The sequence below is a fragment of the Choristoneura fumiferana genome, chromosome 19, assembly GCF_025370935.1.
Source record: "Choristoneura fumiferana chromosome 19, NRCan_CFum_1, whole genome shotgun sequence".
In the NCBI taxonomy this organism is placed as follows: domain Eukaryota; kingdom Metazoa; phylum Arthropoda; class Insecta; order Lepidoptera; family Tortricidae; genus Choristoneura; species Choristoneura fumiferana.
The window spans coordinates 1,272,222-1,344,310 of NC_133490.1; the positions used below are offsets into that span (position 1 = coordinate 1,272,222).

General features: G+C 36.5%; 3 protein-coding genes, 1 long non-coding RNA gene and 1 other non-coding gene across 15 annotated transcripts in view; 2 read left to right on the forward strand and 3 right to left on the reverse strand.

Annotated features, from left to right (window-relative positions):
• The window catches only part of LOC141438788 (uncharacterized), a 146,109-nt gene extending 135,640 nt beyond the window's left edge, over positions 1-10,469 (reverse strand). The window contains exon 1 of the long non-coding RNA XR_012452510.1: positions 10,244-10,469. This is a non-coding gene — a long non-coding RNA (uncharacterized lncRNA). The remainder of the gene's footprint in view (positions 1-10,243) is intronic.
• Positions 1-14,360, forward strand: part of ClC-a (chloride channel protein 2) — a 77,147-nt gene extending 62,787 nt beyond the window's left edge. For all 4 annotated transcript variants that reach the window (XM_074102752.1, XM_074102751.1, XM_074102754.1 and 1 more), the window contains exons 14-23: positions 231-369; positions 2,161-2,264; positions 3,002-3,202; positions 3,640-3,733; positions 4,152-4,296; positions 5,863-5,989; positions 7,380-7,496; positions 8,547-8,642; positions 11,076-11,162; positions 11,424-14,360. In XM_074102752.1, coding sequence (XP_073958853.1) covers positions 231-369; positions 2,161-2,264; positions 3,002-3,202; positions 3,640-3,733; positions 4,152-4,296; positions 5,863-5,989; positions 7,380-7,496; positions 8,547-8,642; positions 11,076-11,162; positions 11,424-11,588 — 1,275 coding nt within the window. In that variant the 3' untranslated portion in view covers positions 11,589-14,360. The remainder of the gene's footprint in view (positions 1-230; positions 370-2,160; positions 2,265-3,001; positions 3,203-3,639; positions 3,734-4,151; positions 4,297-5,862; positions 5,990-7,379; positions 7,497-8,546; positions 8,643-11,075; positions 11,163-11,423) is intronic.
• TRNAS-GCU (transfer RNA serine (anticodon GCU)) lies at positions 1,961-2,042 on the forward strand. Its single transcript has one exon. It is a non-coding gene; the product is annotated as a tRNA-Ser (tRNA).
• Positions 14,361-19,052: 4,692 nt separating the features above from the next.
• Positions 19,053-39,954, reverse strand: daw (activin beta chain dawdle). The gene is made up of 5 exons (XM_074102756.1): positions 39,617-39,954; positions 24,200-24,306; positions 23,699-23,917; positions 22,630-22,905; positions 19,053-22,002 (listed from the first exon to the last, which is right to left on the reverse strand). Exons 1-5 carry the CDS (start codon positions 39,915-39,917, stop codon positions 21,841-21,843), a joined length of 1,065 nt encoding a protein of 354 aa, XP_073958857.1. The 5' UTR covers positions 39,918-39,954; the 3' UTR covers positions 19,053-21,840.
• Positions 39,955-68,124: 28,170 nt separating this feature from the next.
• Abcd1 (ATP binding cassette subfamily D) overlaps positions 68,125-72,089 on the reverse strand; it is an 87,387-nt gene continuing 83,422 nt past the window's right edge. For 7 of the 8 annotated variants that reach the window (XM_074102591.1, XM_074102586.1, XM_074102588.1 and 4 more), the window contains 2 exons: positions 71,602-71,727; positions 68,125-70,638 (listed from right to left, as the gene is read on the reverse strand). In XM_074102591.1, coding sequence (XP_073958692.1) covers positions 70,494-70,638; positions 71,602-71,727 — 271 coding nt within the window. In that variant the 3' untranslated portion in view covers positions 68,125-70,493. Of the gene's footprint in view, positions 70,639-71,597; positions 71,728-72,089 lie in introns of those variants that run through there. The other variant, XM_074102593.1, reaches the window with a different exon arrangement.

Below are 72,089 nucleotides of genomic sequence, written 5' to 3' on the forward strand. Positions count from 1 at the left end.
TGTTTCACCACTCGTCGACTAACTTTACGTGACGGATATCAGTGATGCCGTCTCTGTTTGTTTTGTCCGAATAAACAAAGACGGCATTACTTTTATCTGACACTTAAAATTAGTCGACAAGTGGTGAAACAGGCCCTAAAGTCAAAGTCAATGGGCTATGGGGGGAACCGATGTCCAACAGTAGACGTCCTATGGCTGGTATGAAGATTATATATGATTAATGTCGGCAGGTGACCCACATCCTGCCGATAATGGCGGCGGTGTTGGCAGCGAACGCGGTGGCCGCGCTGCTCCAGCCGTCCTGCTTCGACAGCATCATACTGATCAAGAAGCTGCCCTATCTGCCCGACCTGCTGTCCTCTGCTAGCCGTGAGTATATCCCGCCTTATCGCAGAAATATTAGTCCTCTCATTCTGAGAAGAGGACTGAGCCCAGCAGTGGGTACATAGGCTGGGATGATATTTATTGCCAAATGTGTCATTTGCCAAACTGCTGTATTTCCCAAGTCTCAATTATCTCCGAAAGCATTTTTTTCTCAGTGTATTTTCTTTTTTTTTTATAGAACACGTAGGTTGTGTTAGGTTTGTTTTAGGGAAATTCCGAAAAAATATGGTTTCAGAGACAATCGTGAGTTGGAAATTAAACATTTGAAAGAATGAAAGATTTATTTGGTTGCATCAGTACCACCACGTTACAGTAATAAGACTAAAACGCTAAGGGGCTGTTTCACCATTCATTAATTAGCGTTAACCGACGGTTAAATGTGATGCCGTCTCCGTCACTCGAACAAAACAGAGACGGCATCACACCTAACCGCCAGTTAACACTAATCAATGGATGATGAAACAGCCCCTAAAACTAACAAACAACAACAATAAACACACACAAAAAACACAACAAAAGCACAACAACAATAAAAACAACAATAGGGATGAGTGGCGAAAGAAAGAGGAGGCCTTTGCCCAGCAGTGGGACATATTACAGGCTACATAAAAAAAAAACGCCGAAAAGATAGAGAACACACAATTCTCCCGCATAACCATACATAACTTTCACGTACTCTGTCCTAGTGTCCCGATAGTAAATAATTATTGATAGCCAAGTGGTCACAGAACCTGACTTTGACGCTTGTGGTCTCCGGTTCGATCCCCGGTTGGGGCTGATAATTGTCTCTAGTTTTTAATGTTTAATGTGCATTTAAGTATATACCCTTAATAAGATAGAGGCGATTTAGCGACCACATGCATTGATTTGGAAATTCAACCTTATTGTTTTAGTAATAAGTTACAATATTCATTGTTATTATTGGAAATACTACTAGCTTAAAAAATATCCTTTGCCAAGTATGTATTCGTTAACTGCTTTTGATTCTGTGGTAGTATGCTCATAAATGGGGCCTTATTAAAGGTTATTCTACCCCTTCACTGGTTGATTTTCGAAAAAACAATAAACGACACATTCAGAACTTAATATTTGACATGTGTAGTTTGTGAACAATACAAGCCCCGTTACAAGCAAAGTCTAAATAATATATAAAGTTTAGAAAGCATACAAGCTGCTTATTTCACAAAGGTAGTAATTAATTGTAGATTAATAAATGTGTATAGGAAATAAAATAAATAAAAAGCACTGTTATGTTTTACTATATGTATTAGAAACACAACACACGACAATGTGTGTCTATAAACAGGTAGACGGATAATAATATCTACATACTAAACGCATTTAATGAAAAAATTACTTACGTTAATTTGTTCATAATTATAATAAAAACAATGTAGTACATTTTTGCTATGTAATCATAACAATTTTAAGTTCGATAAAATATTGACTTTATGTAGTTTCAAACCTTCATTGACGCAACTGAACACTGCTCAAGCAATCATAATCAAAACGCCATGTTTGGCTCAATAAAAAAATCAATAGAATCTAATGCGTTTTTTCGCACGTCAGTACATGTGACGAGGTGGCCGAGAGGTTAAGGCGTTGGACTGCTAATCCAATGTGCTCTGCACGCGTGGGTTCGAATCCCATCCTCGTCGGGTGTTGTATTTTTTATTTTTGTTTTTATATTATGTTGTTATTTTTTCTTTGTTGCTTGGGGTACGAGTATTATTTTATTTTTGTTTCTTTTTATTTAAAAATATTTTTTTTTCTTAGGTATGTATGACATATGTGTGGAAGACTTTATGGTACGAGACGTGAAGTACATTTGGAACCGAATGACTTTCCAACAACTCAAAGACTTGCTTAAGGAAAATAAGGTAAATTAACCAAAAATAATATTTGTTAATGAGAATGTGGGCGTGGGCCCTAAAAAGTTTTCGCATATAAATATTTTAAATTTAGCGACTTATTCTAGTTTTTAAACATTCTTAATCGCTTTTTTTTATTATACTGACATTAATTATTATATTATTTCTTCTTGTTTTGATTTTAGTTTCACATTGTAACTTTTTGAAAATGTAAAAAATGTTCTAATTAACAATTTACTCTATTTTTTTTAATAATTCATCGACGATTCATTTACGAATTGCTTGTAATTTTTAACATGTCAAATATAACCAATTGTTTTTTAGGAAATAAATAAATCTATCCATCTAAAGTATCTTTGTTAATTCGTCCTAGCCAGCCATATCAGTGCCCACAATAGACGTCGTCAGTAGCTTTTTAGGGTTGCTAACATTTAAATCGATGAGGAAGACTAGGAGTACATAAAGATATTTAAAAAAATATATTTTTAACAAGCGCTTCTTCCTGATTATACATTAAGGGTCTCCCAACATCTATCGACGCAAAAGGCAAAAGCCGATAGAAAAAAAGCTTTATGTCTACGCAATAAGAGTGAAAAAGACGTCGACACGTCGGCAGGCGTCGCCGGTGCCGATCCGAGCCGAACCATCCCTTTTTAGCTCTTATTGCGTAGACGCAAAGCTTTTTTCTATCGGCTTTTGCCGATTCCGCTTTAATGGGAGACCCTAACTTAACCTATCACCGGCAGGCAATAAAAAGCTTCCCACTAGTGGACAGCCCGGCGTCCATGGTGCTGCTGGGGTCCATCCACCGCTGGGAGCTGGTGAAAGTGATCGAGCAACAGGTGGGCCGCGAGCGGAGGTTACACGTGGCCGCGCTCTGGCATCGCGAGGCGGAGCAGCGCCGCCGGGAAACGGAGCGGAGGGCGCGGAGACCCTCCAGGTTTGAGGTCAGTAATATATTTATTTATTTATTTACTAGTGTTCACCGGCTTCGACGTCATGGCTGTCATAGCAAAGAAAAAGTGGAAATGGGCAGGACACATTGCGAGAATGGGCGAGAGTCGCTGGACAAGACGAGTTCTTGAATGGAGACCCAGAGCGGATACTCGGGGGCGCGGCAGGCCACCGCAGCGCTGGATGGACGACATTCGAGACTGGATGAGACGGGCACGAGATCGCCAAGAGTGGAAGAAGAGGGAAGAGGCCTACATCCAAGATTGGATAACCAAAAGGCCGCCATGATGATGATGATGATGACAGGCTTCGCATTCCTCGCAACATATCCTCGCGCATCTCTGATGGAAAGGCTGCTTTACGCTACTCTTGAACACTGAAAGTGGCCCGTAGCCGTACTCCACTTTTCTAAGTATTTTTTTTGTCCCAGGTAACGCCGGCGCCTGACATGCTGGGCTTGCAGCCCCCGAGCATGACCAGGGGCACTTCACTTACCACCAAGGACCAGGGCGGACTCATACCCGGTGAGTAAACTGACGTTTTAGAGCCTAGACTACCTGACGCGGTTTGCATTTGCACCTCGCATATTGAAAAATAACATTCTTTTGATAAAACAAAAAATTATCTCGATCTAATAATTTGTAACTTCGAATTTAAACTTAACATAGAGCAGGGGTGGCCAACCGGTCGATCGCTACTTTTAGTCCAGTCGATCGTGACTAGGCAACAAATGTAAATACTGAACTAGGTATGCTGTTTCATTTAAGATTTCAAGAAGTATGTAATTGGTAGATCGCACAGGGTTTCGTCAGTAAACAGTAGGTCTTGGATCTAATCAAGCTGGCCCCCCTGACATAGAGTGTTCTTTTTTCAATGGTTAATTATTTTGACTTATCGGTTTTGACCACACAACCCTAGTTAGTAAACAAGTTGATATTCCAGCGCCAGGCCAGCTGTTCCGCCCGAAGTCGATCCTGAAGAAGACGAACTCGTTCACGCTGACGCGCGGCCTGGCCTCCCCGCAGAGCCTCACCCCGCACACCCCGCAGCCCTCCGTCTACACGACCGTCACTGGCGCCGAGACGAGGTAACTACAAATGTGGTACAGTCGATTGCGAAAATATGTACCACAGACTCTTACTCCGACGTAAGATATAAATATAATATTATGCCAATAATCTATTGGCACTAGATACATATTTTTGCATATGTCATTTTTTTTTTATTTAGCCTGGAATAGTGTCCCACTGCTGGGCAATGGCATCTCCTGATCTCCACACCTCGCGGTCTAGCGCAGTGTCAGTCCAATCCCTTGCATACGAGTCCAAATGGTCCCGCCATCTCCTTCTCGGTCACAATGTAAAAAAACTGGCCAAAATCATTTTGCGAAAGAAAAAATAATTACTCCTTTGCGGCGGTATGGCACCGTCAGTATGGCATGGTGTATTTCGTGAATGGCTACTCGACGATGATTAGCTGTGCAAAAATTAGCCTGGAACAAATGGTTTAATTGTTTTTTTTTTATTAATGTATTTGCGTCGGTATGGCGGGCTGTGAGCTACACCAGAGAAGTATGGCATTACGCTACCGCCTACATCTTTTTTTATCGACTAAGTATCGGAAAATACAATCTTTTTCGTGGAACAATTCGTTGTACACTAGTTTATCCGACACGTTAGATTAACGCCCACGCGATTGGGCCGCCGGTAGCAGCGCTATGACCATCATTTTCTTTTTTGTCATTCCGTAATTAGACCCCTGAAAAACCGCCGTACTGGTACAAATCATCTAATATTTTGTGTCACCATGTCCCGGTCTAAAACAGATCACTGAATCGAAAAATCGTCTTAGCAACCCCGAAATGGTTTTAAAAGACCTATCCAATGATATCCCACACTATAGGGTTAGTCGAGAAAAAAAATAACCCACTCCACGTCTATGGAAGGTACCCTAAAAATTTTTTTTCGTTTTTATTATTCTACCACTTTGTCGGCGTGACTGATATGTACATTCATGCCAAATTATAGCTTTCTAGCAGTAACGGTCTCTGAGCTTAGCCGCGGACAGACAGACATACGGACAGACATGGCGATACTATAAGGGTTCCTAGTTGACTACGGAACCCTAAAAATGATTCACACATATCATCAATATCAGACATGCAAAATATAAAAATGTACCTACACGAATAGTGACAGTGGACGTCCGACGGTTAATATGATAATGATAATACTTATGTTGCTGTTTGCTAATAAAGTAGGTAATCTCAGTGAGCAGCAGACTTTTCTTACAGTCTAGGTCAAAAATTTGAACATTTACTACGCCTACTTACGCGTACTTACCACAGACTCTTCTTGCACTTGTCACCACAAACCGTGTCATCAGCCATAACGAGATTTCCGATGATAACTAACCCTCATCAGCCAAATAAGTGGTATATCAATTTTTAAACAAGCTCCTATCAAATGGATATGTCGCTAAAGTCGAACTTTCAAGGTGACAGAGACGTCTATTGGCATTATTGTTTTATGACAAGCAAACGATTATCAACTTTAGGCTGGTAGACCACATATTTGGCTGATGGTACAACGTCCAGCGAGTTGTCTACAGTCCAAACTCTAGAACGTGATAGTAACCCAGGTTCTGTCGGCAGGATCCGCGCGGCGTTTGAGGCGATCTTCAAGCGGTCCACGCTGCTGCAAGACGTGGAGGGGGGGCTGCCCGACCAGCTCGGGCCCGGCCTGCCACGCAGCCCCTCCATCAACAAGAAAGTCCAACTCGTAAGCATCATAACATGCCGCGTTTATTGTACAAACTCAAAAAGTAACCATACAGTTGTTTTAGCTGTGTGAACTAATTTAAGTTTAGCATAAGGCGTCTCTGGCCATGGGGTTTTAAATCCAAGGTTCGATTTTACTGCATAACTGAGCTACTTTTGTTCTGTATGTTTTAAAAATACCTCCACTGTATTTTTTTTTCATCACACTTGCTCGTAAACAGTGTCATAACATGCAGGCTAACTTGGTTGCAACCCCCCAAATAAAACCCTCGACCTTAATGTGCTTGTCATGAAACCCGTGGTCGGTAAATGAGCCATTGCGCGTACATATTGTCTTGTCATGAAGCCCAAGGACGGTCAATGAGTCAGTGCCCGTACTGATGGTGCTGCTGCAGGACTACATGGACCACCACATGCACACGCACGTTGCGGCGCATGCCGAGGGAGGGGGAGGTAGAGGGCGACGCTGCCAAGAGCACAGCCTAAGGTATCGCCAATATTTGGAACAATTATATTTTTTATTTTACAAATATAAAATTTTACTCGCAAATGTGATGAGAAACATTGTATGTCGCACGGGCGGCACTAGAATTACGAACATCGACTCATTAAAGCCCTCAGTCTTCGACTTCGGGCTTCTAACAGACTCTCGTTCGTAATTCCTTATTTACCGCCCTTAAGACACAATGTACTATTTCATACGGAATAAATAGAATTGTAAGTTATTTGAAAATGTTACAAAACAAAAGTAACTAAGCTATTATTTATGCGAGTATAATCAAACCTTCAATTTAAAACCCCTTTTTCAGAGACACCCTGTAATATTACGTCACACGTTTTTTAATCGGGTGGTTTGTGTCAAGAACAAAATTATTAAAATTTTGTGACTGTCTAAAAATGGTTTAAATTTGTGTGACGTACTTTATGGATGGCCTTAAGATCGTAATTAATTGTAGATTTTTTCCGAGCAGCAATGTACCTATTGCGTACAATAATTTGACACGTAAATTTGAGGCCTCCCTCATGCACCCGCTCGTCGGTCGTTTGCAGCGACAAATCTGGTCGCGTGACATATAGCGACACGATGAAGCTGAAAATGTTGAGGTTTATCGCTGGAAAAGAACAAAATAAATCTCGTCAATTTCCGAAGAAAAAAACACTAGTTTTTTTCACTCACTCTGATTTCTTTAATTTGTATCACTGCCTCGACTTCCAAGCCAAGGTCATTCCTGCAAGCTGCCACCTTGACGCTGCTGTTCAACGCGGCGTTTTGACGCTAGTTTTTTTGAGTCGCGGTTAACTCAAAATACGCTTAAATAACTCTCGCAATTCTCAGATGCCAAAAATCTCGTGTGATATAGGTCGTTGAACAATCTACTATTTTTCCGCAGCCACGCGAGCGCGTGTGTGACATGTCCCCCGAAGACCAGAAGGCGTGGGAGCAGCTCGAGATGGGGAAAGAGATAGACTTCGACCGCATGCTTCAGATCGCGCGCAAGCGGGACATGGTAATATACACTTCTCATCTTATAAGAATAATGCGTACTAAAGAGTACGAAATAAAGAAAAAAAATTAAGAGTCTCGGATTCTTGAACTCTGTTAATATTTCTGTCCGTCTGTCTGTTCACATATACACTTCTTCATATTCTTTATTCTTCTTCATATACACTTCTCATCTTATAATGCGTACTAAAGAGTACGAAATAAAGAAAAAAAATTAAGAGTCTCGGATTCTTGAACTCTGTTAAATAACACACATTAACACACATAGTTTTACACAATTAAAATGTATTGTATTGTATTGTAAAACTCTTTATTGTACATAAAAGCACATGAAGATAACATACCACAGTATAATAAGTTGAACAAAGGCGAACTTATCCCTTAAAGGGATGTCTTCCAGTTAACCTTTAAACGATTGACAGGATATCAGACACAAGAGTAGACACTACAAGTACAATGAAAAGGTTAAAGAACCGAAATTTAAATTAACTCGAACAAAAAAAAACATTTCAAATACACGTACATATATAGGTACACAAACTAATACATAATAATGAAGTTAATAAACTAATACATATCAAGACAAATAAACTACATGCAAAATACATATATGCTATACAAAATGTATAGGTATAATGAAATTTTAATTATGTACTAATAATTATTAATAAATCCTATTTGGTGCACAGAAAGTTGAGGAAAGGACCTAACCATCAAAAAGGTGGAAAACCCCGACTTGGTCGCTTCAAATTTCATTACCTCAAAAACGGCTGAACTGATTTTGATGAAAACCTGCTTTCAAATAGAAAACCGCATTCAAATCGGTCCACCCGCTTAAGAGCTACGGTGCTACAGACAGACAGACAGATATAGCGGTCAAACTTATATATAATACCGCTCTTTTTGCGTCGGGGGTTAAAAAATCGTGACCGACTCAAAAAAGTCCCACTAATCCCGAAAATTATGAAATTGTCTGATTTTCAGGATTTCGTAGTGCACTACTAGAGCTAGCTAAGTGTATTGAATATCATCATAATATTGTCAATTCCCACAGCATCTGGACGATACAGATTACGAAGACGAGAGCCTGTACATCTGTCACATAGACCCCGCGCCGTTCCAGCTGGTCGAGAGAACGTCTCTTCTCAAGGTAACTTGCACCAACACACAATTACTCCTATACGCCGTGTTTGCCTTGATTTCCGTTAACTTTGGTAGACGGCTCAGTTGATTGGTAGAAACACGGTAGAAACTACCTGGTTGACTTTATGGCCAAATAATATTTTTTTTTTTCATGCATATATATTTGTACAGACATTGCTACAGGTCAAATTATAAAATTTACAAACTTGACATTTGTTATTTCAGATCTCGTGCTATCTACATACCAAATTTCATCCAAATCCGTCCAGCCGTTAGCGTGCAGGAGTAACAAACACACACACTCACAAACTTTCGCATTTATAACATTAGTAGGATTATATTATAAGTACGTAAAACGAGGCTACTTTGCCCCTCACTGGGTAACTGTGCTCCAGTTCTGTATTTTGTTTAAATGTCTTGCAGGTCAAAGTCCCGGTACCCCATACACTTCCCAATAAAGTGACAACACTGAACTTCAATTTTTGCTTCGATATTTTCTTTTATTTTCCTGTCAGACGCAGTACAGTGATAAGACAGCGTGCAATGATAATGATGGGGTAAAAATACACCAAACGCCTCCTGGTATGAATTATGAATGAAATTAAATTCAGTAGCATAGTTACCCAAACGCCGGTTAACATTGCTCCTAAATTAAAGTTTTAATATATATATTAAAACAACATTATGACGTAGTTTAAGCTAGTCAGCATGATAGTAGGGGTGATCTACTTTACATAAATACATATATGAACATACCACAGCATAATAATTTTTAAGATAAAACAAAGATTTCGAAATTTGGAGCAAAATTCGGTGCAAAGTAGCCTCGTTTAACCGGTATAAATATTGTTATATGATACTTTTGAATTGTATTCTAATCTAGGTTGGAATAGCACTTGTATTCAAGGTCCGACCGAGACTGCTTTTTTAATCTCGGCCGAGACCGAGACCGAGAAAAAAATATATTCTCGGCCGAGACCGAGACACAAAAAATAAGTGCTTTTTACTATATTATCATTTTATTATCTAAAAAAAAACCGGCCAAGAGCGTGTTGGACACGCCCAAGATAAGGTTCCGCAGCCATTACGAAAAAATCAAGTAATATTTTTCTAAGAATTTCGTATTGTGTACGGAATCTTCCAAGTTTAGGTATATTTTATACCTTAGGCTCGAATTTTCAAGTTGAATATTTCGCAAAAAGATCACTGAATCGAAAAATCGTCCTGGCGACCCCCTTAATGGCTTTAAAAGATCTATCTAACGATACCCCACACTAGGGTTAGTCAAGAAAAAAAAAACACCCCCCACTTTACGTCTATGGTCTATGGGATGGGGTACCCTTAAAAATATTTTTTTATTTAACCACTGTCAGCGTGACTGATATGTATATTCATGCCAAATTACAGCTTTCTAGTAACTAACGGTCTCTGAGCTTAGCCGCGAACAGACAGACGGACAGACATGGCTAAACTATAAGGATTCCTAGTTGACTACGGAACCCTAAAAATACACGTTATGAATGAAAAAAAAATATGTTTTATTTTGGTTTAATTAAACGTTCCACCGGGTCCTACAAACAAACTTAATTATCACGTAAATCAAACTACAGTATTAACAAAATCAATCGTTATCGAAAAGAAATGAACGAGGTGTCACTTGTTACTCTTGTTAGCGGGTGTCAGTAAGCAAGTAGGTACCATACGCGCGAACCTGGGCGGGGCGACCAATCAAAATCCCAAAGAAAGCTCGTGCCACCGCGGACACCGCGGTAAACCGCGCGCCAATATTTAAATTCAGTGCCGCCGCGGAGTCTCGGTCGCGGCCAAGAATCTCGGCCCGATTTTTGGCCGAGATTTGTCGAAACCGAGACCGAGACCGAGATCTCGGTCGGACCTTACTTGTATTGTTTTTTTTTTGACGCAAAGGGCTGATCTGCAAATTACTACATAAGAACCTTTCTCAATATTATGATTGGTTTTTTGGAGTCTTTTTGTATTTTTTATTTCAACTCCAAATTTGTTACTTAAATTAAAAAAAAAAAAAAAAAAAAAAAAATTTGGAGTTGAAATAAAAAATACAAAAAGACTCCAAAAAACCAATCATAATTTGATTGCTTAGTAGCGACATCTCTTGTCTGGGTGAGCGGTTGGTTCCGAAAGAGTGTGACGTCTGTCGACGCCACATAGATGTCGCTAGTGCTGCTGCTTAAGTAGCAAAGTAGAAATAAGCAACCTGAGATATGTATGCAGAGGAAAAATTCGTGTCTAGATTCCTGTCCAGCAGTGGTGTAGGGGTTATAGCACGCAGCACGGATTGCTGAGGACCTGGGTTCGATTCCCAGTGCTGGTCTCTTTTTCTGGTTTTTCTGTGCATCCATGTCTCAGTTTGTATTTTCGATAACCTTTCTCAAGTTTTTTACGTATGATTTATGTTTTTCAGGTGCATTCTCTGTTCTCCACGCTTGGTGTGAGCAGAGCGTACGTCACGGCCATCGGGCGGCTCATAGGAGTGGTCTCATTGAAAGAGGTAAGTTTGTTTAACCGACTTTACAAAATGGAGGGTAGCCCATGTATTTTTTTGTTACGTGTTTTCGTCGCAAATGTATTGATTTCTATGTTTTTTTATTCAATGACCTATGTCTCTAAGGCCCCGTATGTTTTATCAAAATCATAACAGCAAATAGTGTAATATTTTATACCCAGCACTATCTCAGCAATATATACCCGCGGAGGACCGTTAGTATTTTGCTGATTGCCAGCTGTTGCTTAAAACCATTAAATCCGTCAGCTCCGCAAAGCCATCGAGGACGTGAACTCCGGCGTGCTTACGCTGGCGACGCGCCCGTCGCCGCCCTCGTCGCCGCCGCCCGCCCTCATCCGCGTGCCGCCCACCCAGCCCGCGCCGCCCAGCGACAGCGAGACCGCCAAACTCACTACCACCGACGACAAGTGAGCGCTGACCGCATCTTCTGTACCATGTAGTTAGGGCTGCCATCCGTCCGGGTTTCCCCGGATTTGTCCTAGTTTAGAGGGCGTCCGGGGAGCGTCCGGGTGGGATTTCATTTGTAGTCCGGGTTTAAAAATATTTTGAATTTTTAGACCAATGTAATTAGAATTTTTCGTAGAATTAATTTCCAGCAAGCTCTAAATCGTTTTTAAGGATTTTATTTGATTGGCCTATATTTTATTATACCTACTGACCAAGTTTAATAAAAACCTAAACCTGTTGACATGTCCGGGTTTTGGGCTCCAAAATCCGGGGTTTTCACGCGTCTTGTCCTGGTAGCCGAATTTTAGAGATGGCAGCCCTACATGTAGTGATCTCACTAACTAAATTACTAATGAGATTACTATACTCTGTTCGCCCGACAGTTGATAAAATCAATTCAATTCAACTTAACCTCCTATCGCCCAGCTTCCTTTATATGGGACTTATTATAATTTGACATTGACTCGTATCAGAGTGACATAAAATTTGACTTCGGCCACAGGAGACCATAGCATAATGGTAGCTAGCTGTTCGCCTGCAGTTGATAACTGTAATGGATTTTCATAAAATTGCGCTGAGCGGCCGGGAAGTGTTTTTTTTTTATTTGTGGCCGTCTATAAGGAAGAACTTCGCGGACTGTGTTTGCGACAGATAGGCGGACATTTCCGAGCATATTGGAGAAAAGGCAAATCACTTGTTTTTTCTTTGGTCGCACTCGAGGCGCATACCAGAACGGAATGGCACTATGTTCGCCACGTACAGTCAAGTGCAAAGATGTGATTGGTTTTTTGGAGTATTTTTGTTTTTTTTTATTTCAACTTCAAATTTGTTACTTTTACGGTTATCCCGTGAAACCATATCGAAAATACAAACTGAGACATGGATGCACAGAAAAACCAGAAAGAGAGACCAGCACTGGGAATCGAACCCAGGTCCTCAGCATTCCGTGCTGCGTGATATAGCAAAAAAAAATTCGTGTCTAGATTCCTCTCCAGCAGTGGCGTAGGGGTTATAGCACGCAGCACGGAATGGTTTGATTCCCAGTGCTGGTCTCTTTTTCTGCTTTTTCTGTGCATCCATGTCTTAGTTTGTATTTTCGATATGCAAAAATATGGACACGGCCGAAGTAACAAAATATGTATACACGACTTTAATGCTAAGTGCATAAAGTCGTGTTTACATATTTTTGTAACTGGTCGTATCGATATCTTTGTACTTGACTGTACGCTCGCCCGCCCGGCTCTGTCTTTGGTAAAAAATGCGTGCTTTGTACCACGATGCCCAGTGTGCGGTGATAAACGACCCTGTCATACGGTTTGCAATAATTAAGCGATAGTTGCTTAACGATAACGTCTCCGAATAATCCAGAAAGTTGTAATATTTATCAACTCTCGACGAGCAAACTTTAGGTAGCGAATAAGGTCGATACATAATACAAATCGGCCATTTTTATAGCCAACGACAAGTTCACAATGAAGGTTTTCCAACAGGTGGGATATCGTTAGATGGCTTTAGTATTGTGCGTTTCTTTTGACATTTTGTGTCACTTTTGACATGTATGACTGTTATATCTAACGGACCTTTCGTCTGTGGCGCCATCTAGCAATATTTTGCTTGTCAGAAAACCTACGTTTGCCTTTACTTCGAAAAAAACTAGTATCAATTACTGTAAATTTTTGTGTTGTGTATTACGATACGATCTACATTGAAATGAGGCTTCGTCTAGAATAAGACCTTTAGAATTAAATAAATGACACTAATTTCATGTGAAACTAGCTTCAGAACATTAGTGTCTAAAAATAGTCAAATTGTATTCTAATTAAGCTGGAATGGTAATAGCAATTTTAAATGTATTAGTCCTTACACTCACGCCACATGAGAGGGTAAGCAAATTAAAGTAACTAATATATATCGCTGTGCCTGAAAGGCCCGTGAAACCTGGTTTCGCCTCCATGTGGTTTTCACACTATGTGGTTTGACACCATATGATTTTGACATCATTTGGTTTTGACTCTATGTGGTTTCACTTTATGATTTTGACATCATTTGGTTTTGACACTATGTGGTCTGACATATGATTTTGACATCATTTGGTTTTGACACTATCTTCTTCTTCTCTTTTAAAATATGGCATTTCTAATAGGACAATATCGCCAGTGTCCTAGTAAATTCTCTTTGAGAGGGACGTTTTACGGTGATTGTAGTTTTTGCAACTTGATAGTAAAAATCCAGAAACCACGTGGAGACAACTTGCGCATTAAAAAATGTCAGACACGAGAGCAATATAGAATTTTGTGATCACTGTTCACTGTTAAGGTTAACACTATCAAAATTATACTTCAACTAGCCAAAGAAACAGAAATAGCAAAATTAGATATTGTCTACATCCGCCATGTTCGAATGCTACAAATCGAATCCTTTTGACACTTTGTGGTTTGACACCATATGATTTTGACATCATGTGGTTTTGTAAATAGCTTGTAGTATTTATTTTTATTTTGTACGGTTCAGTATTAATGAATTAGAGCATAATTTATAGCTTTACGGCGACGGGCATCTAACCAGTACTGATAAATAATCAATCTGCATCATTTTTCATCTCAATTGCTCGTAAACAGTGTCGTAACATGCAGGCTACCTTGGTTGCAAACCCCCAAATAAAACCCTCGGCCTTAATGTGCTAGTCATGAAACCCGTGGTCGGTATATGAGTCATTGCCCGTACTAATTTTCTTGTCATGAAACCGTGGTCGGTAAATGATCATTGCCCGTACTAATTTTCTTGTCATGAAGCCCAAGGTCGGTAAATGAGTGTGATACTGCATGGCCTGCAGGAGCGCGGCGCGCGCACGTCGGGCCGGGCAGATGCGGGGGGGGGGGGGCGCGGAGGATGGCGCTGCCAAGATCGTAGTCAGCGGTATCGGCAATTTTTGAAAAAATATTAGTTTTTCTTTTACAAATATACAATTTTACTCGCAAATGTGATGAAAAACATTGTATGTCGCACGGGCGGTACTAGAGTTACGAACATCGACTCATTAAAGCCCACAGTCTTCGACTTCAGGCTTCTAATAGACGCTCGTTCGTAATTCTTTTTTACCGCCCTTAAGACACAATGTACTATTCTTGTTCACCAAACGTTTCGTCCTTTTTTTATCCGGACAGCTGAGCAGTCATACTTCCAATCTGCGTCAGTTCTTCCTAATCGCTATAACTTGGCCGTATTTAAAACTATCTAAGCGACGAGAGTGATCTATATAAGACCACATCTTAGATACCGAATAATATAATACCGATAGACTTGGTTTTATTCAAACGCAGCCCTATATTATTCAGAAGTATGGTGTAATCGAACCTTAATGTAATGTGAAAATTTAAATGAGCTAATAATATTTCAATCTTACTATACGTGATTCGTTAGTAAATAAAATATAGGTTTATGTTACTTGATAATATAGATAGGCCAATGTTATTTTAGTCATTTAAATTAAAACAAAATAAGGCCAATTTATTCTTTAATTAGATTTTACTTTAGAATTTTTATTCACTAAGGGACCAATTGTACATTAAGTAATATGTAAATTGATGTTTATTTACTGTCATATATTTATCAATACTTGTAAGATGCCCGGAAGCTATTTTAGATATTTATAAACAATTATTATAATTATGTTTTGACGTATTAGTTGTATCGATGGTGCTTCCTTTAAAAAAGTATAGAAGTATGTAGTTTACTTTTTTTTATTCTGTTAAACGGGGACTCGAAAGCATTGACTGTGTCGAACTGCGTGGCTTATTTTATACATGCATGTGTATTTTAGGATAATTTAAATAAAGTATTTAAAAGTTATTCATACAAAAACTAGCAGCTGTAGTAAAAATGTGCCTTACTTTTGATGTATTTTTCTGTACAGGGTGTTGCAATACCACAACTTTTCCCCTATGGTGAAAGTCAGTCGGTAAAAGTAGTAATTTGCTGGATATCCAACAGAAAAAAAACAACTATTAGTCCAAGGTCATTAGTTCTGGCACCAAGTCAGAAAGATGTGATCCGTATCCGTTGATCGACATACGAATACGCCGTGTTTGAGAGTTTTTAATCAAAAGTGTACCTTTTCTTTCAAAATATATTTAATTATTTTATAAAAAAATTATGACTTAGTTTTGTGACGCCCATAATATACTATCAGAATCGATTGTGCTCTTGGTTCTAGGTAGGAAAAACCATATTTATCCAAAATTGAACAAAAAGAAACAGTACACTTCTGTGACAATGCCTATTCATATCCAGCATATCACTAATAGAACAACCTGTACAGTCGCCAAATTCTGTAAAGGCTGTGTGATCCAAAAGTCATTCCAAAAATGGTGTCGTAGCATTTATATTTGTTTTTGTAAGTTATACTAAGGTCACAAGTGGAGTTATTCGTAAAATATTTGTATAGTGCCATTTTTATTAAATTTTAACGTGAGCTCTAATTTTGAAAATTAAATCTGAATTTAAAGCGTTAGAATTTTAGTTTTGTAAGTGTTATTTTAAGACAATTATCACAGCTCACCATCTGATACGGACACTGTCGTATTATTTAATGAATCACAAATAAACCGACGTACAACTGAATTACTGACCAACTTACTTACTTACAGCCTTATTCATAAAAAGTTAGAGCCTCCTTGAAGGCTCCTTGAAGGCCCGATGCTAAAAAACATGATTCATAAACGTCTGTTAGCGCTAATCAGTCGATCAAGGCTCTGCTAAAGTTAGAGGACCGTAGACCCTCCTTTATCTCCCTGCTAAGTCACAAAATGGCCGCCGCAAGTTTGAACAGCTGACTTTGACAAGAGCAAAAAACCATACCGAAGATAATTTATTGAATCAGGCGTTACTTTGCGGAGGTCCATATCAATGAACTAAAATAATTTCCTTGCTCACCCGCGACCTTACGATAGCTAAGCTTATGCAAAATATGCGTGTTCATGCGTTCCTCCACCTCCACACTGTAAGAACACACACAATCACACAAACCCATCTATCACCACCACCACACTACACTCACATACACATATACGTGTGCATGAACACGCATATTTTGGCATAAGCTTAGCTATCGTAAGGTCGCGGGTGAGCAAGGAAATTATTTTAGTTCATTCATACCGAAGATATTTTTTAGTGAAGGGAGGGTTACGCAAAGATTTAAAAAATCCAGAAAAAAATATTTTCAGGTATTTGTATTTAAAAATCCTCTAAATTAGGTATTTATTACTACTACTTTACTAACAATAAATATGAAAAAAATAAAATTATGATGATTAACATAATTACGGCTTTTTGCACTTAGGTACAACATAAACATGCGGGGTGACACTCTTTCCCGGCCCGGATAATACCGGGATGGAAATACCGACCCTGTTTTTCGTGTACGCGCCCATTGAAGCTCCTGTCAGTTTCTATGGGCGTGTACACAAAAAACAGGGCCGGTATTTCCATGTCGGTATTATCCGGGCCGGGAAAGTGTCACCCAACATGCGGATCGGAAATGGCGGGAAAACAAACATCTCGCTTTTTTTTCCTGCTAATTTGCTGTCACTGCTGTCCATTTTTTTTTAAATTATCGATGAGGCCATTTTTTGTCTTTGATTTGTCAAGATCGCCAACATAACGCGTCTAATCCGTCTATCAGCAGCTCAACAACTAGCAGACTGCTAGCAAGCGTTTATGAATCATACTTCTTGACAACCGTCTAACAAGCTTAATCAGTCTGCTAAGTAACAGACTGATCAAACCTCAATTAGGGGCTGTTCCACCATCCATTGATTTGTGTTAACTGGCGGTTAGGTGTGATGCCGTCTCTATTTGTTTTGTTTGAATAGATGGAGACGGCATCACTTTTAACCGTCAGTTAACACTAATCACTGGATGGTTGAACAGCCCCTTAAGGTTTTTTTATGAATAAGGCTGTTAGTGTTTTAAGGAATAAAGTAGTTGACAACAAATTAATGGTCATACTTTTTGTGTATTGGCAAAACGTGATTCTCCCATTTTTTATGCCAATTGTCAGCTATGACGTTACTTATTTGTCAACTCAGTTGACCAAGTATTCATTTTTTTTTCAAAGCAACTTAAGTTCTAATTTTACAATTAATTCAAAATGAATTTGGTTTTCATGTGGTTTTCAGTGATAACATTGTTCTTTATTACAGCTGTGTCTGAATTATTTTGATTTGTTTGATTTAAAAAGTGTGAATATTTTGTGCCTCTATGTAGATGTGGTGCTAAATTTTTTTTAAAGAAAATGTCAAAATTTACTTAAAACACGTATACTAATATCTAACGCTTATTTGTATTATTTTCTTAGTATTATAAAATTGTATACGTACAATATATATAGAGCTTGTCGTCAAAGAATACTAACATTTAAAATTGGCATTAAAATGGTTGTGATAAATACATTTTATCCGTCCGCCAAAAGACGACCTCCACGCTTAGTAAATAAATATTTGGACTTTTCCTGAGAATAAACCTGTGATGTATTTATTGTAGAGAGAGACAGAATGTTCTGGTCAGCCTTCTTTCCGTTTGGGATTAGCGCGTACACTTTTTTTTTATCTGACTAGTTATTTTAACGGTTTTTTAAAATTTTATAAAAACTTTGAGAAGAGTAAAGTTGCTTAAAGTATCGTTTCCTAAAAACAGATGAAACTTGGAGATTAAAAGAAAAATAGATGTTATTAAAGACTCACTTTACTGTTTGCATTCATTTTGTTGTAAATACTTTGAACTTTAAAAGTATTTTGTACAAAAAAGGAAATCTGTTACTACCTACTGTACAAAAAAGGAAGGAAAATTATTTGACTATGAATTTAGCAGTTAGTGTAATTACAGTTGACATAATATTTATTTTTATTGACTTTACTCTTTGCCATTCTATATGTTAATATTGTGTTGATTGTATGTGCGATTATTTAGTCGCTAGTGTACGCGCGGCCTGTCGTAAGGAACGCTACCTTGCGTTAGATTTAAGACATAGTATTTGCCCGCGGGCCCGTTCGTAATGTGATCTGTTGCTTTTTGAATAGACAATGTTTTGCCGTTATGTTTGTAGTTTTATTTATAGTGTACACCCTTTTTGTATGAAATTCCTTATTTAAAATTCTATCTCGCAAAGAAACTTTGAGCATAGCTATACGTCTCAGTCAAGGACCAAGTCTCAGAGCCATAGACAACACGCTCTGGTTAGATATGTCTGGTTGTATTTAGATTAGACTAGATTAAATTAATCAATGAAATTAATTAATTTAATCTCGATTTAATTTATAGTTAATTTGTAGAAAAAAAACACATTTCTGAAATTCAATAATATTTGAGATCTTCTAATTATTACCGGTATATTGTAAAACTGTGCGGGGTTAAATCATATTAAAACAACGCTTTCGAAATATATCCTTTTAATCTAATTTGGAATTTAACTTATTTCTATAATACTTAAGACACCGTATCAATTGATTCAATGAAATTCAGATCTACTTAAGTACATATGAGAACTTGAACAGTGTCCTTGTTCTAACTAAATAAATATTCTCAAAATAAGTCAAGCATTTACGAATAAATATTTAGTAGAATTTAGCAATTTAAGGCAGATTTCTTAGATAAGGGACAAGAATAAACTTTTTTTGGAAATTTTTACTTTCATCCAAAAGAAATTGAAACATTTGATTTTTGAATTTGTGTTTCATAATAAAATTAACTTCCTGCTTTAAGCACAACAAATTACAAAAATAAAGAAACAGGTTTTAGATATAATTTGAAGAAGTCTTTCCCTGACTCGCTATATTTAAAGACGATGAGTGAATAATTTATCGCTATAGGAACATTAAATGTAATTTTATTCTAGACGCTAAAGTAACAGTAATTGATAATTTATCATACTAACAGTTACGTTATAACTTTTACATTTTAGTCACGCCATTTTAACATGCCTTTCTTGGAAAGATAAAATATAGACTAAACAAAAGGTTACCCAAAAAAGTACCCCGAGGTAACCTAACTGAAAACTGCATACAGAGTATTTTTTCCACGTAATTTGTAAATGTAGTTGAATTCCATTTACAGAATTTAAACTAACCTTGTGTTTATTTAATAATAATTAAATCATGTTCTCGATCCAAGTTAAACAAATACACTAACTAAACTTATGAAACTCGTAGCTCAAGTCTAAATTATATCTTTCCTCAAGCAGCATATTAAAATTTTACAAAACGAACATACCATTCATATCAAACATTTAATCAATTATGCAGTACCAAGCATAAATTAAATATAAATGCACTGTACATAAAACTAATAGCTATAAATTAGCTAAATCACAAAACAATATAATGTCATTCTGTAGATAATATTATCGGTGTTCCCTTCTTTCACAGACAGAAATTTCACAGAATTTCGTTTTGCAGAAAATGTTTATAACATTTTGTCCTTAATTAATTTATTCAAAATAGACTTTTATATTTTACAATTATGTTTGTCCTTGTATTTTTACATCGAATATTTATCGTTTCAATTAGTATTTACTTGAATGAAACATAGAAAAATAATTCAATTAATTTTATAATGAAATTGTTTTATTTAACAATTATGTCAAACCATAGATTTATTTTTCATGATATTTTTTTCAACGAAAATGTAAAAATAGACGTTATGTTGTCCATAATTTAATAAAAATTAACACATTTTAATATATTTTATGAGAGCTGTGACCCCACCAGAAAGCGAATCGCTACCAGAAAAGTAGGTTAGGTTAGGTTAGAACTGTGGCCTCACGATAAAGCGAACCGCTACCAGAAAAGTAGGTTAGGTTAAAACTTTGACCTGCTACCAGAAATGAAGGTTAGGTAAGAACTGTAACCACGCCAGAAAGTGAATCGCTACCGTTATAGGAAGGTATGCAATTTGTCGCAGGTATGAATTGAAACGTTTAGAAACTACCACCACATGAAATGTTTTTCTTTGTAATAAGTTTTATATCAACTAAATAATACAAGAATAAAGAATATTTGATTTGTTATTCTATGAAATGAATACCTAAATAATGAATTTTATTTGTAACAAAAATCAATAATACAGATTTCTTCAAAGTAAGTGATCCATGTATTGATTATTCTATGAAACAATAACATGAGAAAAAAAATCTGTTAAACGAAATTCTATTAAAATGTTGTCTGCGAAACAAAGTAGAACCAATATTATCATCAGGCGTAATAATATCGATACAAGTGACCTGGAGTATGGAGGGGGTCTCTGTCACTAGTACCTTTAAGAGAGTTATACTAACTACTTACCACCCACTTACTTAGTTACTTGCCACCCAAAAGTTGAAAACTATTTCAAGAAAGAGGTAGACAATTTCTTTCGCACTATAAGGATATTTAGACAATTAGATATTGCTCACTATATCATCATAAGATGACTCAATATTTTCACAAGTTCTCAGGGTTACAAATGTATGATTTACTAAAACTTTTTCGAAACAATTGCGATTTGTAATCTTATTATGTGTACAATGTGTTATTTTTGATTTCCGTTAACTTTAAGGGACCATTCATTCAACAAGTGAAATGACGTTAAATTATTTCTCAAAGATAGGTACTAGTAGCCTAACTCTTACTCTTTAGAAATTAATGAAGAACTAAGGTAATTAATTATGCGCACTAAAAGAGGTTCTTAAGTTGTGACTTTTTTCAGCAAAAGAAGGTAAAAAAAAAACTTTTTTTTTTCGATTTTCCAAAAAGCGAATTGTCAGATAATTTCTATCAATGGACTGAACAGCCTGTTGAAGTTAACGGAAATCAAGAAAAACACGGTGAATATTTTTTATTCCTTATTGTTAAATACGAGGTAAGAATTCGACAATGTTCGATCATAAATATCATAAACATATGTTAAGTCAACTCTACATATCACATTACGCTTAAGTAGATTATATATAACGTCATTCAGAACATCACTCTCGCAAATATCCACTAACTCGCTCACATATCGACCTAAAACTTCGACACTCATATTGTCATTAATAACTTTAAAATTTACTTTAGGTGTATACCTAATTATCTTACTTCTATCTTCCCTTCCCTTTTGTCACAATTCATCAAAATCTTTATTAATTTGATCTAAAATGGAACCGAAATACATTGTTACTACGTAAAATATACTACACTTTACATCACATGCACCCACAAGACTCTACCACCATGTTCGGAAGTGTCTTTTGTGTCACTGTGTTATTGGAGTCCATGTACAGCAGTTGTAAGGAACTGAACGTCGTCGGCGCACAGCACGGTTTAAACTCGATGTTATTTGCATTTGATACTGAGTAGAAGTATTTCTGTAACAAAAAACAATTAGTTAGGACAGAGTCCTCCATAGAGGTAAATATGCTAACAAAGATTTAAGTTGATATAAATTTAGTTAAATTTAGAGTACGTTTAAGTACAAGATTCGAGAGCAATTCGTATTCTTCATACCAACAGACCGGGTTATCGAACCCAAGACCTCAAGCTTCGTCAAGTTCGAAAATACAAACTGAGACATGGATGCACAGAAAAACCAGAAAAAGAGACCAGCACTGGGAATCGAACCCAGGTCCTCAGCATTCCATGCTGCGTGCTTTAACCCCTACACCACTGCTGGACAGGAATCTAGACACGAATTTTTCCTATGCATACATATCTCAGGTTGCTTATTTCTACTTTGCTACTTAAGCAGCAGCACTAGCGACATCTATGTGGCGTCGACAGATGTCACACTCTTTCGGAACCAACCGCTCACCCAGACAAGAGATGTCGCTACTAAGCAATCAAATTATGATTGGTTTTTTGGAGTCTTTTTGTATTTTTTATTTCAACTCCAAATTTGTTACTTTTACGGGTATCCCGTGAAACCATATCGAAAATACAAGTTCAAGTTCTCTAACCACTACGCTACCCATCGCCATCGCCAAAATAACACTTACCCTTATAATATTATGATGATAGCTATCTGTCTGTGTGACGGCAGAGATAGGCGCGCAGCTTCCTTTGCAGAAGTACGCGTGGTATCCAGCGGGCTTGATGATCCAGTCGTCCCAGCCCAATGCCTTGAAGTCGACGTAGAGAGGTTCGCGGCAGCATTCGCTAGTGCTGGAGCCACATTCCAGGGCTCGGCCTCTTCGGCGCTTTCCTGCGTACTTCGTGTAAAGGACGAGGAAGGGCCGATGCTTCTCGTGGAAGGAGAGAGGAGAGCGGCGAAGCTGTAAGTAAGAATTTAGGTTAGAGCTGTGTAGCTGATAGTGTGGTAGGTGGATGGTAGAACGAGTTTGCTTCGAGGTTTCTCTATGGAGCGAAAAAGATTCTAAGCAGCTTCATACTCGAAGTAGGTACATAAAAACTTTAACGACCTCTTTTGTACTAGAGTTTTAACTATCGGATATTGTGATAGATATAAATAGCTACAACTTGGTCACCTCTTAGCCTGTAGGTTATCAGAACTAACTACGTATTTTACAAACTTGCAGGTTATGAGCCAGAATCAGTAAAGAATTCAAGTACCTACTCGTTACTGCTGATTACGTGAAGTCAAGGGGATCTCCTAATCAAAACCCTCCAGTAATGCTTCATCGTTCTCTTCGCTGACTCTACCTACTTATTTTGGGCTTGTTAGAATGGTCTTAGAGTGTATTTTGTCCAAAGGTAGTTTCCATGGTCTGATGATGAAGCAGCCAGGCCATATTAAGTTATTAACCAACCATTAAACCATTTTAACGTGTGTTTTAGTTTTTAAACCATAACTATTAGGTTGTAAGTTCCCAATCCGCACTGGGCCTGCGTGGGAACTACGGTTCAAATCATTCCATTCTGATCGGCAGGCCTGTACCCACCTGTATATAGGCTGGGATAATGATTATTAGGTTGGGATCAAAACTATCGGTGGTCATGGTATGATTTAGCTCTGATTTTGTCTGTAACCCACTGTCTTTTTTAAGCATTATTGGCCGAACTATTATTTCTAGCTAGAGCCTAATCCAGATCCATGATGCAACTAACCTGGCATGTCCTGCAAGCTACGTGAAGCGTGTGCAACCGCTCTCTCTCTTCCAGCCACACCCGAACCGCCCAGGCTAGCTCCACCCGCACCCAACCCTCGCCCGTATCAGTCTCCTTGATGGCGATAGGCCTGGTCTTCTTGAACTGCTGCTGGCTGTCCCAATGTGCTGCTTCTGATATGACGAAGGTTTGGTTGTATTCGTCCAGTGGGTCGGGCTCCTGGGGAAACACACGGATGTTAGGTTTTTGATGTTTAAAATTAAGTGCTTAAGGATGATCGCTGGATTTTGGAGTAGAGGTCTTTCTTTTAAATTTAATTTTTACCTTTTACGTATTTCTTAATTTACTTTGTCATGCTTGTCTAAATAGGAAAGTGAATTATAAAATGTTTCTGTTTTAAAAAAAAATACTTTCTGCTAAGTTTCTTGCGGACCATTCGTCTTGGCAATGACGGAAAGATTTCTCCTTTAATTGAAGTCAGCTACAAACAAAGGTACCAACCTTAAAGAACCAGAGCTCGACGACTGTCACCTCTTCAGGCTCCACATCAGGCGGCAACTCAAACTGCAGGCACGTGAACGGATACCGACCGGATGTAAGGCACTCTCCTGGAAAACAAGGGAAATACTTCTATAAATTTAAAGTTTTTACAAGAGTCTTAATTGTACAGTTGAAGTCGATGATACATATTTTTGCAGTTTACTATACCTCATAGCTGTCACTTCGTGTTTGAACTGTGTCTAAAATTGACAGAAAGCAATACAGTGATAAAGTAATAGTATTTTATGAGGATAAATTGAACGTAAATGAAAGCAAAAAGGAAAAGGCATGCTTGTTTAAAATTATTGGGATAATAGATGATGGGACACCTAATAATTGGCAGAATTATTTTTTTTCATTATTCTACCCACAAACGTGTTCTTTAATGTTGCTGATAACTATAATAACTAATAGTTCCATATAACAGGTATCAGTTACAGGATAGGTATTATGACGACCGGATGGCTAAGTGGTTAGAGAACCTGACTATGAAGCTTGAGGTCCTGGGTTCGAATCCCGGAGATATTTGTGTGAATAAACGAATGTTTGTTCTCGGGTCTTGGATGTTAATATGTATTTAAGTATGTATTTATCTATATAAGTATGTTTATCCGTTGCTAGTATCCATAGTACAAGCTTTGCTTAGTTTGGGACTAGGTTAATTGTGTCAAGTGTCCCATGATATTTATTTATTTATTTATTTATTTATTTATGTGTAAAATAATTTAGTTCGATAGTGATAAAAATCATCATTTATGATTTTGTAGCTGTTACGTTTGTTTCTGTTTGTATATAACGATCGCCATGATAACTTAATTTAACCCTCTTATTGGAGCTAAAGTTCAAGTTAAAACATACCTATTTATAAAAATAATCTTTTTCTTACCATGTCAATAACACAAAAAATGTACATAATATTTACATTTGATAACTATGCGGATATTGGATCGATGGATCGACTCCTTTTGTTAGAACTAGTGGTAAGTAGTGGTTTATATAATGATTTATATGGTTATTTGACCCGGTGTTAATTAGACCAAGGAATCACCCCAGAGGCCGGTCGTAGATAACAGATGTACGTTGTAATATATGTAGCATTTGTAACTTGAACAATGACTCTCACCAGCTAACTGCCGTGTGCAACCCGTGAGATCTAGCCCTATGTTGACTTCATAAATAAAATAGTGAACTGCATAAGACTGGTTTAATTACTCGATTTACAAATAATGGTGAAAAAATAGAGAGCGTCTTTACCTGAATTGAGAGAGCGTCAAGAGTTGTAGTGTACATTACAAGTAACTTAAAAATATCTAAGTTACACCTAAGTCTTTTGAAGAGGTGTAATTTTTTGACAATCTTCGTCTTAAACATCTACAAACTACAGCTCTTCTATTTTTTTAATGATTGTAATGACGTTGTTAAATTAAATGGCAGACAAATTATGTCGCTTTATGTTTTTGAAATAATCATGTATGTTAGGAAGAACATATGTGATTTTCCCACTAACGTCGATAAGCCAAAGGCTACTAGAAACACAGGGAAGCTTAAAGTTCCATCTTACAGACTGGCTAAAACCAAAAAGTCTTTTCTGGGAAATTTCATACGTTTTTATAATAAAATTCCAAAAAATATTATAAATGTAACGGATACAAAATTCAGATCTATTGTCAAGAAGACATTAATATCAAAGGCGTATTATAAAGTTAATGATTATATCATGGACAGGGATATTTGGAAATAATTCCGATCTGCATTAGCGATCCCTTCAAATAGCGAACCTACTGTGTTAAAAATAAAGTTGTGTTAAATACTTGTGATGTATACATATATTATCATTTAATAATATTGTAAATCTGTTTTAAAAAAATATATATACCTCGTTGAGTTTCTTGCCGGATTCTTCTCAGCAGAGGTTTTTCCGAACCGGTGGTAGATTCTTTTTTTGACATTCATAAGTGCTTGTTATAGCCTAAATTGAATAAAGATGTTTTGACTTTGACTTTGACTTTTTGAATGCCTTCATACTTAATAAATAAATAAATATCACGGGACAATTCACACCAATTGACCTAGTCCCAAAGTAAGCTTAGCAAAGCTTGTGTTATGGGTATATATAATTATATAGATAGATAGATACTTAAATACATATTAAACACCCAAGACATACAAATATCTGCCCCGACACGGGAATCGAACCGGGGACCTCAAGCTTCGTAGTCAGGTTCTCTAATCACTAGGCCATCTGGTCGTCTAAACTCGTCTATACTTAAAAAAAAACAATCATATGACGACGCAGTGTAATTGCCGCTTAATTATTCGCGCCATTTGCAATTTACGACCTGTAGGGTTATTTACTACTTATCTATCTAAAGACCAAAGTCTAATATAAACATTTACTTGTTAAAATATAAGTTTATTTAGCAATTGCCACACTTCTAATTAGTAATTTTCAATGGTTTGTCAGTTACGATACTGTATCTTTGACATTTCGCGATAGTACATGAGAAAAACGCCACCATTTTTTACACTACTCTTGGGCAGATAATTGGCGGAAATAATTATTTGTATGTTTTTTGTGGAGACTATATTATTAAAATGACGTTTCTCTCAAGTTAATGGTTACTGATGGTGTGACACACCTTACTTTAATTAGTGCAGTGACTAAATAATATGCGCATCTTTAATTGTTTGTATTTTTAGATCTCAAGCATGATATTTACTACATATTAATACTTATAAGCCGATAAGATTCGTACTGAATTATGTAGGTAAAAGCTTGGTTCGTCTGGTACACCTTTTTTTTTAAATTAAACGAATGCAACAGATGTGCAAGTTAATTTCAAGAACACAAAAATTCAAAATTTAGTATAATTACAGCGACATCTTGTTAGCAGCTCATAGTGTGTTTAGTTTGCGAGTTATTTTGGCGCTTGCCAACAAATAATTCGTAAATTATTGGTATAAAAATAGTAAAATTTTCGACTAGACATGGGATTTAGCGGTAAAATGAAGGTTAGGTGTTGTAGGAGTACTACAGCACGCGTATCGTATTAGCGACGACCCAGGCTCTATACCAGCATTTCTAATTTAGGTGTTAATGTCTTCTAGCTACATATATATTTAAGTAAAATAATTCTCTTTACTGAACGCTAAATAGGTAATAAAATATACAAAGTTTCTAAGCAACGGCCGACGTTATAGATACAAGACAGTGTCTTCCAAACAGGCAGGTTTTCCCTACATCTAAATGGAATTTTAACTGTACCATTTTTAAGTCGAATATTGTATTTATTTGTTCACAAAGTTCGCGACCCCGCATTCTATAGCAGCTTATCGCGACACTGGCAGAAGACGTGGCCGTAAGATTCATACCTATTTACAGAAGAACTGGTCATTAAAAATTAATTGTTTGATAAGTTAGCAGCCGTGTAAATAATACGTAGTTACACCCACAATACATATGTTTATAGTGGAGCGAGAGAAGTCACGTAAAATTTATCGCCGAGCGATACCAGCTCAATACACTCCTTTTTGCAGCTTTTGTGATATTGAGTCATGTTATAGTAAATATTAATACCCATTATGACTTACAGTAGGACATATTAACCTCCATAGATAGTTGATATCATAAACAAGATATCTGGGGATTGAGAATTCGGCACTAAAGTTAAAATCTGAATTTTAGATTAGACTTTTCTACGAGATTTAAGTTGACCACGATTATCCTAGTTGCTACGGAGATTTTGACGTCTATTTACAATGAATCCGTTTAAAGTATTCTTTTGTTTTGATTAGCACCTTTTATTGTTGACTACATTTTTTGTTGATTAAACTGTTAAACGACCACGAAAGTTCGTTTCGCATTTTATATTATATTAGTATCTGGTTAGATACAAGAAATGTATGAAATGATTATTAAGTAAGGAAGAAGAAAGATAGCAAGGAGAGTGTTAATACAACTCGTACGCCGTGTTTAGGGCGAAAAATGTACACTAATGACTCTACCGCTACGAGGCGTAGACCCGCCGTAGCAAACATCGCTACTGTACTCTTTTATTATTTCCTTAAATCGTAAAAACAAACATTAATAAATGCTGCTGGTTTTAATGAATGTCTCTATAAATCAGAAAAACATTTTGCTTGCCCAAAAAAAACGATTCAATTTGCGAAATATGTATAATATTACCAAGTTTATTTCATTTGTAATGTTCTTAATTTGCGTAAATGGTTATTTGGTATGGTATGGTTTGATCTTCTTGTGATCAAAATAAGATTAGATGACGATGCAAATTCAGTCAAAAAAAGTATAGTCAGAAAAAAGCCTGTATGACATTCTTACCAAAAACTTATTTAAACATACAGACGAATTGACAAGATTTCATATTTCTAAGACTATAATTTGATTCGTTCTCTGTATTCTGTTTGGAAAGAGAAAGACTTAGATATTTTTAAAATTTCGCTACGAGTATTAATTAATTTATTAAAAAAATTTAAGATGTGCTTATTCTAAAAGGGCATAACTTCAAAACTACCACACAATAGATCCATTACTTTTGTCTAGTCTCTATTAAAAAAAAAAAGATCACGTGAAAATCTGAATAATCTGATGTACTTAGTTGTCAAAATTATGAGAGCTCCTTTTTTTGGTGAAAAATCTATCATATCTATTCTGTGGTAGTGTTGGCAAATTCAGATTTATTTTTTTGTATTTATTAATAATGATGAAATAAATTATACTAAATATTTTCCCATGTTGAGGAGGCAAAACTCTTTCGATTCCTGTAGTAATTTACAGGCGTTCAAAAAATTAAACTTGTCACTTGTCTTGTGTGTGTCCTGAACCTCCTCATTTTTTGAAGTCAGTTGAAAAAAGAACATTTCACACCGTCATTTCGAATCGCATGATTTCCGTATCATCCAAGACGTCAATGTACCACAAATACCTACTAAATACAACGATATTTAACGTGAAATATTATAAGCAAACGTTACCACCAGCCTTCACACATTGTCGCTGCTCAAAAAAATTGTGTTCATTATTGTGAAATAAGGAGATCAAATAAAAAAAATCTAGTCATTCTGCGCATTAGTGGATCACGCCCGGTGCGCATGCGCGACCTCATGCCGAGGAAAGAATACAGATAACGGTAAAAAAATATACTGTAATCCTGCCGTGAAGCAGCAGTGCTTGCAATGTTGTGTTTCGGCGTGGAGAATAAGACAGCCGGTGACACTACTGGCACTTGAGGTCATCTTAGGCCTCTAGGTTGGCAACGCATCTGCAATACCCCTGGTGTTGCTGAAGTTTATGGGAGGTGGTGATCTCTTACCATCAGGAGACCCAGTTGCTCGTTTGCCATCCAGTATAATAAAAAAAAAACCACAGCAATCTATATCAGCTGCTGTATTGTCTAACGCTCTGGCGCTTGCGTTTGCATTCACTGGGTGACACTTTCCCGGCCGAATAATACCGATATGAAAATACCGACCCTGTTTTTCGTGTACGCGCCTATAAGCTCATGTCAGTTTCTATGGGCGTGTACACAAAAAAAGGGGGTCGGTATTTCCATGACGGTATTATCGGGCTGGGAAAGACTGTCACCCCATTTACTTTCTCTTTCCATCCATCCGATACCGTGTGACAGAAAGAAGTGGTGAAAACGACGTGATTCCGAGTGCGTTTAGACAACAAGTAGGTACAATTTGTTGAATCAGGCGTTACTTTGCGGGGGTCCATATCTTTTTTTTTATGGAACGTAAGGAGTTCAACTCCCCAACGTTAACAATACACGCAGTATAATTTGAGTAGAAGGTCGCGGGTGAGCAAATTTATTGTTTTTAGTTCATTGTTCTAACTGGTTACTTGTTGGCTTCCTAGCGCCGCAGTGTAATGCTGACAGATGATTTCCCTCGCCCTGCGCCCGCGCAATAGATAAGCTTAAATAGCGGGTTCAAGAGGGCGCGCCTCCGTTTTTTTTACCTTCCCGCCCCAATTTGATTGTCCATTGCCTCTTGAGTTCGGCTCCACTGAGGAAATTTTAATTAGAAGTATGTTTTTGGAATAAAATTATAGGCTGGGTTTATCTGGTTCGAAGAACCAGAAAATGTTACAAAATTAATATAGAGCAGCTGAGAGGTTGAAAGATGCTAATCCCAGATATTACTAAACTTAGTTTAAAAAAAAACTAGATAGTGCCTAAATTTTAATTTTACAATTAACAGTGTTAAACACCATTGTTCATATTTTTGGTAAGGTACAGATAAATTATAGGTACGCTATACCAAGCTCAATCTAAATGCATAAAAAAATACGGAAAAATTATAGAAAATTTGCCCCCGGATATTGCGACTACATTTTTATACAACAAAAACATCCAAAACATCAGTTATCGACACTATGTTTTGCTTTACTATGTCATTATAACAAACAGTAAGTCGTGCGAAATGAGATAACGCCGCCAAACGAAGAAAATTTGTTGATCCTAAACTGCGATAGCGAAATATGGGTCATTCAGGCACGCGTTATATCACGGCGGTTATCGCGGTGTTTTTGTTCCGTGATAAGCTTCCGTGTACATTCACGGAGTTCGTGTACCTTTGCCGAAGATGGGATCTAAGTCATCTTCATCAGCATCGTCAACCGAGAGTTACAGCTGGATATATCCAGCTGTTAAGGAGGCTTATAAGCATCGCTACAATAAATTTATGCTTTTGAGGTAAATGATTAACAAATGGTAAATTGTAACTTACATAGCTTCGTGAAAGGGGCCTCTGGTCAACAGTAGAACTAGTGAAGAGCATACGTGCATCTTCCATCATTTGATCAACAGTCATTGACCCCAACAGCCATCACAGGCGTGTCATTAACGTTAAAACATAGATTTGAGAAAAATAGAATAGAATAGTTAATTAAAAAATGATCAGCATAAGGCTGCGTTTCCACCGCTTCATTTGCCTGTCCTCGCTTAGCACAGTTCTAGTGGAAACAGCTCGGCGGAGCGAGGATAGGATACAAAGTGTTAATTAAATAACTGAAAACCAGAAAGTAGTTTGCTCAGAATCGAGAGTAGAATCGATTACACTGTGTTTTAAATTTGGTTGTATTTGTGTGTTTAAATCCAATTTATATTGTGCCCAGTCTAAAAGTTACGACTGCAATAGGTACCATTGAATATTTAGCGAGGTTGCATACTATTTCGATAATTTAATACTGGCCGTTTTTCTGTCACTGTGTGATTTTCTTCTAAAAACGTCAAAGCGCAACCGATAAATAATAATTATGAGTGTAGAGTTAGAAATGAAGTAGAACTACTGACTTAGCAAAACACACGAATATCTTGTAAAATAATGAAGGGATTCAAAAATAAAAGCAATCAACTAAAAAACCGGCCAAGAGCGTGTCGGACACGCCCGAAATAGGGTTCCGTAGCCATTACGAAAAAATTAGGTAATATTTTTCTAAGGATTTCGTATTTTATTAGGTAAAAATCGAAAAAATCGTTTAAGCAACCCCCTAATGGTTTTAAAAGACCTATCCAACGATACCCCATACTACAAGGTTGGACGAGAAAAAAACATCCCCACTTTACGACTATTATGGGAGGTAATCTAAAAAAAATTTTTTTTTGTTATATCATTTTGTCGGCATAGTTTACACATATATTCGTGCAAAATTACAGCTTTCTAGCATTGATAGTCCCGAGCAAAGCCGCGGACGGACAGACAGACATGGCGAAACTATAAGGGTTCCGTTTTTGTCATTTTGGCTACGAAACCCTAAAAATGAGAAAATATTTTTGGCGTGTCTGAGGTTTTCAGTTATTTAATTAACACCTTGTATAGATATATTCCATCCACGCATAATATCTCTGGTGGAAACGCAATTTTAATAGATTGAAGTAATGAATGGCTAATGACTAATTAGTTATTATTATGATCCACGTGGAGATATTATTATTATACTATATCCGAGTATTATGTAACTATACGAAGCTATCGTTCAGACGTTTTCCGTGAATACCGATTAGTTGTGACATTACTTAGAGTATATTGAGCAATATAAGATGTACTTACGAGAATTTCCTACGGCAAACAATAATAATTGACTAGCCTGGATTGACCCACTGCTGGGCAAACGCCGCCCCTCCCATGTCCTCCATTTCTACCGATCCAAAGCCGTCGCCAGTCGTCGAGATATAATATGTCTCGATTGTCCCGCCACCGCCGTCAGGGCCTACCCCGCCGTCGGCATCCGTCCAACAATATAATAGAATAGAATAGAATAGAATAGAAAAACTTTATTGTATAATCTGTGTATGTACAAAGATGGTGAAAATTTTAATAATTTTTAATTTTTAATTTTTTTTTTTTTTATGGCAAATGAAAACAAACATTGATCCAAACATTCTTATTCATTTTCGCAAAATAGCTTGCCTCGCTTTACCCATCCTCACTCCGCTCAGCTGTTTCCACTAAAGCTGTGCTGAGCGAGAATAGGTAAACGAAGCGTTTCTATTGGTTCATGACAATAATATTCCTCGCGGAAAATGCTCGCACGTCTCTGGTGGAAACACAGACTTATTATGTTTAGATGTTAAGGAGCTCATTTCACATTAAAATCAACCAATTAATTTAATAGAGTTCAACATGAAAACAACAAATTCAATTAATAAACTTAGCTTAACAATTTAATACCTCTAGTCAAAATACGAGATATTATGAAGAATGATGTAACGAGTCACAGCTTGTCGTAATTTCCACCTGTTTTGGCTGTCCCTTTCTAACAACACTTTAGACAAAGATGTTAATAGACACTCGTGCTGGTCGAGTATCGAACTTTGGACCGGCTAGTGCTGCAGCATTTGCTCTAATTTTCAAGCGAACGCATATTCATGGAATACCTACCTTTTTTAGGGTTTCGCACCCAAAGGGTGCCAACGGAACCCTATTACTGAGACTCCGCTGTCTGTCTGTCCGTCTGTCACAGGGCTCTATCTCTTGAGCCGTAATAGCTATGCACTTGAAATTTTCACAGATTGTGTATTACAGTGGCCGCGACAACAACAGATACTAAAAATAAAATAAAGTTACAAATTAAAGGGGGCCGTCATACAAGAAACGTGTTTCATTCAGCGGTTTTTGGTTGCTAGGCTGCGAAGATGACGGCCGTCAGTTGCTAGGGGCAACGCCGTGACCCTATGTTGTTTAATGTTGAACTACTTATTAATTTGCGATTTTATTAGGGTTATTTTATAAAACCTTCGATAATTATAATAATTGTCCTAAGACCGTGGTTTTTTTTTTGTGCAGCATTAAGGCTAAATAACAATTTATGATCCACAAACCTTCGACACACACTACACACACTTCACAAAAGCCAACTTCAATAAAGCACTCACAGCCGCTGTATTTAATGTTTTTTACACTAAAAATTGTGCGTTATAATTCATACTAAGTAACACTATTTATTTACAAGGTCAAAATTTAAAATAAGGTTAAGATTTATTCACTACTTAATTCATAATAAGTACGCGCCGTTCGGCCGAATTACTGTCCAGCCACTTTTTTTTCTGGCAAGAGTCTAAAGCGCTATTCAGCCTCCAACAGGGCGACAGCCAAAGAGGATGAGAATTTAAAATTGTTCTTTATTCAAAATACTTGCACCTAGTGCTTACATTTTGGTGATATGTTTTTATTAACTTGTAATGTAATGTAACTAGTTATGTTTGTTCGGGTGGAATTAATATTTCAACTTAAATTTGAAGTGGATATCTTCAACCGATTGAGCTGAAATTTTGCATGCATGTATAAATCCGATGACAATGCAATATTATTATGACGTAGAGCTGATCTGATGATGAAGTTAGATGTTGGGCATAGGAACTCTGTAATAAAACGACACGACCGCATCGACTCATTTGATTCGTCTTGAGGACTACCTACTTTGGTAACCAGGGGCAAAAAGTACCGCCAAAATTTTTTTACAAATAATTATTACTGAACTATTTGTTTTTAAAACATTGTACGGAGGTGCGGAACCCTTCATGCGCGAGTCGCTCGCACTCGCACTTGACCAATTTTTTATTGTTTACTCTGCTTTCTTGTTGGACTTTGGACTGCGTGATTTTTGTATTTATATTCGTGATGTTTACAAACTATTTAGTTGATTCTTTCAATATTATGTATGAGTAAGGTCAAGTGTATTGTAGGAAATAAAAATGTTTTATAAGTGCGTATGTAAATAGTTATTCCTGTATCGTTCTGTATTTGTAACTTTTCAGTTATTTACTGCAAAGAAATTTGAACTAAATCTTCACTTTTCTATATACAGGGTAACACGAAATAACTTATTGACACGAAAAAAAAATTGTTGCCAAATATTTCAATTTTAAAATGAACTTTTTCGCCTGCGTCATTTATTTATTACTGAATACTAATTGGAGTTCTACACATCTTGTAGGTGTACTAAATTTTAACCCTACAAAACCCAAACACTAAAAGGTCACAAGTGCAAGATTACCTTAAAATCTCGTAAAAAATTAAACATGTAAATAAACGATATCTATATTTAACAACAAACTTCGTGGTTATTATAAATAATTATAACACAGAGACCGATAAACATGCAAAATGTTTTCAATTAGTGAAGACAGGTACGCGATTGCGATGACCGCTGTTCCTAGAGTGCAAATTAGTAACATCACGCTTTACGCACGTGGGTAAATAGAGATAACCATTTTACCACTCAGAGATAAATCAAAATTGTGTTTTAACAAGATTCTCGTAAATCTGGATTGACGCATGAACTTGCAAATATTTGATTTTGTGACGAATTTGAAAAAGAGACAGTTTTTAGAGCTTTTGTAGATAAGGTTTACAACAGTATTTGTTTTATCATTTTGGAGTTACGATAGGATTAAATAGTTGCTAATTTGTTATGTAGGAGAGTCCGAAAATTAATTCTTTCTTAGACGGAGACCGATTTTTGAACACATTTTGTGAAGAGAAGTTCATTCGAAAAAGACAAAATCTACTTATGATGAATTTTAAATTCAAGTCGAGTATTTTAAAGAGTTTACTTTTTAGTCAAGTCAAATCAAAGTCTCCTTGATCCGCGAAAAAAAAATCTTTATGCTATTTTTATATTAGGAAGAGTTAGAATTAAACAAAACTACTTTCGTTTAGTTTTGTCATCTAACAACTTCAGCATTAGAGGGTTTGGTCAGGTTTGGTCTATCACTCATCGTTTACCAAGATAGCAAACATTTATTGAAAGGTAATCCAACAGTTAAGGGTTAATCTAAAATACAAGAGCATGTACCGTATTTAGGAGAACCGCCAACTAAGATAGAGTGACGATCTACAAAAAATCGTTGGTAGAAATTGGATACGAAAAGCTCAAAACAGCGTGAAACTCTGCATATAAGAGAGGCATCCATTGGACTGTTAAAAGTAGATAATGAAGTATAAAAACAATTTGGAATGTTTCAACAACTGCTCAGGTAAATGCGTAGAATGCACTTAATTGAAGTTTTTTATTTGAGATTTTTAGAATGCAAAATTATTGTGTGAGACTGTTTGTTTCTAAATAATAATAAAAAAAATGTAATGATTTATTTTGTTTTGAAAACATGAGTTTCTCGAAAATACAAACTGAGACATGGATGCACAGAAAAACCAGAAAAAGAGACCAGCATTGGGAATCGAACCCAAGTCCCCAGCAATCCGCGCTGCGTGCTATAACCCCTACAGCACTGCTGGACAGGAGTCTAGACACGAGTTTTTCCCATGCATACATATCTCAGGTTGCTTATTTCTACTATGCTACTTAAGCAGCAGCACTAGCGACATCTATGTTGCGTCGACAGACGTCACATTCTTTCGGAACCAACCGCTCACCCAGACAAGAGATGTCGCTACTAAGCAATCAAATTATGATTGGTTTTTTGGAGTCTTTTTGTATTTTTTACTTCAACTCTGGGTTTATAACCAAACAATGAGTTTTCTGTTCTCAATGATGGTCTCTATCCGAAAGCGCTGGTAGTAAAAAGTGTCATGCAAAAACCCATTGCGGTCAAAGTACTAACAGTATAAACGTCTATGTTTTAGAAACATTCCGTCAACTAAAATATAAAAAATCCTTAAAAACTATTAGGTACCTACTAAGCAACGTTCGATAATTTACTAAGGGGCTGTTTCACCATTCATTGATTAGTGTTAACTGACGATTAAATGTGATGCCGTCTCTATTTGTTTTGTTCGAATAGACAGAGACGGCATCACATTTAACCGTCAGTTAACACTAATCAATGTATGGTGAAACAGCCCCTAAAAGTCTTAATTTCTCTCGGTTATATCTTAGTGATGACGCTTTATCACGCTGTATAAGGACTTTAATTCATGAGCCACCGTGGAACTAATGCACAGTAAACATCATGTGACATCGCATTAATTAACAAGGAAAATCGTAATGACTTTTCCTTTGAAAAGGTTTCCGTGGTGACTTATGAATTAAAGTCCTTGACCGTACGACCTATTTCACAATAAAGGTGCACTGTAATTTCAATGTCTCATTGTCATATGACATTATCGGCTTCCTGAAGTCTTATCATAATCAAGTCTACAAGTCTAATTTATAAATAGTGTATCCGCGTCTAATCTGCTTTCTATTTATCTGTCAGATATGTTTGTTGTAAATGTTGTGGACCAAGTGATAAATTGGTATTTTTTTATAATGCCCGGGCATTACGAAAAATGACCAATATGAGATAGCTATTTGATAATAAATATTAAATTAATTAAATTGCCCGGGCATTATACATAACACAATGTCTAATCTCTATTGGGCAAAGTAATAAATGTCTCATTACTATTATATTTATTTTTACGTAAAATTTAATGAATCTATTAAACATCTATCAAAATCTGTAAAGGAAGTTATCTTAATGGTAGAACTTAATTCGGGTTTTGTTTTGGTCGCAGTTGAACCTAACATGCTCCTCCTCGCTGCGCTCGTCGTCGCACCTAACTTTCCGATTGAATGAATCAGACTTCAGCTAGCCAAGAATCAGTTGTAATCAAATTGCCCAACGATCATGTAGCAATATTCGTAATGCCCGGACAATGTGATAATTAATAAAGTTTAGTTAATAATTATCACTTTGCCTGGTATAGCTAGTCATTATTCATAATTCCCTTATTAATCACTTGGTCCATAACATATGTATACAATGTTTAACCCGTGATACGCTTACTTAGCAGTTACAGGTGTAGCGTATAATGGTTTTGTCTAAGTATACACTTACATAGCAGTTACAGGTGTAGCGTATAATAGTTTTGTTTAAGTATACTCTTCCTTAGCAGTTACAGGTGTAGCGTATAATAGTTTTGTTTAAGTATACTCTTCCTTAGCAGTTACAGGTGTAGCGTATAATGGTTTTGTCTAAGTATACACTTACTTAGCAGTTACAGGTGTAGCGTATAATGGTTTTGTCTAAGTATACACTTACTTAGCAGTTACAGGTGTAGCGTGTAATAGTTTTGTCTAAGTACACACTTACTTAGCAGTTACAGATGTAGCGTATAATAGTTTTGTTTAAGTATACACTTCCTTAGCAGTTACAGGTGTAGCGTATAATGGTTTTGCCTCAGTATACACCTAGCATGCACAGATTAGTCCGAAAAATGTTGGATAGAACTTAGCTTCGAGTTAGCTTCCATCAGGAAGAAATTTTGTTTCTATTTTTCATCGCATACTGACATCAAGTGTTAATAAAGGGATTCCTTCGACACCCATAATTTTATTGTTTAAATTTTCGATAGTCAGAACTTGGTACCCATATTATTTTTGGTCATAATAATCAATATAATCATAATCGTTGTTAGGTATAACGCGAAATAAATATAATGATTAAGTAGAATAATGTTACATGCCATACAAGACAAAAGTCATAAAATTGATTAGCATAATATCAAAAGGCATACCGCTTATTTTTCATAAATATTGTAGGTCATATTTTTATATTTACTACTATTATTATTCATACCATTTTATGCTCTAATGTTTTAAAGGAATAATTTTTAAATTCAGAATTAATGCATGTCATACATTAAAACGTTAGGAAATTAGAACTGTGACTCCTTTTAAAAAGGACCAGCTGACAAAAAAGCAGGTTAGGTTAGGTTAGGACTGCGACCCTTACAAAAGTACCAGCTGACAGAAAAGTAGGTTAGGTTGGTTTAGAACTACGACCCCTTACAAAAAACAGCTGCCAGAAAATTAGGTTAGGTTAGGTTAGAACTGTGACCCCTTACAAAAGTACCAGCTGACAGAAATGCGTTATGTCAAATAATAATATTCCTTTTCAATTTCAACCTTTCAATACAATTACGACATTAAACGTTATGACCAATAACGGTATGAAATTCAATAGTTCTGACTAATAAGCGCTATGCCAAATAATAATATTCCTTTTGAATTTCTCTTTTGATACAATCACCACATTAAATGTTATGACCAATAACGGTATGAAATTCAATAGTTATGACTAAGGAAAAGGGGCGAAAGAAAATTATGACTATTGAAATTATGACCAAAGATAATATGACGAGCAACGATTATGACAAACAACGGATGGATAAACCAAATCGAAAGTTTAACGTTATGGGAGTCATTGGTCTATATTGTAGACCCGTTAATACTTAAATGTTGAATACAATCACGACTGTGGACACAGTGTGAATTCCTGTGTTTCGTTTCATTAAATGACACAGGTATTAATACTCGTTTTTATGTTACTTTATAAAAATACATAGGTACCCTTAATTTAATCATATGATATTCGTTGTTTTTTTGTTTTTGTCGTCTTGTGGTAATGTACGAGTGTATTATTATCATACCTTTCCTTTTATATATTTTTTAATATGTCTCATGATCATCAAATCATCACATATCATTAATAACACCAATTATTTGACGGAATAGAACTAAGAAATTGAGTCAGTCTTTACCTATAATTGTTTTAATTTGTGCAAAACATAAAACAAAAAAACATGCATTAAATTAAGTCTCCTTAACATATTTACATGCAGTTTGTTTTCATTTATTTGTAATGTAACAACAACAATTCACGAGTTAAATAAATATGCATTAAGATAGTGGCATAAAGAACGGAAACTTTTGCCTAGCGTCCATTATTAAAAAAAATACCTTCTTTTATGATTTAAATTCGGGTTTTGTGCCGCGTACCTTGATAGCCTCCGCGTAGCTCGATATTTCGGCACAGTTGCATGCGCCATGATCACGAGACGACCATGGAACAAAACCCGAATTTAATTCATAAATTTAGTAATGACTGCGATAGTCTAAAATAAAAATACCTTCAACTGGAAAAATAATCTTCTGTTCCGTCCGCCCGTAGTAATCGTCGAACTCTGGTGGTTTGTCCGTCCCTTGGCTCAAGGTCTGACCCTGCGCTACTGGCATGGGCAAGCTGTTGACCGGCACAGCCACCGCTGGCTTCTTGCTCAGCCTCAACTTCTTCAGTATCTGCCGTTTGACAAACTCCAGCCGGACATCCGTTAGTCCGGAGACGTCACTCGCGCAGTTCGCGCAGAAACCGAAAACCTCCAAGTTCATTGCACTGACTAGAATAATGAACACAAGCACTCGCGGATACATTTTGGAGACACTGTGTGAGACGCGAGCGGCGCGACGGGAGGCGCGCGAGTGTGCGCCGCAGATGCGCGCGCGCCTATATAGGGTGCAGGGGTTCAAGGCGAGGGTGTGAGGATCATGAGGGGGCTACCTCGCACCCACGGGTATTCTGGTGGGTGTTTAGAAAATTGGGAAGTAAAATATTGGGTGAATGATTAGCTTATAAGTACATAGGTAAAATGAGACTCATCATCATCATCCCAGCCTATATACGTCCCACTGCAGGGCACAGGCCTCCCCTCAGAATGAGAGGGCTTGGGCAGTAGTTCCCACTACTTGTGAACTAATTGTGAACTAATTGGGAACTTTACACACACCATTGAATTGCTTCGCAGGTCTGTGCAGGTTTCCTCGCGATGTTTTCCTTCAGCGTAAAGCTCGTGGTAAATTTCAAATGTAATTCCGCACATGAATTTCTAAAAACTTAGAGGTGCGAGCCGGGCTTTGAACCCACGATCCTCTGCTTGAGAGGCCATAGGTCAAACCACTTGGCCACCACGGCTTCCTAAAATGAGACTAAAATGGTTCAACTTAGTAAAAAGGAATAGCTAAAAAATAAAAACCAATTAGTTAATAAATTATAAATAAAAATGTACTTCATTTAATGTTTTTTTTCTCTTCGTTTCCTTAATTTTAATTTAGAAAAATTACAGCGAAATCTAATTCGGCATTATGAAATTTGAAGAAAACTTACGTCATCCGGCTTAAAATAAATATTGATCTAACAAACGGGTACGTATTATAATGTATAAATTTAAAACACATATCGGTTGAAATACATACAGCTGAAATACCGAAAGTTATAAAATGGTAAAAAAAAAAAAAAAAATAAAAAAAAATGGTTAATAATAATAATAATAAAAAAAACCAATTAGTTAACAAATTATAAATAAAAATGTACTTCATTTAATGTTATTTTTTCTCTTCGTTTCCTTAATTTTAATTTAGAAAAATTACAGCGAAATCTAATTCGGCATTATGAAATTTGAAGAAAACTTACGTCATCCGGCTTAAAATAAATATTGATAAAACGGGTACGTATTATAATGTATAAATTTAAAACACATATCGGTTGAAATACATACAGCTGAAATACCGAAAGTTATAAAATGGTTAAAATAAATAATAATAATAATTCATAACGCACGTTTTTCATATTGGTCGAAATACATACAATTAAAATGACTAAGTTCGCAATGTATATGTTTTGAATGTCTATGTTGAAAGAAATAACAATTAACAATCCTATAGAATGTTTTTCATAATGGTCAAAATACATACGATAAAATGTCCATGTTCATCATCATCTCTAGTCTATTTACGTTGTATTTGCATGTTAAGATATGAAAAATTAAGGAATAGAAGCTCCTAATCCACGTAGTTAAGGCGCTTTGCGCCTGGACAAAACTCTAACCTAACCTAACCTATAAGATACCGACTGATCAGAGGCCGTATTGTCTTTTAACAAACGGGCGCTTGCTATCGCTTTCACCATTTTATACACTCGACAGAAAGGCAAGCGTCCGCACGATGGACAATACGGCCTCTGGCGGTGAATTTTTGTTTAGATTACTTAGTAAGTAAGTACCTTGCATTTTATACTAAAGTCTGATCATTAATTGAATACAAACTTTAGGTGCGACGACGAGCGTAGCGAGGAGGAGCGTGTCAGGTTCAACTATGAACAAAACAAGCACGAGTCGAGCGAGTGCCAGAATTGTATTCTATACATTTTTCTTTGTGAAATTTCAGTGTCGTTGTCGATTATGTATTTAATTATTTATTTTTTATAATTGTATGTATTTTGAACATAATTATAAGTACAGAAATCAGAAATCAGAAATCAGAATCGTTTATTTGCTAGAATACAGTATAAATGGTGTTACAGTCTTCTTGTCCATTGTATCCAACCTGCATGCAGGCGTGCAAATTATTAACACATTAAATTTACAATTATAATAATTATCATTAAAATATATTATTCTTTTATACTGGTCTAATGTCCACTAATAGTCGTTCACAAATTAAGTCAAATAAAATTACCTAAAATAAACATCACCCGTTATCTGCCAAATATTCTTTTACACTGTAAAAACATTTATGTTGTAGCCAATCGATTAATTTAGATTTGAATCTTTGCTTGCTCTGTAGTTTAATATCTTCAGGCAAGCTATTATAGAGGACTATACTCATATTGTAACAGTTTTTCCTATAGATGGAGGTGTGGCAAGGAGGCTGACATAAAAGGCTCCTGTATTGAGCCCTTACGTGCCGAGAACTCGCTTCTGTACGTCGAGTGAAGTAACACGTATTGTCTCTGACAAAAAGACATGCTTCTTTTATATACATGCATGGGAGCGGAAGTATATTAAACTTTTTAAATAATGGTTTGCAGCTATCCAGAATCCCTGCATTATCGAGAGCGCGAATACACTTTTTCTGAATTTTAAAAGCTCTTTCAACCTCAACGGAATTTCCCCACAGCAATAATCCATAGCTTAGAACAGAGGAGACATAACCATGGTATGCTGTGATAGCTGCTTCTGGCGTTATTGTTTGTTTCAGCTTTCTTAAGGCAAACACAAATCTAGCCAATTTCTTGCAGACCTGGTTAACGTGATGCTTCCAATTCAAATTTTTGTCTATGTTGAAGCCTAAGAAGGACACAACATCAACCGTTTCTATGCTTGAAAGGTTGTATCTAATTTGTATGGGTAGTGGCTTTGCATTATACGGACCAAATTGCATAGCTTTAGTCTTAGTCAGGTTAACTTTCAGATTATTGTTATTTAGCCAGTTGATAGCGTCTGATAGTGTACTATTTACGTTTTTTTCAAATACCGAGATATTTTTGTGGTCACCTTTAATTATAAGAGTAGAGTCGTCAGCGAAAAGGATGCAGTCATGATTCAAAGCATTGGGAAAATCGTTAATTGCAATTAGAAATAGTAGTGGTCCGAGAATGCTACCTTGAGGTATTCCAATCTTGTTTGGCAGAAAACTAGATCTAATTGTTTCTTTAGTAATGGCATTCTTGTGTTTCTTGGTGACTCTTTCGATTTCTATGCACTGCATTCTACCAACCAAGTAACTTTGTACCCAGTCGTATGCTTTACCTCGTATCCCATATAACTCCATTTTTTTTAAAAGAATATCATGGTCAACGCGGTCAAATGCTTTGCTCATATCCAAAAAAACAGCTATGATCGGTGTGGAATGATTTAAGCTTTCGGAGACTTTTTTTACTAAATCATAGCAAGCCAACGTTGTAGATTTACCCTTGCGAAATCCAAACTGCTTAGAAGTAAGTAAATTAAATTTATTTAGGAAATCGTTGAATCTATGATGTATGACTTTTTCAAAGACCTTTGAGAAGATTGGGATTTTAGTTATCGGTCTATAGTCGTTTGGATTTGATTTATCTCCCTTTTTAAATATAGGAGTAACAATGGAGAGCTTTAGTTGTTCAGGGAAAACTCCGTCTGTAAAGGATAGGTTTATTATGTGTGAAAGTGGATGGCAGATAGCACCAGCACAAAGTTTGAGAACCTCAGTAGTGATTTCATCGTATCCAGAAGCTTTACTATTATTTAAGGACATGAGTATTCTGTAAATTTCACGCTCATCAGTTGGTTTCAGAAAGATAGTGCTAGGGTTGTGCAATGATCCATCAATAGTCATTTTAGGTATCTTAGATTGGTTATCATTACTATCATTAGTCAGGTTTACAAAGTAATTATTCATAATGCTACATATGTCATATGGATCAGAATAAGATTTATTTTCATAATTTATAATGTCAATTTGTTGTTTGCAGCAGTTTTTTGATACCGCAGTGGAAATTATGTTCCAGGTTGCTTTGCACTTATTTTTACTGCGTTTTATGTACTTATTATTGATAATTCTCTGAGCTCTAAGCAAACAAGATCTGAATATTGAATTATATCTTTTAAATTTAATTTTATTTGCTTTTCTATCACTATTACTATTTCTATACTCAAAATATAAACGGCGTTTAGTTTTACTCGACTTTTTTAAACCTTTCGTTAGCCATTTTGCTTTCTTTGGACTATTTTTTATTTTCACTTTGATTACTGGAAAGCATAACTTATAAAGCAGACAAAAAATATCATAGAAGCGCTGGAATGCCTCGGACGATGTCTTTGCAGTGAAGACGTCGTTAAATGATAGCGCTGAAATATATTTAAGGAACTTTTGTAGATTATCTTTGCTGTAATCTCTTCTATATTCATTCCACGTGGTAACTGCATTTAGTTTATTAGCTTTTACTTCTAATACTTGAGCTGACTCATGGTCTGAGAGACCCAAATAGATCAACTCTGATTCTACATCTTTTATGTTGCTTGCTATTTGGTCTAAGCATGAGCTCAGTCTAGTTGGAGTTTTTATGTGAATGTCGAAATTATAGTTGTGTAAAGTAATGAGTAAGTCTTTAGTGGTCAATACGTCTTTCATTGTGTCCAAGTTCCAATCACCACAAATTATGATTTTTTTGCGCTTAAACTTTACCGTAACAAATTCAAGCAGCTTCTCAAGTTTATGCATAAAGATACTCGTTTGAGATTTAGTTTGTTTTGGTATGCTATAAATACAAAATACAAGAATGTTCAATCTAGTTATCTCAACTCCACAACATTCAAAATGGAGGCTCACAGCTATGTCAGCCGGAATACAAACTGGCTTAGCATCAAGCAATTTATGAACAAGAATACATGTTCCACCTCTACTGGTCTCCCGGCAGAAAGAATCCACCAGTTTGTAATTAATTAGCCTAACATTACTCTCCACTCCATGCTTCACGAAGGTCTCGCAGAAACATAATATATCCACCTCCTTACCCCTAGCAGACAACTCATCCAAAGCAATTTCAACCAGTTCAAGTTTGTTACAAAGTCCTGCTATGTTTTGGTGTAGCATTCTAAGTTTGTTTCCAATTTGGTTAGTCTTAATGTACGAAGAACTGAAAGATTCATTGTTATTGTCGAAAAAAAATAGTTACAGGCACATCGTTGGCATTATTTATAACAGTAGGTTCAAGTTTTTTTATTTTTTGTAAATTGAAATTACAATTTCGGTTACTATCGATGGGAAATGCTTGTAAAAACCTAATTAGATGATTGAAAATTGTGATAAAACCTTGTTTGTTTACATTGCCTAGTCGAGAGTACATATTAATGTCAAATGATAAACTTAAATTTGTGTCTAATATATAACAATATTCTTTCTCTAAATTATTTTTATAAAGTAGATCATTAAATATATCAACACGTTTGTTAAACAAATTCGAGTGATTATTCATTTTCAATACTGGTAAGCAAATGATGACATTAGTGTGTTGTACCGTACTTAGTTGTTTTTGAATAAACTGAACCAGATCATAATAATTTACACTGTTTACAAAGTCCCTATCTCCGATACAAACAATACAAAAGTCATTAAGTGTAAAATCCTGTAATTTCCTTTGCATGTCGCGAAATAATTCTCTCGTGCCCGCCCCCGGTGTTAAATAAATGCACGTGTTACTAGTAGGGAAAACTTGTTTTGTCAACTTCATCATGTAGTTTGCGTGGCTACCAATTATGCAAAGTTTAGATTGTGCCAGTGTCGATTTAGCTGTCTTCAACAAATCAGCCACGTGTTCATCTCCTCGAACATGGCGAAGATTCGAGGAGGGCAATTCGTTTGTAGTTTTTATGCTATGTGTTGCACTTGATGATTGCTGGTGCGAGAGCGACTCAATTTGAATATTAAAACGAGTGATCTGTTCTTTGTGATTTTTCAATTCGTCTTCCAGAGTATTTACTATTTTTTTCAAATGCTGCAGAACTCTCTCACACTCAGGATTTAGGCAACCTTTTGCATCATCTGGGGTTTGTGTTGGTGATGAGCAGGTAAATGGCGTCGAATTCAGGCGCATATCGTTGTGTATGGAATGTCTCATTTTTCTGTCCAATCGAGATTGCAAACCAACATTTGGTAATAGGCACAATTTTTTCAATGTCCCTATTTCTCTTTGTAGCTTATCAATAGTCCTATTAAGACAGTTATTTTCAATAATTATCTCCTCAAGTTGATATTGTGTGGAGGCCAGTTCAGAGGTGAGTCGGTTTATTTCATCCTTCATTTCAATTCCCAAAAGCATGTCGTTTATAGTATAGTCCAAGCTTTTTGACAGCTTTTCCTGTACCAAGGAACTGCTTGTAGATAAGTCCAAATCTGTAATTATATGGGCGTCTGAAGATGTATCCGAAGACGCCGGCGAGCATTCGCCTAGAGGTCCATCTCGATCCGAATGAGCAGGTGAACTCGGATTTACCACTGACGTGTTCGGTTTAGTTTCCATGGAAGTAGATTCAATTGGTACCTCCGTCTTCTCGATTTCTCGCGAACGGGGTGAAGAGATCAAGTTAGACTGTGAGCAAACTTTAAAGGGATCAATATTTGCGCGAACATTCGCGCCAAAGGTCGCATGTTCTTTCGAATTAATAGACTTGTCACTTGTTTCTTGGACCAACTCTCGATCAGTTTTCTTGTTTTTGTTATTATTATGGTTTTTCCTTAATGTAACATTGGATGACGGTGAAATAGTTTTGTTTGACACAGAAGCTGACGCATTTTTACGAATACAAGACTTGCATTTCCAATTCTGTTTTTTGTAGGGTTCTAAAATTGCATATAGTTTTTCCGAGTATCCTTCACAGTCAAAGTGGAGTGTTAAATGACATTCTGAGCATTTTACACATTTCCTTGAGTCAGCTAATCGTTTACATATAGCACACGTAGCTGTGGTCTTACGGTTCCCCGGCTTAGATACATATTTATTTGTTTTTTCCATTTTCTATTTGATATATGTATAACTTATTTTTATTGTGAACGCTCGTTTTTCAAATCGTAAACAACGTATTTTAACTTTTATGTATTTATATTGCTTGTTATTTATTCTACGCAAATTATTATTTTATTTGTACTCGAACACTTCAAGTATTCTGATGTTTTGATTTCTTAAACTTATCGCTATCGGTCACCGTTTCTGAACGCAACAATAATGACGTGTGTGTACGTCAAAATGACATATGATTGACTTGCGTGTAAACAATGTCACAACAGCTGATCGATTACCCCAAATTTGCTGGTGATTATTTCTCAATTTAAGCTGTTAATTTCAGTGTTTAAATTTGTGCGTACAATTTCACCAATATGTTCAGTGTCAAGTTATGAATTATGCCTGCTCCATTATAAACATGTGCTACATTATAAACATGTGCATTTTGTGTCATATGACTAAGAACCGTTATGTATTGTAACTATGCATTTCAAGCTTATGCGTTTAGAACTTATGTCAAATAACTTTATATATTTTAATACATTTTATTTTATAATTTCCGGTATTTCAACCGATATGTATTTTAAATTTATATATTTTATAATACATACCCGTTGCAAACTTTGACAGGATTTCGTTAGTCTGGGGTTAGCACAGTAGTCAGTGTTCAAGTCACTGTAAATATGACCCCGGTTTCGCACTGGTGTACAATTTTTAAACTTTTTCAAACCTTTTTTGGGTTCCGTAGCCAAAATGGCAAAAACGGAACCCTTATAGTTTCACCATGTCTGTCTGTCTGTCCGTCCGCGGCTTTGCTCAGGAACTATCAATGCTAGAAAGCTGTAATTTTGCACGAATATATATGTAAACTATGCCGACAAAATGGTACAATAAAAAAATTAAATAGACGTAGTGGGGGTGTTTTTTTTTCTCACCCAACTTTGTAGTGTGGGGTATCGTTGGATAGGTCTTTTAAAACCATTAGAGGGTTGCTAAAACTATTTTTCGATTCAGTAATATTTTTGCAAAATATTCAACTTTAAAGTGCAAATTTTCATTAAAATCGAGCGTCCCCCCCTCCCTCTAAAATCTAAACCGGTGGGTGGAAAAAATTGAAAAAATTCAGGATGGTAGTAAGTATATCAAACTTACAAGGAAAACTATAACGGTTTAGTTTTCTTGGGAATTATTAGTAGTTTAAGAGTAAATAGCAGCCTAAGGTATAAAATATACCTAAACTTGGAATATTCCGTACAAAATGCGAAATCCTTAGAAAAATAGTACTTAATTTTTCGTAATGGCTACGGAACCCTATTTCGGGCGTGTCGGACACGCTCTTGGCCGGTTTTTATACATACCTTGCTTTAACAGTTACAAAAACAACAAAAACAGAAATAGCTAAATAGCCGTTCTGCAGTAATGCGCTTACATAGTTTCGTATTCAAAGTCAAAGTCAAAATATCTTTATTCAATTTAGTCTATAACAAGCACGTCATATAAAAAAATCTACCACCGGTTCGGAAAACCTCCGTTGAGAAGAATCCGGCAAGATAGTAAGTTAACGAGGTATATTTATATGTACCTTTTTTTTGAAATTTTGGAAAAAATATGGTTTGTCCTACTCAGAATCAGGACAATCGATTCCGACCGTTTCAAAAAATGTCCCCATTTTTTCATACAAAATTTCATGAGGCAGTTTTGTTACGCCCATACTGACTATATGAAAAAAAACGTCGCAAAACTGTAATTTTTTTAATCTATTGGAATCGATTGTGCTCTTCATTCAGAGCAGGAAAACCCTTTTTTTTTTGAAAATTTCAAAAAAAAGAATGGGTACAGTTTTTTTAAAACGCCCAACTACGGTGCTAAGGGCACGCTTTTCTAGAAACGGAGCGGCGATATGCGGAAACCGTTCAGTCGTTTTAGATGAAATCCACGTCTCCCCTTATAACCCAGCTAGTTATACAGGATTTCCCATAAGTAAAACGACAAACTTAAATAGGTGAGCATGGGCAGGTCATTTTCCAAATATAAAAAATGACTAGTAAAAGACTCACCATTTTCGAGAAATTTAGATTACCCTTACCCGCAGTAAGATTTCAAGTTGTGATATTCGGAATTGAAAGGTTTGCTTTCAGGTGCAAAAAATCATTTTGACAAAACTATTGCACTTATTTTTTTTTATTTCAATTTAAGTTTTGCCTCCGTCTGGAATTTGGTCAAGATAGGTGTCAAATAACACAAAAGTCAGTTTATGCGATTATCTCGCTTTCTATGATTTTGATGATATTTGGAACCATTATGTGAAATTGTAGAGCAGTAATGTCTATACAAATCTTATTTAAAAGTACGTTTCTATACATTCACATTTTTGATTTAGAGTTCTTTGTTTTTTATCCCACGGGAATTCTGAGAACCTATAAAAATATTTTTTAGCTAATACTACCTATATTTATTCCAAATTTTACGTCTAATAATTATAAATACGGAGATAGAGCCATCTTAAAACAAAAACGTAAATCCCTTTTGTTCTTCCCTCAATAACTCTATGACCCTTAAGGGTGTCAAATGACTTGCCCAAATGTCAAGTCTCTAGCAGTAGTGGTTTAGGTTTAGACTGTGCGTTGAATATTACCGGGACTCAACGGTTGACCTAGTCTAGTAATTTGACGACCGGATGGCCAAGTGGTTAGAGAACCTGACTACGAAGCTTGAGGTCTTGGGTTCGATTCCCGGCCGGGGCAGATATTTGCATAAATAATACGAATGTTTGTTCTCGGGTCTTGGATGTTTAATATGTATTTAAGTATGTATTTATCTATATAAGTATGTTTATCCGTTGCCTAGTATCCATAGTACAAGCTTTGCTTAGTTTGGGACTAGGTCAATTGGTGTCAAGTGTCCCATGATATTTATTTATCTATAATACCTACTAGTATTTCTGACGATGCACGCTCTCTGCGCTCTATCTAAAAACCACTACAGATAGAGACTTAAAATTTGGCAGAAATTATCTTGAGAGTTTCAAAGTCAAAGTCAAAGTCAAGTCAAAAAAGTCAAAGTCAAAGTCACAGGCGTATAGATATAGCTACGTACCTACCTAACAGTTTCGCTCGAGGGAATAACTAATGTAGATTTCTTAGACTACTTACTAGCCTTTTTTTCGTTTTCACTCGATTTTTTTTAAAGTAGTCCAGAATACTTTATTTTTTATTTTTTTTATTTACTTTTTTTTTCATAATAATGTCAGCCTCAACCGGGTATTGAACCCGGAACTTCAAGCTTCGTAGTCAAGTTCTCTAACAACTATCAGCTATGCGTTCTTTAAGTATACTTGATCTATCAGATTTTTCTCGGAGTATTTTTTATTTATTTACCTTCATTTTAGACAGCGGGTTTTCCGATGGGTGAGTGACATGCCGCCAGTCGGCCGGTACGCGGTATCGTGCGCAAGCGCAGGTCAGCGATAGCACGCTTGTGGACAATGTACCCGCGATACATATACACAAACACGGCGGAGAATCAGAAGATACGTACTATGGTCCAGGATGCCAGGGACTTAACCTCACTCTTCTCAGATGTTTATTCTACCAAGAAATTCTTTCCAAGCGTTCAATCAATCAATCGATACTTAAAACTGATTATCAAATTAAGTTGTAAGTTAATGTGATAAATTGATAATCAGTTTTAAGTATCGATTTTATTCAAAAAAGTTGACTTAGCCCATCGAGAAGGGTATTGTTGAATAGAACTCGTTGATTGAAAACAAACAAATAAGTATATGAGAAGCCACTAAGTAAAGTCAAGTCTTATTTTACAAAATTCAGTGCTGAACAATTTTTTGACTTCCTATAAACTTCTGATGACCGTGTGCAAGAGGATGTAAAATCAGATGCCTGAGAGCTATAGGTAGCGTAACTCACCTAGATATTTATTATCTTAACTTAAGTTATTGTAAGTTTATTACGGTTTGGCTTTAACTGTTAGGGTACAAATGTAATTTAAATAAACAAATAAAATTTACCTACGAGCTTGAAATTTGATAAAAGTGATGATAATGCCGTGTAGGTACCAACAAATAGCAATATGTTGAAAAATCTGTTTATTTTTTGTCCCAAGTCGTAGCCTTTTTTCCGCATGTATGTTACTTTTATACCCGTTTGATATTTTATTACTGATAGATAACTAATAACCTGTGACAACTTTGTTAGATTACTGTATGATGTAACTGTCTAAATTGTAATTTTTGAATGTATCGTTTGTGCCCGAAAACATAAATAATAAAATATGATAACAAGTTTATTATTAGGATAGTTTTTACTTCAAAGAATTGTTAGTTATTAATTTAGTCGCTTAATAAAAACTAGTTTTTTTTTAGTGTTTTAAGGCCTAATTACGTATAAGTAGTTGCTTACATTATTTTATCTACACATATAATAAAAGTACTCTAAAATGGGTGCAGAAACCGATGACAAATTACCCGCATTGCATTACTGACTTGTTCTACTAGTAACATTATATCCATAGGTGTTAAACTAATGTAATAAACAAATTAAAAAACAGATAAGTAAAGAAATTATTTTTTATAAACTTTAAACAACAACACAGCAAAAAAACAACAAACAAATTCTAACAGTATTGGCGGCAAGATAAATCACTATCACGAATGTTTTTTTTAAGACACAGACAAATCAATAAGTCGTTATTCTTATGTCACTCGAGATCAAAGTTGTCGTGCGATTTATGTTTAAAAATATACCAAAGTGACATTTTGTATCGGGAAAATGTCGTATCTATGGAGACCAGAATTAGGGTTGCCAGCTTTTTTTACAAGAAATAAAGTATATTTACGTCTGAGAAGGGAAATAAACAGTATTTTAGAAAAATGAACAGTATTTTCTACTACTCATGATTTAAAGACAAATTTTTGGGTGCTTCTTCCTTGCACAACTTATCAATTTAGTTTCATTTTTAAAAGCCTCAGACCTCGTCAGAATCAAAACTAAAATTAAAATAAATAAGGAAGTAAATAAATTACCATTGGCAGATTCGTTCTGAACCACCACTATTGTGACTATGCTGTACTGACTTAGTGTGCGTCAGCGGTATCAGCACCTATTGAAAAAATATTTGTTTTTATTTTACAAATATACAATTTTACTCGTAAATGTGATGAAAAACATTGTATGTCGCACGGGCGGTACTAGAATTACGTACATCGACTCATTAAAGCCCTCAGTCTTCGACTTCGGGCTTCTAATAGACTCTCGTTCGTAATTCCTTATTTACCGCCCTTAAGACACAATGTACTATGATAATGTAATTAACATTACGTTACTGCTGTTATACTATCACAGACAAGAAAGTTGTCATAGTAACTTAAAATCGGTTGTTTAATGCAAAGGCAAGGGTCCGAAATATATTCAGCCAAAATACAAGATTACCGATAAGATACTGGCTACTAATGGCGCAATATTTGCATAATGTCCACAGAAACCTAGTGTTGTATTGAACATGTCCGGACAAACATGGTGGTTGGCGTTTGACGATTTCGCAACATTTTGAATAGATTGGAGGGCTTGCAATTTTGACCTAGGGTCAAAAAAGACCGAACTTTGCTCGAAACTTTAAATTAAAAGATAAGCTATTCGTATGTCGTGAACTAAGTACTTCTAGATTCCTATTCCAAGTAAAACAATAAACTAATTAATGTAATTTACACTACTTAGTGAGAGAGGATTTAGGAACTGGTAATATTTCTTTATTATATTATACCTACCTACAAAAATATTAAAAAAATGCCTTAAATAAAACTTAACTATAAACTTAATACCTACTTAAAAACTTAATACTAAATTAAATCTCAAAAAGGCCACGGTGGCATGGTGCCCAACAGACTCCCTCGTTGAATGGCGATGGCATACGTTGAGGGAGATAGCTGCCAGCCCTTTGGTCTCCAATAGTCCCTACCAGGCGCAGGCGCATTTGCCCTTCTTTAATTTGTTTGTAAGTGCGGGGAACCCATGGATCCAGGGTCTCAAAACCGATGGTAACAAAATTGTATGCTGAACTGAAACCTTATTTTTTACTAGTTTTTTTTTTTAGGAGAATTTGGATATCTCTAATGTTCACTCTAATTTTAGGCTTGATTTAGTGCTGTAGTAATCTTTTTATGAATCGAATAAGTAAATAATAATATAATTCATGCTATTAATTAATAAAAAACCTAATACGGTTTAGATTTGGATCCTAAACCTCCAACTTGTATGTCTAACGGTATACCGCTGATCGGTGGTCCTCCCATGACTTCATGGCATGCTTTTTACCGTTAATACAAAGTCCAAGTTGATCCCCCTCAGCTAGCGACGGTTATAATCATCGGCTATGTCGTTATCGCGGCAGACAATGGGTGATAGTACAAGGGATCCGGGACAAAGTCTGCCTTCTATCGCCCGTGCATGCCAACCGACGACAGGGCTGGCTGCTCATTTTTAAATTTATAACAGTCATCATCATCATCATCATTAGTGACGCAACGGTAGTTGCTTAGCGGAACCAGAAACGGAAACAGATGTCAAAACTCAAAAGTAAACTTTAGCAGAAACGGAAGCTCGAAGTTCGTGTCGTACCGTCCCTCTCGCTCGCGTATAAACAGTATAAGTGTCAGAGGGACCGCACGACACGAACTTTGAGTTTCGAGTTTCGTTGTATCCCTGCTGTTCTTCGAGCGACCCACCCATTGCCACTTCAACTTGTATATTCTTCAACCTATGTCGGTGACTTTAGTTCTTCGGCGAATTTCCTTATTCCGGATTCTATTCTAATCCGCTTTCCGAAATAAATGATTTTTATCCTAGTCTATTCCATAAATGAGTTCACCGCATACAAAGTCGCGGGCAACAAGTCTTAAATGGGCCAATCAACTATTTTACCAACACTTTGGGCGTCTCCTGTGTTACCAAAATTGTCTCTGGCGTTACCAAAAAATCGTACTGCCAACAAGATATTTCATGGTTTAATAGGTTGAACTTACGTAGGATGGCATGTGTTCAAGTACCCCATCTATTAAATTACAGAAAAAACATGTTTACTTACAAAAATCTGCAATTGTTTGAAAAATGTCGCGGACAGAATAGTGTAGGTAAAAAAGTTGATTTGCTCAAATAAAGGCGGCAAGCGGCAACCCTACTGCAGCCGTCTGTCGTAAAAATATCTGCGAGCCATTCACGGGAATCACGGGCTATCAATTGTCAAGGGTTTCAGCGAAAGAGTGAATGGGTGACAGCGGTTTCCTTCCTGCGGGGCTACTCCGAAATTCGAAAATCGAAGTTCGTGTCGTTCCGTCCCTCTGACACTTATAATACTTATATTATTTAATACGAGAGTGGGAGGGACAGTATGTACGATACGAACTTCGATTTCCAACTTCGTAGTAGGCCCTCTGACTGTATTTCTTGGTAGGTTATTACTTACAGTGTTACATTTCGCTGTAAACTTACTTGTGTGTGTCACCAGCATTAATATCTGCCACAGCGGAGCGTGCAAAAATATCTAACACGTCCTTCCGGCCCTAGAAAAAAAGTCGTATCAGATATGCACGCTTGTTGTGTCAGATATTGGTGCTGGTGACTGTACGCATTAGTGTTAGTACCTGGACGATCGAGCTTTGCTCGAACTAATTTAGTCTGAGTGATAACATGCACCCCGTTATAAAAAATATGTACTTAATAATTTACTTATTTGTGTCAATAAAAAATTACAGCATTAGGTACAGTTAAAAAAACAATGCGCTGTAAAATTCAAATTATACGCTACCCTTAAACTATTAAAAAAACAAAATTAAAAATGGAAATTAAGCCCATTATTACATTACATTTAATGAAACTAAATGACGACTAGAACAGTACGCATTTTTAAAAATATTGAAACCGATCGATTTAGCCTACCTAATCTAGCTAGCTACATATTAGTAATCTGTGACCTAATCGGGACAGCGCAGCGTGCCTAGCATGCGCATGCGGCTTCTAAGTATACACCACGGCTATACTCTGTGGGGGCTACTACGAAAATCGAAGTTCATATCATACCGTCCCTATCACTCTTGTATTAAATAATATTAGCGTCAGCGAGACGGCAAAATACGAATTTCGAATTTTGCATTTCGTAGTATAGGGCTAGTCGTTGGCCAAAATCATCGACTAATTTATCCGACACCTCGTGAACAGAGGGGGCTGTTTCACCACCCATTGATTAATTTTATTTGACGGATAAATGTGACGCTGTCTCCGTCTATTTGAACAAAACAAACAGTAACGGCATCACAATTTTAACCGCCCAACAGTTGAAACAGGGGCTTTATAGTCCTCTAAAAGGTAGTGCCACGTTGAAGTGAATGATTATGCACACTGCTACAAAAAGAACTGATTGCACTAAAGGAGAATGAATGAAATGAATGAGTAAATGTCAAAATCCTGCTGTCATTACACGACTTGTTCATGTCTGCGTGACCTCAACTCCTGGCCCTATACCACGAAGTGCAAAACTCGAACTTCGTATGTAACTGTCCCGCTGACGCTTCTGTCATTTACTACTCGAGTGAAAGGGACAATGCGATACGAACTTCGATTTGCGAGTTTCGTAGTAGCCCTGCACTACCAGACCTATAAATTAAAACAAACTTTCTTACACAAAACCATGCTGTGGTAACAAAGATAAATAAAAAAGCGTACGTTTTGACAATTGACCCAAATAGTGGCTGTTGGCTCGGTATTGGGGTTCATTGACCCCCGATAATGTTTAATGTGCAAAACAACCTGCATTTCGATTAAACTGAAACTCAAACACATTAAGATACTTTTTTATAACCTTGTGACGACACCAAGCGTAGGCCGGGCCGATAGTTTTTGGGTAAAGCTGGAAATGACTAAGCGGCATCAATTGAAAAATGCAGTGATTTTTATTAAAATAACTTATGCCTTGTTTCATATTTGTAGCCCGGTTCGTATCTAGTCGTATAATTTTCGCAAGTCATAAATAAGCTTTTATTTCCAGAACAATACAGGTCCAACTATAAGAAAGGTATATTAGGTACAGTAAAATTAAATAAACTAAAACTATAATAAATCTAAAAATGGACCCTGCGGCATGGTACCAAAGATGCTGGCAGATTTCCCCGCTGGATCGCAAGACTGATGCGTTGAGCGAGGAAACTGCCAGCTCTTCGGTCTCCTGTGGTATCTCTGAGTCTCTTTGATAGATCTTTGAAGAGACTTAGAGCGCCAGGGCTTAGTTTGTTCTAGAAAATACCTGTTTTCAAATCTAACATACTTAATATCAACATAATCACGTCTACCGCGAGTGCCGGTCTCGAATTTTTTACAGTATCTTATCGCATAGGTCAACCATTTACGGGTTCACTTGTATTCAGTACCTACTCATTTTTTGCATTGTACACGCGACCATACCATGGTTTACTTGAAAATGGTTTGAACGATATGGGTCATGGTAAACTCTACCAGTTTTGAATTTCGACTAAATTTTAGTTGGTTTGACCTTGTTTTTTATTATTCTATTTTTGTCAGCGATTTTTTTTTTGCTGGTGGTAGGACCTTGTGCAAGGTCCGCCCGGATTGCTACCACTATCTTGCTCGTTAATCCTGCCGTGAAGCAGCAGTGCTTGCACTGCTGTGTTTCAGCGTGGAGAGTATAAGACAGCCGGTGAAATTACTGGCATTTGAGGTATCCCATCTTAGACCTTTAGGTTGGCAACGCATCTGCAATACCCCTGGTGTTGCAGATGTTTATGGGCGGTGGTGATCTCTTACCATCAGGATACCCACTTGCTAGTTTGCCATCCAGTCGGAAAAAAATATATAAATCCCGTTTTCTCCCGTTCCCGTGGGGATTTCCGAAAATCCTTCCTTATTGTATGTTTAAATTGTATAGGGTATCGATGTGCAAAATTAAGTCTCTGGGGCCAGTGGTTTGGGCTGTGCTTGCGTTGATTATATCAACAGCCAGTCAACCAGTTTTCAATTTTATAAAAACGAAAAATCCTGGTTTTCCCGTTTCCCGTGGGAATTTCGGGAAATTATCTCTAAATGCTTTTGTAGTGTTCCCCTACAATCTTTAAGGAACCTAAATGTCAAATTTCAGCTTCTACGACCAATTAAACGAAAAATCGATCCCGTTAAACTGAATATAAATCCCGTTTTTAGGGTTCCGGACCCAAAATGGCAATAACGGAACCCTTATAGTTTCGCCATGTCTGTCTGTCTGTCTGCCTGTCTACCTGCCTGCCCGCCTGCCCGCCTGCCCGCCTAAGATCCCGCCCGCCCGCCTGCCCGCCCGACGCCTGCCCGAAAACAATGGCTACGGGCTATTTTTTCGTAATGGCTACGGAACCCTATTTTGGGCGTGTCCGACACGCTCTTGGCCGGTTTTTCCTTATCCCGTGGGAATTTCCAAAAATCCTTCCCATTTTTTAAACTTTTTTTATTGTACCACTGTCAGCGTGACTGATATGTATATTCATGTCAAATTACAGCTATCTAGTACTAACGGTCTCTGAGCTTACCCGGGGACAGACAGACAGACAGACGGACAGACATGGCGAAACTATAAGGGTTCCTAGTTGACCACGGAACCCTAAAAAAGACAGATTTTAATTGCGTTTTAAATACGCTAATGAAACATAAAATCCATCTTAATTATAAGTTAATTACCTAATTAGTTTTGAGAAATCAGATGACCTGTAGCAAGACCTGCACAGTATTGCGTCGAAGTATTTATAACGGTTCCAAATTGGATGATGAATTAATTACAATAGTGAGTTGTATCAACCAATACGTTTTGGGGAATTTCGCACTAAGTGATGCCCGTGTACCAAACCGACACCTTTATTTAAGGCAGTGTTTTTCAAACTTTTTCAGGACGCGGCCACCCTTGGGTTAAAAAATACTTGGCGACCCCCTGCTTACCACCACTTACAGTTAATTATTTGTATTATCTTACGTTGATAATACAATCCTACTAAGAATATTGAATAATCATACACAATAACGGTGACAGTATTTGAAAGATACGGCAACCCCCTTAAGGGGCATTCGTGACAGCAGATTGAAAAACAAAGTCAAAGTCAAAATATCTTTATTCAATTTAGGCTACAACAAGCACTTATGAATGTCAAAAAAAACTGTGGCACTGGGAACATGCAATTCTTAAAAAAATAAAATGAAAGGATTTAAAAAGAGATTACAAAAATATACACATGTGTTTAAGTTTACCGTTTTCACAATAATATCAAAAAATTATGAAACAAACAATAAATTGAAAAAAAAAACCCGACTGCGTTAAAAATACTCAAAGAAGAGAACAAGACGTGGAATACAAATAGTGACCAACTCAAAAAATCTTATAGAACCTAATAAAAAAGTTAATGGGTCCCGACTATTGAAGTTTAAGTTAGCTACTTAATAGAGTTGAGTTCTAGACCACTACGTCCACGTCTTGTTTTCTTCTTTTGAGTATCTTTACCGCGCCTTAGCGGTAGATTATCTTTAAAATAGTTCTGGCGTTTGTTGCGAGGGGAAATGTGCACACAAGTGCAGTTCCGCACACTTACATGCAAAAACAAAAACTTCCACCTGACTGTAATGATGATGTAAACACATAAATAATCCAACAATACACTAATAATTCGTTTACAGATGACTCAAAACTCACACATGTGTGAAATGTAACACCATCTTTTTGCAAGCTTGATGTTCCAGATCTCTTTTTACAGCAGAAAGCTGAACAATTCGCCATTTTTAGCACTGCAGCGTTCACTCGCGCGACTCGATTCTGTCTAGTTTGAAATCCGAGCACGCCTTGTTTTATAAAATTCGTATGCCCAGTTGGGCTTGTACTTTGACAGAGGGGAACGCGGCGAATAGCTACTCCCTTCCGTAGGAAGCCCGCGTTGCTCTAGGCTTAAATCCCTTTTTCACTGAGCCCGTCAGCCCAGTCTAAAAGCTACGAATGCAGCATAAGCCAATTAAATCTTTTAGGTTGCATACTATTTAGATAATGAATTAATTATTATTCGCTGTTTTTCTGTAACTTTCATTTTCTTCTAAAAACGGCGAAGCGCTACACAAGTACAAAATAAATTATGAGTGAAGAGTTAGGAAGCTCTTTGCCAACAAGCGACATCGAATTTAGTCGCGGAGCGCGAGCGAACTCCGACGCGTGACAAACTCATTTGTTTGCACAAGGTTTAGCGAGAAGAATGATCGCAGAATTATGTGTCGTTATCAAATAATTATTAATTAACAGGCGATCGCGTGCCATCCACGTGCTTTCTGATGAAACTGATTTTGTCAATTATTGAAAATGTAATGTAAAATATTTCGGGTGAACGATAACGTAAACTCCTGAGTTGTTGCGTCATTGTCAATGGGGTTTGCTTGTCACGCCGTCCGAATTTTGTGAGATTTACATAAATGGCGTTAAAAAAGGAACTAATTACGATACAAATAGATAAACATTGAAATTCTATAATAAAAATAAATAGGTATGTTTTTTTTATAAATTCTTCTTGTCACTTAACTTCCATACAAAAGTTAAATTTATTTTTTTTAAATTAAAAGTGTATTTTCACTTGTATCCTAAGACTGCTGGATATGATATGTTTACTCATTAAAGATCTCTACGTTCTTCGGTTTTGTGCTGCAGAGCCAATTACCTTCGCGCCATTTTTACCAGATTATCCGCCCCAGAGACGCCATAAAGAACAACAACTTGCCATTTAGTGCTAGCGGTACGCCAAAAAAAGCTGCAAATGGTTTGTAAAAGCATGAAAATCGGAATTATTGATCTTTAGGCCATACGAATAAATTTGCCCCGTAGCACGAAAAGAAAAACAAAAAAAAGAGGAGGACAAGAGAGAGAGTATAGGTACTTGTGTTTTCTGTACTGCTTACTGTGTTGGTGTGCAATAAAGAGTTATTATATTGTATTGTATTGTATAATGTAATCTTCTTTTTGTATGGGAAAAATTTTTTTTGTTCTGAAACCTATCGAGTGTGGTATCAATCAAAGGGCTTACTAAGCCGAATTTAATTCATAAAATTTTCTTAACTTCGTCGTAAATAATTGGTCAGGTAGGTAGCTTTCGTATTTCATTTGGATTTGTTTTATCCACAGTACAGCATTAATGTAGCAGTTTTTTATGTAGTGGACAGGGATGTTTATTAATATAATATTAAATAAATATCATGGGACATTTGACACCAAATTGACCTAGTTTCAAACTAAGCAAAGCTTGTGCTATGGGTAAACTTACATACTTTATAAAGATACATACATACTTATATACATATTAAATTTATTTATTTATTTTATTATACAAAAATCTGCCCCGGCCGGGAATCGAACCCGGGGCCTCAAGCTTCGTAGTCAGGTTTCCCTAACCACTTGGCCATCCGGTCGTCGTTTTTAGATAACAACTTATAAGTTTTTTGTTAACCACCAAGCTTGAAACCTTGAAAGGTGCCAAGAATCACGTTCGCTTATGGTGCAGGAAGTTGACAGTATGTGATGCAATAGTTAACGGAAAACGGGATTCTATATTGCGCCAGACATTGCTATTTACCTTAGATTGGCAGCTTTTTTTTCCGTAGCCAAAATGGAAAAAACGGAACCCTTATAGTTTCGCCATATCTGTCGGTCTGTCCGTGCTCAGGGACTATCAATGCTAGAAAGCTGTAATTTTGCACGAATATAATATGTAAACTATGCCGACAAAACGGTACAATAAAAAATTAAAAAAGTTTTTTTTAGATTAAGTACCTCCAATAGGCGTAAAGTGGGGGTGATTTTTTTTCTTATCCAATTTTGTAGTGTGGGGTATCGTTGAATAGGCCTTTAATAACGATTAGGGGGTTGCTACAACGATTTTTCGATTCAGTGATTTCTTTGCAAAATATTCAACTTTAAAGTGCAAATTTTCATTAAAATCGAGCGTCCCCCTCCCCCCTCTAAAATCTAAACCGATGGGTGGAAAAATTTGAAAAAATTCAGGATGGTAGTAAGTATATCAAACTTACAAGGAAAACTATAACGGTTAAGTTTCCTTGAGAATTATTAGTAGTTTAAGAGTAAATAGCAGCCTGAGGTATAAAATATACCTAAACTTGGAATATTCCCTACAAAATACGAAATCCTTAAAAAATTTCTTAATTTTTCGCGTATCTGACACGCTCTTGACCGGTTTTTTTATTCATGATCATGAACTACCATATCCGTTCTCGATAGATTATACTTATTATCGCACGGTTAAACAAGCTAACTTCATTCTTTCTTTCAAAATACCTATCTTAGTTACTATGAGTGTGAATCATATCAGCCGTAGGACGTCCACTGTCCAGTTGGCCATAGGCATCCCCCATAGAACTCCACTTACTTCGGTCGGAAGCGGCCTGCATCCACCGTGAACCCCCTTGAACCGTGTCATCCGTCCGTCTCATTGGTGGACTTCTGCTGCGCTTGCCGATCAGCGGTCTCCATTCGAGAGCTTTTCATTTTTTTTATTCGACTGGATGGCAAATGAACAAGTGGGTCTCCTGATGGTAAGACCGCCAGGGGCATAGCAGATCCGTTGCCAACCTAGAGGCCTAAGATGGGATACCTCAAGTTCTAGTAATTTCACCGGCTGTCTTTCTCTCCCGCCGAAACACAACAGTGCAAGCACGCTGCTTCACAACAGGATTAGCGAGCAAGATGGTGGTAGCAATCCGAGCGGACCTTGCACAAGGTCCTACCATCTGCGAATCATTGTGAGAATCATGAAAGTTAAAACATTCTACCGCACAAAATGCTGAAGTACGCAATAGTTTTGTGATGATGAAGCTACTACCTAAGTTAATTGACCTTTTTATCTCATTGTGTGTGTTACCTAATTCTCCAAATTAGTGAGTGTTCACTGAGTGAACAATAATTTTAATCAAATTAAGAGTTATTTCTCTCTGGCCTTTAACCCTTCAGACCCGGTTGTAGGTATTTGGACAATATCTACAGCTGAAAGTGACGTGTCATTGGTTGTAGAAGCGTTGTTGCTATGGGGCGAAATTAATTAGAAGAATTGCTTTTTAAACAGTTTATTCAATCAGGCGTTAGTTTGCAGGGGTCTATATAAATTAACTAAAACAGTTGCTTTACTCACCCGCGACCTTAAGGTCAAAAGAAAAGAAAGGGTAGGAGCTTAAGGTCAAAGGTTAAGGTTAAGGTCGTGGGTGAGCAAAGTTCATTGAATTATTTTTAATACGTACACATAGTCAGTGGTTTGTGTGATTTGTGTGGGTTCTTACAGTGTGGAGGTGCTGGAACGGCATGAACACATTGCCATAGACGGAGCTATCATAAGGTTGCGCATGAGCAGAGTACCTTATTGTTTTTAGTTCATTGATGCCTACGCAAGGTTCCTATCCGATCCTAAGGCCTGATTCAATTATTTTTTAAAGTCCTTAGGATTTTAGTAAAATCCCAAATATCAATTCGACTGTCAAATGTTACCCAGTAACATTAGCATAATCAGTGACATCAGTGATTTTATATCAAAGTACACCATTTTTAACCGACTTTAAAAAAGGAGGAGGTTCTATGTTCCAACGTTTGTTTTTTTATGTATGTTCGCCGATTACTCAGTCAATTGTGGACCGATTTTCAAATTTTTTTTTTTATTCGAAAGGGTTCTGTTCTGAGGTGGTCCCTTGTCACCAAGTCAAGATCTGATGATGAGATCCTAGGGAAATCGAGGGCAAACCTCAAATTTTATAGACACACCAATAGGGATTTTGGCATTTTTTGCATTAAGATAAGCATTTACATTCAGAAAGTATCATTTGGTAAACTGGACCTGACGAAGAAGACCGTATAAACGATCATTATTAATATACCTAGATAAGCGACTAAGAAGGAGCTTTAAGTTAATGATTATTTCGAACTGATCTGATGCTGAATCCGGAAGGTAGGCAACGGAACTCTATTATAAAACAACGTACCTAACTAAGATTGGTTTTTTGGAATCTTTTTGTATTTTAACGTAACTAAGCCGTGATTGGGCTTCATGGAATCGTTGTGAGATGTACTTTGTCTACGAATCACTTAAAAGTGAGAAATAAAGTTTTTTTTTAACAAAAACAGTAAAAACGACTCCGAAAAAATAACAAAAAATGGAACCGACTACAAAACCCTTGAAAATATTTTTCTAGCACTAGTTTCCTACTAGCTCAAAATCGGTGCCTCAGCACGAGCCAGCAGGAATCGAACAATAGTCGTCTACCTCACCTAAATACATACTATGCGTTTTAATCCATCCTGCTGGCTCGTGCTGAGGCACCGACTTCGAGCTAGTAGGAACCTAGTGCTAGAAAAATATTTTCAAGGGTTTTGTAGTCGGTTCCATTTTTTGTTATTTTTTTATTTTTTTGGAGTCGGATTTACTTATTTGTAAAAAAAAAAACTTTATTGTTGGAACTGCTTAATAAACAGTTACAAGTTACTTTACAGCTTTTTACTCATTTAGTCCTTTTGTCTATAAGAAAACTGTTACTTAATTAATTTAAAAACTGACCATTAAATAAAAAACTGCATTATAATAAGCAATATTATTTAAAAGGATTTCAATATTATTGAAAACAATCGTAAATGTCAGTGTCAAATATTACGACTGGACACAATGTCTGCAGTAGGTACATTGCTGGCTCGATTAATTTGGTTAGAAAATAACAAAAACTAAACCAACCATTACCATTAAAACCATTTTAATTAATTGAAACCATTTAAACTTAATTAGTTACAGGCTGTATATTATAATTTTTTGCTCGTATTACAGGCCACGCCCTGTATACCTTCCATGTGTGTGTGTGTAGGTATGTATAACATTACATTACACGACCATACGACCAAGCTAAGTTTGCACCTCGCACTTAACAAGAACAGTTCAAAAATTTAAAATTCAACGAATAGTAAGTGAAAATTTTAGCATTAGCAACTTTCTTTCTTTGTCGCCGATACGCGTCTTACGAATTTTCGTCTCCTCTATTTGTTGAATTTTAAATTTTTGAACTGTTCTTGTTAAGTGAGAGGTGCGAACTTAGCTTGGTCGTGTTATACATATGTATTGCATATTACCGCTATTTACAACGGATAATAAAATAAAAAATAAATAAATCATTAAAATGAACTTGTTGGGGTCAGGTTGTTGGTGATTTGAATCCAACATTAAATGACTGCGTAGATTTTACTCAAGTAAATGCAGGGTTCTTGCTAACTCTGAATTTTTATACTCTGGCATTCATAATCATAGCATATATTTTGACGTACCTACAACGTAGGCACCGAACTCTGTGAGCGCGTCGCCTCAAAGTTGACCGATTTGTTTAATAACGGAACCCTTTATATCGATCAGAACTAACTTATTGTTGTTTATTAGTCATTAATCATTTATCTTCAAGCAATTCTATAATAATTTCTAGCTGATACCTACACCCTATTTTAGCAATTAATTTGAAAAACAAAGTTATCGGCAAGTCGATGACCTAGTAAGGGACGTAACCTTGACCTGGGAAAGCTGTTGTTGTTTGCCCCAGGTCTTAATAGCCAGGTTAGTCATAATAATATTAATAGTTAATTGTTTACATGTTCGTGGAGGTGGCCATAACAAGCAGATAAAAAAAGCCAAGCCAAGCTAAGCTACCTACTAGAAAAACAGGGAAGCTTTAAGTTCCTACATGCAGTAAGTTCTTACAGACCCGCTAAAGCCGAAAGGTCGTTTCTGGAAAATTGCATACTTTTTATGACAAAATTCCAAAAAAAAAACGGATTAAACAGACACTAAATTAAAATTGTGAAGAAGTCATTAATCTAAAGCGTATTAGAAAATAATCATACATTTTCTCAAATATCATGGATACCCCTAAGTTTGCGAATCTATGTAGGTAATGTGTTAAAAGTAGTTGTGTATACTCGTAGATGTACCTAGTGAAAAAAGTTTTTACACAGGCCAAGTCAAATTCAATCTTATGTCAATGTCATACAGGCTTTGACATGGAAAAACTTTTCTCACTAACTATAGATGTGATATGTATATGTCATTAAATAACATTATCTAGGTAAGTATACATTGATATGTTTTAAAAAAACTTTACCTCGTTGAATTTCTTGCCGGTTCCTTCACAACAGAGATTTTCCGTACCGGTGGTAGATTTTTTCACATTCATATACCTAAGTGTTAAAGCCTAAATTAAATGCAGATGTTGACGAGACAATGATTTTCTTTTTATGTATCTGGACTCAAATAAACAATTTCTTATCAAAAAAAACCGGCCAAGAGGGTGTCGTGTCGGACACGCCCGAAATAGGGTTCCGAAGCCATTACGAAAAAAATAAGTAATATTTTTCTAAGGATTTCGTATTTTATACAGAATCTTCCTAGTTTAGGTATATTTTATACCTTAGGCTGCTATTGCATCCTGATTTTTTTTAATTTTCCACGCACCGGTTTAGCTTTTAGAGGGGGGGGGACGCTCGATTTTAATGAAAATTTGCACTAAAGTTGAATATTTCGCAAAAAAATCACAGAATCAAAAAATCGTCTTAGCAAACCCCTAAAAAATATATATAAAAAAATTATGATACAATAAATAATTTAAAAAAAATTTTTTTAGGGTACCTCCCATAGACGTAAAGTGGGGATGATTTTTTTTTCTCATCCAACCCTATAGTGTGGGGTATCGTTGGATGGACCTATCTGGTGGTAATCTGGTTTTAAAAGTAAAACCATTAGGGATTTGCTAAGACGATTTTTCGATTCTTTGTTTTTTTTGCGAAATATTCAACTTTAAAGTGATTTTTTTTATTAAAAACAAGCGTCCCCTCCCCCCCTCTAAAATCTAAACCGGTGGGTAAAAAATTGAAAAAAATCAGGATGATAGTAAGTGTATCAAACTTACAAGGAAAACTATAACGATTAAGTTTTCTTGAAAATTATTAGTACCTAGTTTAAGAATAAATAGCAGCCTAAGGTGTAAAATACACTTAAACTTGGAATTCTCCGTTAAAAATACGAAATCCTTAGAAAAATATTACTTAATTTTTTCGTAATGGCTGCAGAACCCTATTTCGGGCGTGTCCGACACGCTCTTGGCCGGTTTTTTTTTCTGATTTATAAATAAAATTATTCCAATATTGGAAATAAAGATTTAAAAAAAAACATTTAAGTATTGCCACAGAAAATAAGACAGGACTTGACTGGATTAGGTACACCAATAAGAAAACTACACACGAGTCTTACTGCCAATGTTGGTAATAAGAGTGTTTAGATCATTTTGACATTCACAACTGCTCATCTACTTCTGCTGCTATGTCTTAAATCGAGTTTAGCGCGCGAGCAAAGCGGTGGCGCGCAGAGCGCGTTTCGCATCAGCCTTCGCGTGCTCCCAAAGGAAGGTACGAATTAGCCAGAAACATGTCAAGCTAAACTCGATTTAAGACGTAGATTATCCGGGTTTATTTCACTAAACAGGACAGACCCGTTAAAAAGGAGTTATGGTCGTGTTAGAGCGGTCTCGCACTACAGCATCCGACACATATCCGTGACAATGAGGACTTTTGGTACCTTCACACCAGCCTATATACGTCCCACTGCTGGGCACAGGCCTCCTCTCAGAACAAGAGGGCTTGGGCCATAGTTCCCACGCGGGCCCAGTGCGGATTGGGAACTTCACACGCACCACTGAATTGCTTCGCAGGTTAGTGCAGGTTTCCTCACGATGTTTTCCTTCACCGCAAAGCTCGTGGTAAATTTCAAATGTAATTCCGCCCATGAATTTCGAAAAACTCAAGAGGTGCGGGCCGAGGCTTTTGGTACCTGATTGAGCTGAAATTTGGCATAAGTATGTAAATTCGGCAACAATACAATAATCTGGTAGTAAAATTCTGGTGGTTTGGAGGAAACGGAGGAGGGAACTCTTTAACGGTTAATGGGCATCGACTGGAAATGTAGTTTGGGTGACTCTTTTCAACAGACGTTTTCCCAAACCGGTAGTCGAGTTGACATGCCAACTGCTTGTAACCTAAATAAAATAATACTTTGAATGTATTCATGAACAGTCAAGAAAAAAGTCATCAAAAAAGCTTGTACTTAAATGCTTTCAAATTATTTACAAAAACTTGCTGTAACAAAGGTTTACGTCACAGTAAAATTAGTTAATGTTTTAATGTTTTAAACTCATAGTATAACTATACTGTTCTGTGTAACTATTGTTCAGTCACTTGCCGGCCACGTGCTGCGCCGGCGCCGACTGATAGCGTGTAGAAGATACAAGGTCGTTACCATTCTAGCAACGCACGCTAACGCTTGTTCAGTGCTATTACCTACTTTATTGTAATGTATAACTGTTTATTGTAACATATAATACACATGAAAATAGTTAACAAGAGAAAAAGAACAAAAGCGAACTATCTCTTAAAGGGATCTCATTCAGTTAACCTTTGAACGATTGATTGGACATCAGAAACAATAAGAACCGAAAATAAATTACCTGCGTTAGTGAACTTTTTTACTAACGTAGAACAGCTAATTACGTGTATTCACTCTCAGCTTAGTAAAAGTAAGCACGAAACCTTTACCTACCTTTAAAAGAGCAATCCTTGTACCATCACCCAAATAAGTGGTCCATCAATTTTTAAACAAGTTCCTATCAAATTAATATCGCCGCTACGTTGAAAAAATATCTTATCTCAAATCAATACGTTAACAAAATTGAATCTTGACATAATGTTCATAATGTTCACCCAAAAATTATCAATTTTAAGATACGAGCTTTTTTAAAAGTAGTGACAATATATCGCTAAAGTCGAACTTTCAAGTTGACAGTCACGTCTCCATAAGCCAAATATGTGGTCTACCACCCTAAAGGGTAATTTTTTTAGAAAATGGAGCTGGAGAATGTGAAGTGGCATAGACAAGAGACTTTTTTTTTATTGTACCCTAGCAAAGTAAGGACGGGTCGCTATTTTTTATGAATGTTACAATTTGATTAATTCGAGTTAACACTTGACAGATGGGCGTGCCTTCAGTCAATTTTCAACTTTGAGGTCATACAAATAAAGCCATTTTTAGTATACCGCTACCCACGTTTACAGATTACGTAAAAACTATTTTATTTGTATGACCTCAAAGTTGAAAATTGACTGAAGGCACGTCCATCTGTCAAGTGTTAACTCCGTAACCGTACTGTAGATTTTCTTGACGGATTAAAAGACAAATAATAAAACATCAGATAATTGTAAAAACCCCGTTTATTTCTTAATAATAGCCCACTTAAATTACGCTTCTAAACTTTATTATTTACACTATACAATACACATCTTATTGATCCACAAGCTAAACATCAACTTCCGATATGTCACAATTGCGAAAATAACCAAAAAAAAGTGTAAGAACATAGTGGTCTATATTTGCATTGCAAAGTGGTGCATTGCTAGAAAACTACAGCTCAAATAAAATGTCAGCTAGGTGACAAGATTAACTAGAGCTATTATTTCTACTTATCTCGGCCTGTACAGTGTGAAATTTTGAACGTGATACAAAATTATTTTTTTAAGTTCAATAAATGCGAGACACTATAATAAATTAACTCATTTGTTGAAATAATCCTGATAAAATTTGCAGTCTCCATACAATACAATACAATACAAAGACTCTTTATTGTACACCAGAAATAGTAAGCGATACAGAAAACAGATACACAGAGAAAAAATGATGTGATTTAATTTTAACACTGGTGATCATTCCAACAAATGAGTTAACGCATTTGTTGAAACCATGCGGGCTCAGTGCGAATCGGGCACTTCACACCATTAAATTTCTTCGCAGTTTAGGCGATGTTTTCCTTCACTGTTAAATTCATGTTAAACTTCAAATGTATTTTGCATGTAAACCCCGAAGAACTCAAAACTGCCAACCCGACCTCGAACCCACGACCCTCTGCTAGCTAGAAGCTAGCACGATTACTCTTTAAATCACTGTCGAATGGTATTTTTTGATGAATCCATTAAAAAAATCGATCTCGTGATCTGTTTCCTACGAGCATAGCAAAGAATGAGGCCCTTTTAACCGGATTTCTATCCATCAATCAGTGTATAGCTGCAGAGAGAAACGGTAAATTTGATTATATTATTGCGAGCGTGTTGAACCATATGGCGTCCGAAAAGGCTCATGGATGCATAGAATAAATAAAAAGTAATTTCAACTCAATTTCAAAGTTAACCGCAGTATAAATAAGCTGCTACATTTGTGGTAAAAAAAATCTCTCAATAATACTTCCTATCCTAAACATAAAAAAACACTTACAAACATTACAGCCATTACGAATATAATCTCGTATAAAAATATTTTTCATTTTATCGGGTGGCAACTTTAAAAAAAAAAAGACAGCGAGGACATTGTTACTTAAAAAAACTTGAGCATCTTATACATATACAAAAACGTTGTCACCACCCTATCACCCGAAACTTAGACATTATAAATAACAAGTAAATTGGTATGATAAAAATAAGGATACTAACACAGTTTAATAACACAAGTATAATATACCCAGGTCTTAATCTAAGACTTGTGTTTTAAATCTCTCTATTAAAAACTACATCCGTCTTTTTCTAATAAACTGAATTAAAGAGACGAAATATAATCCCTTGTAGGTAATGTTAATATGACCCTGGAAATCTAGTTAAACTAATATGTGACAAAAGATTAGTATTTTGTCAAAAATTTTAAAAAATGATTTACCATCGGGTCCCAAGTTTTAGTTTACCAAATATTTTTCTATTTATAATTTTATTTCGTTCATCAAGTAACACTGATGTGATGAGCTGACTGATCTCCTGTTAAATGATGAATGCACTCGTCAGTTCTGACTGATCAGTTATCGCTATCATAATTAAACATTTTTTTTTTATACTTGACTGGATGGCAAACGAGCAAATGGGTCTCCTGATGGTAAGAGATCACCACCGCCCATAAACATCTGCAACACCAGGGGTATTGCAGACGCGTTGCCAACCTAGAGGCCTAAGATGGGATACCTCACGTGCCAGTAATTTCACCGGCATATGTTAATTAAAGCCCTCAGTACACTACAGGCACTCAGGCCCTTATCATTGTCGGTGAAGAATTAAGAGCTAGCAATAGAACGATCCGTATACTTACCCCCTCATTCATAAAACTTAACAAGCCTATGTTAACTAACAAATGCTTTGTCCCTTTCTAACAAATACAAATGTCGAAGTGACAGATAAGGACAAACGAATTTTAGCGGCATTTTACCTAAAATAGGTTTGATTGTCGTTTATGAATAAGGGGGTTAGTATATGGCCTATTGTGTAGAGGACTTAACATTTGACAGCGTTATTTAGATGCCTTCAAAATCAGTCGTCAGTTGCCCATCACTTATAAATAGCTGCCTACGCTGCACTGATCACCCTATACTAAGAAGTGCAAAATTCGAACTTCGTATCTTGCCTTCCCGCTGACGCTTATATTTAATACGGGAGTGAGAGGGACGGTACGATACGAACTTCGATTTGCGTAGAAGCCCCCCTGTGACTTTCACCCTTCAATGGTGATCAGTCAGTTTTTAATTGATGGTCAGTCAGTTGCTGTCGCTGTCGCTAGGGAGGGAGGGGGCGGGTACGGAGGAGGGGAGGGAGGGGGTGATGGCCGGAGCGTCCTTCTCCAGTGGACGGTAGGACCAGTTGCCGGCACCGTCGAATTCTAGGACGAACGAGTGGTATTTCCTGTGGAAGAAATTTGACGTTAATTTCAAAGGATTTTTGAAGGTATAACGCATCAAGAGGAACGTGCTGAGGTTTTGAATATGGAGAAATATGCATTGGTTAAATATCATAAGCTATTGTTGATCAAAAATATAATGAACGAGTTACTGCTGTTCATTGCTACACACATACGAGGCGGCCGGTTTTATTCAGGGCGTTTTCACAAAAACGTGTACCTTTTCTTTCAAAATGTATTTAATTGTTTCATACAAATTTTATGACTCGGTTTTGTGACACCTAATACCGAGTGTATGAAAAAAACGTTTGACATGACATGTTTTGAAATTACATTTTTGATTGGGATATTTTTTTTTTAAACTATCAGAATCGATTGCGCTTTCTATTCTGAGCAGGAAAAAACATATTTTTCCAAAATTGGAGCGAAAAGAACGGGTACACTTTTTGTATTTTCGATATGGAAATGCCCTTAAAAGTACTTTCCGCAACTTTACAATAATATAAATGCGAAAGTTTGTAAGTCTGTCTGTTTGTTTGTTACCTTATCACGTCTAAACCGCTGAACCGATTTAAATTAAATTCGGTATACAGATAGTTGGAGTCCCTGGGAAGTAAATTGGATAATTTTATCCCGGTAAATTGCATAGTTCCCGCGGGATAGCGATTAACGAATCCTACGCGACACACATTAACACATTCTAGTCGTAACTATGAGCTTTAATTTCATTTGCAATGTTTGTATGTAAATTTGTCAGTTGTATGTAGTCTCAAAAATTTAAGGTAATATAATAGAATAGCCTTTGAAAAATTGCCCCCAAAGCTTAAAAATTGTAACTTTAGTCAAAAGCCTTATAAGGACATAACAACATGCATAAAGTGTGGGTGCTCCCGCTGTGCTCGGATGTTTTTCGGTTATTTTGCCAGCATATTTTACCTTTGCTTATAAAATGGCTGGCTGATACTTACCAGACGCTAGGCCTGTGTGTGATGGAAAGCAGCGTGATACCCTCTTTGACAGCCTCTTCGTACATCACCACCTCGGTTTCCATGGAGACGGCGCTCGTGCACTCGTCCAGCAAAGCGTACACCGGCCTGGCAAAGAATACCATGGATTTAGTCAAAATGACAATCTACTCAAAGAAAAATACTTATAAAAGTTATAAAATATTTTTTTTTCTAAATGCAACGTGTTACAAAATAACCCGTAAAAAATATAATAAATTGTTAAAGTAAAAAAATAGTTAGCGGTTACCGGAGTTCGCTAGCACAGATAATTTAACAGATGGGTAGTAGGTACCTTTTTTACATCCTCGATAGTCTGACAACAGCGCCATCTAGTTACCTGCGGTAGAACCTACCTACCTACGAGTACCTCGCCATGGCTATGCGACGTTTCTCTCAACCGTTGAGCATCGCGCGCCTATTGCGTTATCTTGCGCGATATTGCTATCGAT

What these genes read in the sequence shown, in the direction of transcription:
- daw (XM_074102756.1), bottom strand. Translation starts at nt 39,917, where the DNA reads ATGTATCCGCGAGTGCTTGTGTTCATTATTCTAGTCAGTGCAATGAAC. An exon ending in GATTATTTTTCCAGTTGAAG is followed by an intron (nt 24,307 to 39,616) that starts GTATTTTTATTT and finishes CTTGTTTTCCAG; the next exon opens with GAGAGTGCCTTACATCCGGT. An exon ending in ATCATCATAATATTATAAGG is followed by an intron (nt 22,003 to 22,629) that starts GTAAGTGTTATT and finishes TTTTTGTTACAG; the next exon opens with AAATACTTCTACTCAGTATC.